The 72089-nt window shown below is 42.8% G+C and overlaps 1 protein-coding gene across 3 annotated transcripts; it reads right to left on the bottom strand.

Moving 5' to 3' along the window:
* Positions 1 to 20682: 20682 nt before the first annotated feature.
* Positions 20683 to 71519, bottom strand: OCRL (OCRL inositol polyphosphate-5-phosphatase). Of its 3 annotated transcripts, none has more exons than XM_070784160.1 (24): positions 71278 to 71519; positions 70933 to 71012; positions 66495 to 66574; positions 63416 to 63454; positions 55144 to 55254; positions 54594 to 54683; positions 53764 to 53884; positions 53514 to 53675; positions 52107 to 52208; positions 51477 to 51591; positions 50278 to 50394; positions 49984 to 50171; positions 47913 to 48024; positions 46280 to 46389; positions 43769 to 43904; positions 38274 to 38384; positions 37499 to 37664; positions 36994 to 37229; positions 27795 to 27818; positions 24915 to 25031; positions 23931 to 24015; positions 23216 to 23343; positions 22335 to 22446; positions 20683 to 22129 (listed from the first exon to the last, which is right to left on the bottom strand). In XM_070784160.1, exons 1-24 carry the CDS (start codon positions 71314 to 71316, stop codon positions 22005 to 22007), a joined length of 2706 nt encoding a protein of 901 aa, XP_070640261.1. In that variant the 5' UTR covers positions 71317 to 71519; the 3' UTR covers positions 20683 to 22004. The 3 variants fall into 3 exon arrangements, with proteins under 3 accessions (XP_070640261.1, XP_070640262.1, XP_070640263.1); XM_070784161.1 differs by having other exon boundaries at positions 70933 to 71003; XM_070784162.1 differs by lacking the exon at positions 27795 to 27818 and having other exon boundaries at positions 71278 to 71518.
* Positions 71520 to 72089: the final 570 nt, after the last annotated feature.

The raw sequence follows: 72089 nt of genomic DNA, 5'->3' as shown, positions 1-72089 counted from the left end.
GTGTCTGAGGCCCAGCTCTCCCACTGACTGACTCGGCTAAAGAACGACCTCTCTGTGAGTGTCCTCAGGTGGAAGGTGATGGTGGTGCCGCCCTCAGAGGGCTGCAGTAGAAGCCAATGAAATGCCATTGGCTGACCTGTGGGCCACAGGCCTCCTTGTTCCATTTCTTGCTGTATAATTTGGAGTAGGTGTCCTAAGCTCCCTGTGATTATCTGTAAGAAACCAAAGAATGCTTTAAACTATCTGAAGTGAAAGTCGCTCAGTCACGTCCAACTCTTTGCCACCCCATGGACTATACAGTCCGTGGAATTCTCCAGGGCAGAATACTGGAGGGGGTAGCTTCTCCCTTCTCCAGGGGATCTTCCCAACCCAGGGACTGAACCCAGGTCTCCCTCATTGTAGGCGGATCCTTTACCAGCTGAGCCACATGGGAAGACCAACTGTCTGAAAGCAGATATTAAATGGAAATATAATTTTTTTAAACTATCTGAAAGCAGAGGGCTGGTCTGTATAGTCTCACAAGGTCGCTTCCTGTTCTGTGTTTCCATGATTTAAAAACAAAACAAAACAAAACATAAACAAAAACTTGGAACTGGGAAAGGGAGCCGAATGCCAGGGAGGCAGCTTTCTGTACCACTCCCTCAACAAGCCAAACAAAACTGAGGTTATTCTGTCCCCTGGTGGACTGCGTTGCTACTGTAGCTGCTGCCAGGGCCTGCTAGGTTTCAGATCGAGGATCGCTTATGGCCATTCGCCCGTTCATTCAGGCCTCACACGAATCGAGGGCTCCGCTCTGGGTCAAGCTCTGCGCTGTACACTGTGGGAACATAGATGAATCACATTAGGACTCCTCTTTGAAGGGGCCTCGTTATGATGTGATTTCTTTTGTGTTGTGATTCCTACTCATTCTGTGAAACACAGGATTTTTTTTTTTTTTTTCGTTTTTAGAAAGTTCAGTTTTGTTTTTTTTTAAATTTTATTTTATTTTTAAACTTTACATAATTGTATTAGTTTTGCCAAATATCAAAATGAATCCACCACAGGTATACATGTGTTCCCCATCCTGAACCCTCCTCCGTCCTCCCTCCCAATACCATCCCTCTGGGTCGTCACAGTGCACTAGCCCCAAGCATCCAGCATCGCGCATCGAACCTGGACTGGCAACTCGTTTCTTACATGATATTTTACATGTTTCAATGTCATTCTCCCAAATCTTCCCACCCTCTCCCTCTCCCACAGAGTCCATAAGACTGTTCTATACATCAGTGTCTCTTTTGCTGTCTCGTACACCGGGTTATTGTTACCATCTTCCTAAATTCCATATATATGCGTTAGTATACTGTATTTATGTTTTTCCTTCTGGCTTACTTCACTCTGTATAATAGGCTCCAGTTTCATCCACCTCATTAGAACTGATTCAAATGTATTCTTTTTAATGGCTGAGTAATACTCCATTGTGTATATGTACCACAGCACACAGGATTTAAGATACGTTTGTTCAGCCATCTTAAGCAGTTTAAATCGAGTCACAGTGGCCAATGTGAACTTCCATATTACTGGTTTTAAAGCATGTGGTATAGGACTGCGAGTGTCTTAGAGTGTCTTAAATCAAAGAGTGTTACGTAAGAAATTTGTTTGGCAACGTCCACAAAAAGACTTCACTGGAACAAGAGCAACTGACAGAGAAAAGACACCCTGGGGCATAACTGTTACACCCTACTGATGGACTTCTTCAAAAGGGACCACTGAGCTGAGCAACTTGAAGTTTCCTCATTGGAAGACTGGGCTCTGTGTTGCTGAGAGCTATTCACAGGGTCGCTGCTGGAGGTACGACTCGAGCAGAGGGTGATCCCTGCTCACGCATGTGAGACCCGTGGCCAGACCTGTTGCTGAACCTGAGATGGTGGCTCCTGATGCCTCGTCCCTGGGCTCCTCCTTGGAGTGGTTCCTTACTCTCCTTTCTATTTTCCCCACTCTGACCAACCTGTGCAATAAACTGGGTGAGTCGTGAACTGAATATTGGCTACATCTCTTTTTTATCTACAATCCCGTACTTCTTCCCTGACTTCATTGCTGGGCCTTGATTAGGGGGCTGCAGTCTCGAGGGACAGACAGACACACACAGAGATCATTTTGATACAATGAAATAAAGGCTGTTAAAGGGCATTTTGTTTGGCTTGAGGGAGGGACAGGGGACATGTCAGGAAGAGCTTGGCAAGAAGAGGTGGTGGTTGAGTTTGATGACTGGCTTTATGTTCTTTAAGGGCCTTCTGGACAGAGATGGGTGTGGGTGTGAAGGCACGGGACATATACAAGTGATGACAGAATGTTTCATATGCTGGTGCCATAGTGAGGGTTGGGGGGGACAGTGGGAGATGACGTTGAGATCTCGCTGGTGTTCAAGGGGTGGAGGGTTTTGTGTGCCATTCGGATGGCTTAGACCCTATCCCAGGGCAACTGGGAAGTCCTTGAAGGGCTCCGAGCAGGGTACTGACAGGTGAATTTCCATGAGTTCGTTCTGGCTGCTTTGTAGAGAACGGGCTGTAGGAGTGTAAGGCTGGCGAAGTGCTTGCGAGGGTGGCCAGATTGAAAAAAAAAAACAAAACAGAAGGAAAAAAACCACAGTATGTCCACTAAAATTGACATTTCAGACAGAGAACAGTTTTTAGTGTAAGTCTATCTCAAATGTTGTATGTGATATACAAAGAATCATTGTGTATCTGAAATTCAAATTTAACTGAGCATCTCATATTTTATCTGGAAATCCTATCCTAGAGTCATCAAGGAGAGATGATGGAGGCTTGGACTAGTGTGGAGGCAGTAGAATTGGAATTGAAGTGGAAAAATTCAAGAAGTATTCTGGAGACAGAAATGGACGAACTTGGAGATGCTGTGGATGAGGGAAAATGAGAAGGAAGCATCAGACATCATATCCACTCTCAGTTTGAGCTGCTTGCTCTGTGTCTGGTCCTCTAACTGCACCCCATCCCAAACACCACACACACCGAGGTAAAGGGTTCTTCCTAAAACCTCCTAGAGATCCTTGAACCCAGGAGCCAAGATATCCTGCAGTTCCCCATATGCCTCTGCTCAGCTCCTTGGCTTCCATATCTGCTTGGTTCTGAATTTTGGTCTCACCCTTTGTTTGGTCCAGTTTATCAGCAATGGACTGCAGCCTGGAGTTTCATCCGGGCCACCTTCAGGCTTCTGTTCTTTGCCTCTCTGTTCCATGCTCTACAACGACTGGCATGGGGTGCCCAGCCCAGGCCTCTGAGGTTGATTAGGACACATCTTTCCTGCCAGGGAGGAAAATCCCAAACAATTCCCAAAAGCCACAGGCTTCCTTAGGGCCTTCCTCACCACCAGAAGGCTAGGACTGGAATGGTGGCGGGGCTTCTCAGAGCTTCTTGTGAGCCAACAGCACCTCCCAGTGGTCACACAGCAGACTGCAGGCTGAGGGGAGAGGACGTGAGCCGCTCAGTTAGGTTCAATTCAGTGGCTCAGTCGTGTCTGACTCTTTGCGACCCCATGAATCGCAGCACGCCAGGCCTCCCTGTCCATCACCAACTCCCGGAGTTCACTCAGACTCACGTCCATCGAGTCAGTGATACCATCCAGCCATCTCATCCTCTGTCGTCCCCTTCTCCTCTTGCCCCCAATCCCTCCCAGCATCAGAGTCTTTTCCAATGAGTCAACTCTTTGCATGAGGTGGCCAAAGTACTGGAGTTTCAGTTTTAGCATCATTCCTTCCAAAGAAATCCCACGGCTGATCTCCTTCAGAATGGACTGGTTGGATCTCCTTGCAGTCCAAGGGACTCTCAAGAGTCTTCTCCAACACCACAGTTCAAAAGCATCAATTCTTTGGTGCTCAGCCTTCTTCACAGTCCAACTCTCACATCCATACATGACCACAGGAAAAACCATAGCCTTGACTAGATGGACCTTTGTTGGCAAAGTAATGTCTCTGCTTTTGAATATGCTATCTAGGTTGGACATAACTTTCCTTCCAAGGAGTAAGCGTCTTTTAATTTCATGGCTGCAGTCACCATCTGCAGTGATTTTGGAGCCCCCCCAAATAAAGTCTGACACTGTTTCCACTGTTTCCCCATCTATTTGCCATAAAGTGATGGGACCGGATGCCATGATCTTCGTTTTCTGAATGTTGAGCTTTAAGCCAACTTTTTCACTCTCCTCTTTCACTTTCATCAAGAGGCTTTTTAGTTCCTCTTCACTTTCTGCCATAAGGGTGGTGTTATCTGCATATCTGAGGTTATTGATATTTCTCCCAGCAACCTTAATTCCAGCTTGTGTTTCTTCCAGTCCAGCGTTTCTCATGATGTACTCTGCATAGAAGTTAAATAAGCAGGGTGACAATATACAGCCTTGATGTACTCCTTTTCCTATTTGGAAACAGTCTGTTGTTCCATGTCCAGTTCTAACTGTTGCCCACTGACCTGCATACAGATTTCTCAAGAGGCAGGTCAGGTGGTCTGGTATTCCCATCTCTTTCAGAATTTTCCATAGTTGATTGTGATCCACACAGTCAAAAGCTTTGGCATAGTCAATAAAGCAGAAATTGATGCTTTTCTGGAACTCTCTTGCTTTTTCCATGATCCAGCGGATGTTGGCAATTTGATCTCTGGTTCCTCTGCCTTTTCTAAAACCAGCTTGAACATCAGGAAGTTCATGGTTCACATATTGCTGAACCCTGGCTTGGAGAATTGTGAGCATTACTTTACTAGCATGTGAGATGAGTGCAATTGTGTGGTAGTTTGAGCATTCTTTGGCATTGCCTTTCTTTGGGACTGGAATGAAAACTGACCTTCTCCAGTCCTGTGGCCACTGCTGAGTTTTCCAAATTTGCTGGCATATTGAGTGCAGCACTTTCACAGCATCATCTTTCAGGATTTGAAATAGCTCAACTGGAATTCCATCACTTCCACTACCTTTGTTCATAGTGATGCTTTCTAAGGCCCACTTGACTTCACATTCCAGGATGTCTGGCTCTAGGTGAGTGATCACACCATCGTGATTATCTGGGTCGTGAAGATCTTTTTTGTACAGTTCCTCTGTGTATTCTTGCCACCTCTTCTTGATATCTTCTGCTTCTGTTAGGTCCATACCATTTCTGTCCTTTATCGAGCCCATCTTTGCATGAAATGTTCCCTTGGTATCTCTAATTTTCTTGAAGAGATCTCTAGTCTTTCCCATTCTGTTGTTTTCCTCTATGTCTTTGCATTGATCGCTGAGGAAGGCTTTCTTATCTCTCCTTGCTATTCTTTGGAACTCTGCATTCAGATGCTTATATCTTTCCCTTTCTCCTTTGCTTTTCGCTTCTCTTCTTTTCATAGCTATTTGTAAGGCCTCCCCAGACAGCCATTTTGCTTTTTTGCATTTCTTTTCCATGGGGATGGTCTTTTTTTTTTTTTTTTTAAACTTTACAAATTGTATTAGTTTTGCCAAATATCAAAATGAATCCACCACAGGTATACATATGTTCCCCATCCTGAACCCTCCTCCCTCCTCCCTCCCCATACCATCCCTCTGGGTCGTCACAGTGCACTAGCCCCAAGCATCCAGTATCGTGCATCGAACCTGGACTGGCAACTCGTTTCATACATGATGTTATACATGTTTCAATGCCATTCTCCCAAATCTTCCCACCCTCTCCCTGTGCAACAGAGTCCATAAGACTGTTCTATACATCAGTGTCTCTTTTGCTGTCTCGTACACTGGGTTATTGTTAGCATTTTTCTAAATTCCATATATATGCGTTAGTATACTGTATTGGTGTTTTTCTTTCTGGCTTACTTCACTCTGTATAATAGGCTCCAGTTTCATCCACCTCATTAGAACTGATTCAAATGTATTCTTTTTAATGGCTGAGTAATACTCCATTGCATATATGTACCACAGCTTTCTTATCCATTCATTTGCTGATGGACATGTAGGTTGCTTCCATGTCCTGGCTATTATAAACAGTGCTGTGATGAACATTGGGGTACACGTGTCTCTTTCCCTTCTGGTTTCCTCAGTGTGTATGCCCAGCAGTGGGATTGCTGGATCATGAGGCAGTTCTATTTCCAGTTTTTTAAGGAATCTCCACACTGTTCTCCATAGTGGCTGTACTAGTTTGCATTCCCACCAACAGTGTAAGAGGGTTCCCTTTTCTCCACACCCTCTCCAGCACTTATTGCTTGTAGACTTTTGGATCGCGGCCATTCTGACTGGTGTGAAATGGTACCTCTTAGTGGTTTTGATTTACATTTCCCTGATAATGAGTGATGTTGAGCATCTTTTCATGTCTTTGTTAGCCATCTGTATGTCTTCTTTGGAGAAATGTCTATTTCATGGGGATGGTCTTGATCCCTGTTTCCTGTACAGTGTCACGAACCTCATTCCATAGTTCATCAGGCACTCTATCTATCAGATCTAGGCCCTTAAATCTATTTCTCACTTTCACTGTATAACCATAAGGGATCCGATTTAGGTCATACCTGAATGGTCTAGTGGTTTTCCCTACTTTCTTCAATTTAAGTCTGAATTTGGTAATAAGGAGTTCATGATCTGAGCCACAGTCAGCTCCCAGTCTTGTTTTTGTTGACTGTATAGAGCTTCTCCATCTTTGGCTGCAAAGAATATAATAATCTGACTTCAGTGTTGACCATCTGGTGATGTCCATGTGTAGAGTCTTCTCTTGTGTTGTTGGAAGAGGGTGTTTGCTATGACCAGTGTGTTCTCTTGGCAGAACTCTATTAGCCTTTTTGCCCTGCTTCACTCCATACTCCAAGGCCAAATTTGCCTGTTACTCCAGGTGTTTCTTGACTTCCTACTTTTGCATTCCAGTCCCCTATAATGAAAAGGACATCTTTTTTGGGTGTTAGTTCTAAAAGGTCCTATAGGTCTTCATAGAACCGTTCAACTTCAGCTTCTTCAGAGTTACTGGTTGGGGCATAGACTTGGATTACTGTGATATTGAATGGTTTGCCTTGGAAACGAACAGAGATCATTCTGTCGTTTTTGAGATTGCATCCAAGTACTGCATTTCAGACTCTTTTGTTGACCATGATGGCTACTCCATTTCTTCTAAGGGATTCCTGCCCGCAGTAGTAGATATAATGGTCATCTGAGTTAAGTTCACCCATTCCAGTCCATTTTAGTTCACTGATTCCTAGAATGTCGACATTCACTCTTGCCATCTCTTGTTTGGCCACTTCCAATTTGCCTTTGGATTGAGTCGCTCAATCCCATCCAACTTTTTGCAACCTCATGGATTGTAGCCCGCCAGGCACCTCTGTCCATGGGGATTCTCCAGGCAAGAATATTGGAGTGGGTTACCATATCCTCCTCCAGGGGGATCTTCCCAACCCAGGGATCAAACCCAGGTTTCCCGCACTGCAGGAGAATTCTTTACCGTCTGAGCCACCAAGGAAGCCTGAAGTGAGATGGGAGACTGGTCTTTGGACTGGTTTACAGGGAGAGGTTAACCATCCTGATCTCTTCCCCGGCAGGGCACAGTGGTCCTGCCCCTTCTGGTGGCCATCCATCAGGAGTTCTGTTGGCACTCCTTGGCTCTTATGGATCTGAACAGCACATCTGTTCAGTGAACCTGCTGGTAGAGAGGTGGCCCAAGATTACACCTGAAGAATTGAACAGCCAGGCCCTGAGGTCTCTGTCCTTATTAGGACTCAGGGTTGAACTGGTCAGAGTCCCTTAAATTCTCGGTCTTCCATATTTGATAAAAACCAATAAAGGTAGCTGTGTTTAAGGATCCCCTCCCCATACGTGCCTGTGGAGGGGTGGCAGCTCTGACAGATGGGTTCCCCACAGTGGACATGTTGCCAACTGCACAGTGGGCCTTGCCATCATCAAGGGCGACCGTCCAGCTCTCCAGCATTCCACCACCCTCTCTGGGGTCTCGGCCAGAGAAGGAAAGAAACGAGCAAATGTCCCACCCACTCTCTCTCCCACACCAGAGGCTTTAAGTGTGCAGCCAGAGCCAAGGTTCTGGGCCCCAAGCTGGGGAGCTGAGACACCTGGGGCCTCAGATGACCTTGCGGGCAGGAGCAGAAGACTAGTCTGGAGGAATTTAAAAAGGAACTCGGCTCCAGAAATTCAGCTTCTAACCTTTGCTGTATGACTCAAGGCACTTGCTGTGGGGGCCTGGGAATACCCCAGGCTGTGGGGGGTGGAGGAGGCTGAGGTGATCACTGACCAAGTGCTATCTGGCTGGAGGTGGTGTGCTCCAGGAATAGCACACCCTTTGCTTTCTAGCAGGATTTTGGCCATCAGTGTTTGCCATGGCCCCTGGGGGCCCTGGACTCTATTTTCTAGGGCCCAGGACTTTGGACAAATATGCAACTTGCCATGTGCCTCATCTGTAAAATGGGAATAACAATAACATTCACCTCATCAGTACATGAGTTAATACCTGTTTTGTTATTGTTGTTAAGGTGAGCACTTCTCAGAGTCCGAGATTGAGTCTCTGCAAGGATTTAGACACCAGCTAGGGTCTAAAGCCGGAGAAGGCAATGGCACCCCACTCCAGTACTCTTGCCTGGCAAACCCCATGGACGGAGGAGCCTGGTAGCCTGCAGTCCATGGGGTCGAGAAGAGTCGGGCACGACTGAGTGACTTCACTTTCACTTTTCACTTTCATGCATTGGAGAAGGAAATGGCAACCCACTCCAGTGTTCTTGCCTGGAGAATCCCAGGGACGGGGGAGCCTGGTGGGCTGCCGTCTATGGGGTCGCACAGAGTCGGACACGACTGAAGTGACTTAGCAGCAGCAGCAGGGTCTAAAGTGCCTTAAGTTCTCTTCCTTTCACTTCATCGCTGGGTCTCCAGTTGTCTACTTGAAAAATGAAACAGGGCATCTTTTCCATGGGCTGTGAATCTCTCAGAATGAGGAGTTCTTGAGGTTCTGTGCATCTGGGTGGGCTGTGGGTGGAGACCATGGTCATGGTCATTGAGCAGTGCAGCATCCCAATTATCTTCCAGTAACTAATGAACAACAGTTTGCCTGACCTCCTGGGCTGAGGGGCTGCGATCTGCTTGTGATGTCAACACACACTCCGGAGTCTTTCACCTTGCATGAGCCCCTGGCCTGCTCCATCCTAGATGGTGTTTTAGCCCCACTTCCCGGCCAGTGCTGAGAGATACGCAGGTGAAAGGCCCCAGGGGCCACGTTCTATTCAGCAAGGGGGCCACCTGCTGTAGACCAACTCCATCAATGCAATTTCTTGCCATCACTGGGTTCCACAAGGCATCAGTCATCATTCATGTCTCCAACCTGACCTCCTCAGGTGGGGAAAGAATTTCTCAGTCTCTGATGAAGGGCATTTGTCTTGGTTTATGTGCGAGGTCTGGATCCAGCTCTATGGTGCCCCAATAAGAAAGTCACTCAATCATGTCTGACTCTTTGCGACTTCATGGACTGTAGCCTACCAGGCTCCTCTTTCCATGAGGTTCTCCAGGAAAGAATACTGGAGTGGGTTGCCATGCCCTTCTCCAGGGGACCTTCCCGATCCAGGGATTGAACTCAGATTTCCTGCATTGCAGGTGGATTCTTTACTGTTTGAGCCACCAGGAGGTAGCTTAGCAGAGTCAACACTTAGAATTGTGCACAGCAGTGGGAGAGATGCTCATGCAAGCGACCCACATGGGCACTAAGATGGAGGGAACAGCAGAGTCATGATTCCCATGAATCTCATGCTCAGCCAAGCTATCTGCTCATTGAGTGGTAGAGGGTGAAATTGCTGCACAAAATAGTGATTTTTATCTCTCTGTTCTGAGCACTTACATGTGAATTCCTGCAGTTTAAATGCCATGCAATATGTAACTACCACCAGGGCCAACCTCTGGGTTTGTGGGTGCTTTGTTAGGGGGCCACAGCCTCTAGTGGTGGGCGGTTCAGACCACCCCAGTCTAGAGGAGGGGTCAGCAAATTTTTTTCTGTGAAGGGCCCGAGATACTACATATCTTAGACTTTGTGGGCCATATGGTCTCTCTCGGGACCACTCAGCACTGATTTTGCCACACAACAGAAGCCATAGACAACATGCAAATAAATGAGCATGGCTGTGTTCCAATAAAACTTTATTTACAAAACAGATGATGGGGCTTCTCTGGCAGTCCAGTGGTTAAGAGTCCACCTTGCAATGCAGGGGACACTGGTTCCATTCCTGTTCGGGGAAGATTGCACAAGTGTTGGAGCAACTAAGATACTTGGGGTTAGGACTTTAACTCACAAATTTATTGGAAGTGGGGAGACATAATTCAACCAGTAGCCAGCGGTTTGGTCTCCTTTGCTTTCACTTCCTCTCCAATTGGCTGGCCAGAGATCATTCTGTCTCTCCCCATTCACAATTGCGTCTCCCCTGCCTCCAACTGCATCATCACCTCAAGCCCTCTTTCCCAAGTTACCCATCTCCAGAGAAGATCTAACTCCTCAGCTTGCAGTGACAAATTCACCTCCCCACTGACTATCTGTGAAAATTTCTAAATAACTTGGAAGAGGGGAGGGGGAGGAGTCAAGGGAGGAAAATGCTATTTAATTCCACCTGATTTTCAGCAAAAGAGAAGGCTGACACCTCCATGGACTTTAGATGATTACAATGCAGTCTTGAAAAGATGTTTTTGTGGATTTTTCAGGCCATTAGTAAGAGATTATAAGAATAGTCACACTCCTCCAAATAGAAAGAAATTATCAGAAAATGAGAAGTCTCTATAGCTTTAAATACCAGTTTTACAACTGGGGACAGTCATTCTCTGCCATCTACTGGCCACAGCTGCGATCGGTAAATAATCTTTGGTGTTTGGAGCCAGGGCCACCATAATTAAAGGTAGAGCAGTGGCCCAAGATCACTGAACGGCCCTTGTAAGTGTCTTTGTGCATGGACATGACTTACAGTGACATGTCCCATGGAGCCCCATGGCCCACAGTCAGGATGGGACCCTGGCCAGCCAGGGAGCCCCGAGGCTGCCTGGTGGTGTTCTGGTCTGAAGTGCCAGAAGCCAGAGGAGAGAAGGCTGCAGATAAGAAGAACAGAGCAGGCCTGGGATGCGAGGAAGCCGTGAGCAGTGGGCCCGGCTTTGTGCCCAGGAGGCCCTCTCCAGGCGCCTACATGCCTGAGCAGGACACTGTGTCCGTTCATTCAACACACAGACATCTCTTTCTTTTAAGGAGTAATGTTTTCTTTAATCTTTTCCTGATATAAAAAGTAAAGCATGCTCATTGTAAAACATTTAGAAAACCAAACAAATAAAAAAGTGGAAAAACATCATTCAAGTTGGCACCAGAGGGTGGCTTGGGGGGCTTTACTGCAAACTCCATTAGCACCCCCAAAGTCACTCCAAATACGCATGAAACTTAAGGGAAACCTCTGCTTGCCTAGCAGAGCAGCTTGCAGTTTGAGGAGAAAGTCCCTAGCCCCTCTTCGAATGGCTTCTAAAGCATCCATTACAGACTTCCTGCAGAGCGCACTGCCCACAGTGCCACCAAACCTGGAGGTGACTACTGTCTGCCATTTTTGTGCATGTGTGTTATCTTTTCTTAAATTTACTTTTTATTGAGATCCAATTAATAGATAACTATATTGGTTTCAGGTGTACAACATAACGATTCAAGGTTTATATATATTATGAAATGATCACAATAAGCCTACTTGGCATCCAGTACTGCACACGGGACTTCCCTGGTGGTCCAGGGTTAAGACTCCATATGAAGGTCGTACCTGCCGAGTGGCCCCCCCACCAGAAAAAGATTCTACTGCATCACAGAGTTCCATTTTTTTTCCTGTGATGACTGACAACTTTTAAGACCTAGTCTCTTAGCTACTTTCAAATATACAATACAGTATTGTTCACTATGGTCATCATGCTGTACATTATATATCTTATCTTTATGTACTATCTTTATATCTGATTTTTTTTAATTTAGGACATTTGGTACATACCCGCTTATATTTTATTTTCCACTCAATGGCATATCTTAGCATGTTTCCACGTCACCATTCCTCTGAAACATTATTTATAAATGCTGCATAGTATTTTATCCATAAAAATCTGCGATGTGTAGATCCACCTTCCAGTTTGGAAGTTTATGTAGCTTGCTTTCAGGTTTTGCCCTGATGGATAACGCTGGAATGAACTTCCATGAATCTATGTCTGTGTGCCCCTCTAGGATCATTTCTTTTTAAAAATATTTAATTAATCTGTGAATTAATTTTTAAAAATGTATTTGGCTTCACTGGGTCTTAGCTGAGGCAGAGGGGGTCTTCATTGCAGTGCAGACTCTCTAGCTGTGTCTTGCAGGCTTCAGAGCATGTGGGCTTTGTAGTTCTGGCACACAGGCTTAGTTGCACCTTGGCATGTGGCATCTTCCTGGACCAGGGATCAAACCCATGTCCCCTGCATTGGAAAGTGAATTCCTAACCACTGAACCACCAGGATCATTTCTTAAAAGAGGAATTACCATCAATAGTACAGATGGTTCCAGGCTCTTTGATATACATGGCCATATTTCTTCTAGCAAGGTGAGGCTCCTTTACCCTTTGACAAACAATAGATGTGTGGATTTCCCCTCACCTGTGCCTACGCTGGACATAGGCTACTGGGTGCCAAACAGTAGGCTGCATGCTGGAGACACCTTAGCAAGAAAATTAAAAAAAAAGAATGTGGTGTCTGCCTCCCCAGATTTCCTGACTTAGTGGGAGAGAGCGACCCTGATCAAATAATGAACGTAGAATTACAAACTGGGAGGAGTTCTCTGGGAGAGAGGAAAGGGTGTGAGGAGAGTGCAGTGCGTGGCGGGGGAGCTGGTTTTGTGGTGAGGGAGGCAGACAGCAGTCAAAGACAGAAGTTCCGTGTGGCTGAAGCCAAGAGGATCCGGGTGGCCGAATGAGGGTGGAGGCTGCAGGCGAGCCGCTCAGACCTTCTGGGCCTTGTATTGACAGATCCCAGGAAAAATTCCAGAGACTAAATAGTTTTAAACACCAGGGTGGTGTGGTCAACATTGCCTTTTGAGAATCCCTATTTTTAAAATAAAAAATTTAAATAGTGGTTAAAAGCAAAACAACTAACATAAGATTTACCACTATTGGTTAATTTTATTTTTTTCCCTTTTGAGTGGTTATGGTTCAGTAGTGTGCAACAGATTCCCAAAATTTTTCATCTTGCAAGACTGAAATTCTGTCTCCATTAAATATCAACTTCCCATTTCTCCCTCCCCTCAGCCCCTGGCCACCACCTTTCTACTTTCCATGTCTATAAAGCTGACTAGGCATCTCGGGTAAGTGTGATTATGTAGTGTTTGTCTTTTTGTGGCTGGCTTACTTCACTTGGCACAGTGCCCTCAAGGGTCATTTATATTGTACCATTTGTCAGAATTTCCTTCCTTTTAAAGGCTGAATAATATTCCATTGCATGCAGTATCACATTTTGTTTCTCTATTCATCTGTCAGTGCACACTTGGGTTGCTTCTGTGTTCTGGCTATTGTGAATAATGGGTGTGCAAATATGTGTTTAAGTTCTGTTTTCAATTCTTTTGGATCTATTCCCAGAAGTGGGATTGCTGGATCATATGACTGCCAGGGAAATCCCTCCTATGGTAGCTCTATTTTTAAATTTTTGAGGAACTTTGAGAACTCTTAGGAAGCAAATTCAGCAAGGCTAATTCTCTTGTCTACAAAACAATAGAAAATAGTACTGGATATTGCTGAAAGCTATCACCTTCTTGTATTACATTACTATACTTTACTAACTGCACACACACGAGTGTCTCCAAAGTTAAAAGATCTCAATATGAATAATTAAATGTTTACACATTTCAGGAACACCTATTGTATACAGACTTGTGTCTTTAAGTGCTTTGAGGGACAATATTTGTTAACCAAATGTTGTTGAGCTCTCGGTCTCTGTGAGGCATCATGGGGAAACCCGAAATATGTCTAGCTTGGGTTTCTGGGAAATCCCACTCTCACGAAGGTGGCAACACCACCCTTTGTTGTGTGGTGTGTTAGAAATAGAGGTACAAAAGGAAGGTTCTAAGAGTTCAAGGGAGGCAGGAGTCATGGGGAAAGGCTTCCAGGAGGAGGGGACAGTGGCTGTGGTGGGGTTTGGGCAGGTGGAGGGGTAGGGGCTGGAGGGTTCTAGGTGGCTGACACAGGCATGAGAAGATCAATAGAGGGAGATTCTGTGGGTGAGATGGGCGGAAGAGACCCAGAGCTTTACTGCCAGGCTGAAGAACTGGCACTTCTGTGGTAAGCGGGGGTGAGGGGCCCAGAGGGGTTTATGGGAATGACATCAAGCTGTGCAGGGATGTGTGTAGAGTAGACTGAAAGGGAAAGCTATGGGCAGCTGAGAAATTAGTTAGAAAGGGATTAGGTCATGAGGGTTTGAGTTCGGTGGTGTGGCACAGAAGTGCGGAGTGACAAGGAGGGGCCCGATGGAGGCTGTGAATCACTTGACCTTAGCTTCTTTTCTGTGGATGTCCCATCCCACCTTTTCTCCCTTCCTCTCTGCTCTCCTCTCCTCCTTCCTTCTTTCCTTTCTCCCTCTCTCCTTCTTTAAAAAAAGTATTACATATATCTTACAATAATCAGTCTTACTCATTTAGGTTTCCTTCTGAACCTTGCACAGTGGCCTACAGTTACCAGAAACTTAATACTTGTTGGATTGCCATTGTTTGCTGATTAGAAGTGGGGCAGGTGCCAAGGCATGGAGTCAAGTCTGAGTGGTGGGAGAGAGCAGGATGCCAGGGGAAGCTGGTCAGGGTCAATGTCAGGTTGAATCTGAGCTACTGGCGGGTTATGCAGCTGACTTGAAATCTTGGGCTGTGCTGGGAAAGATTGAAGGCAAAAGGAGAAAAGGGGTGGCAGAGGATGAGATGGTTGGATGGCATCACCGACTCAATGGACATGAGTTTGAGCAAACCCCAGGAGATCGTGACAGGGAAGCCTGGTGTGCTGAGTCAGACTGAACAACAACAAGCTAGAAAAGAGAGAGATTTTAAGGAACATCCCTGCCTTCACCCCCACTCCAGCTGGGGTGATAGTGTCTGTGTTTTAGAGCACAAATTTTGGTCTGGGGTCATATTTTGGTCTGCCACTATCCAAGTACCAAATTAGGTAGTCTTTCTGAGCCTCTGGTGGCTCAGATGGTAAAGCATCTGCCTACAGTGCGGGAGACCCGGGTTCAATCCCTGGGTCAGGAAGATCTCCTGGAGAAGGAAATGGCAACCCACTCCAGTATTCTTGCCTGGAAAATCCCATGGACAGAAGAACCTGGTAGGCTACAGTCCATGGGGTTGCAAAGAGTCGGACATGGCTGAGCAACTTCACTTTCTGAGCCTAAGGGTTTTTTTTCACCTGTGAAAGTGGGATAAAGTGGTACCCTATAAGATGGTTGTCAAGGCTAAGGTGAGGTTAAATGTATTCATACAGCACTTGGGGCAAAGAATAGCTATAGTTATGAGTTATTACTAAGATTTGGAGAGGGAGCATAAATCACATGACTCCTGAGTAATGCCATCATGGCTTCCCACTGCACGGCGAATAAGACAGCCTCCTTCCTGGGCTCCGCACTTGGTCAGGTCCCTGCCTGCCTCTTGCCCAACCCCTCAGCTGTGTTCTGCCTGCCTGCCCCCTGAACTCAGCAAGCTCTCTGCTGCCTTAGGACCTTTGCATTTGCTCCTTCCTTGCTTGGAAGGTTCTTTGCCAGATCTTGTGCAGCTAGCTTTTTTCTGGGACAAGGGAGTATGTATGCTCTGTAATCCTCATTCAAATCGAGATACGGGATCTTTTGGCTTCCTGAGATTTAGATCTCAGCTCAGACATCATGACTTCAAAGCAAGTGTCCCTGAGCAAGTCCCCTTGCCATGCCCTCTGGCACAGCACCCTGCTCTATTCTCTCTAGAGCTCTCATCGTGATCTCCAGTTACCCTGTGCACAGTTTATTTCTATGTGCATCTTCCCTGCTCTGCCTCACCCTCCTGGAGAAGGTACCACAAGAGCAGCCACTGTACTGTGTTTACTCCTATATCCTCAGCACCTTGAACAGCACCTGGTGCAAGGGAGAGCCTCAGTAAATACTTGAATGAATAGCTGGTGTAGAAGATGAGAAAGGAGGGGTGATGGTGGCAGGAACAAGGCTAGTGAGGGTGGAGCAGGTGGGGAGGAGGAGTGGCCTGGGCAGGGGAGATCACTTACTTCCAAGACAGGACGGAAGGGGGAGGGATGAGGGGACCCTGGAGACATTTTGATATGCAGTGCAGGGCTTCAAGTGCACTGCTTCGGCTGACCGCTTTGACATTTTCACAAAGGGTGCAGTCACCTGCTGAGAGCTGAAGGGCAGCAAAAGAGGGGTCTGGGCTCTGAGGCTAGTGGAGGGTTTTGGAATAATTGTACTAGTTGCATTTATTTAGCACTTAAGCACCAGGCACTGTTCCAAGCCCCTCAGACTAGTTGATTTCATCTCATGACAATCCTATGAGGAAAGGCACTATCATTACTTCTATTTTAAGATGTGGGAAGTGAGGTCCAGGGAGGTCAATTCACTTTTTCCCAAGGTCAGACATTTAGGACATGGCAGTCTGGCTCTTGGAGCCTATGTGAAGAACCTCTGCAGTTCCCTGCCTCCCTGGTCCCCAAGGCACAGGTATATGAAGGATCCGGAGGAGATAAAGAGGCCTGTGGAATGAGTGGCACATGGCAGGCCCAGGGGCAGCCAGCCAGCCAGTATGCTGTGCCAGGAACCTAGGAATGGGAGCACAAAGTGAAGGGGACCACGGGGTGGGGCAGGTGGTGACTCAGGGTTAAGCATGGCAAAGATGGAGGCCGAGGCTTTCTGAAGTGCATGAGGAAGGGGGTTTCTGGGCAGAGAAAACAGCATCTGCAAAGGGCCTGGGGTGGGAAAGAGCTTAGCTCATTGGGAGGAGTGAAAGGACAGTGTCACAGTATAGTGGCAGGGATGGGGGATGGTGCAAACCATCCAAAGTGGAGCCCAGGCATTGGTATTTTTCAAAGTACCCCAGGTTATGCAGTAGGTGTTGAGAACCACTGATTTAGACCAGTTTCCAGGTGTTGGTGGTTGGGGGCCTGACTGTAGATGGCAGGGATTATATTTATTGAATTCATTTCAGTGCTCAGTATGGTGGTTTGGGGCCCACACTTTGAGAAACATGGTCTAGATGATTCTAGTAGCCAAGATGGGGTCATTGACCAGCACAGAGCCATGGCTTCAAAGTGTGACCTCATCTCCTCCCAGGGAACCAGGACCGAGGTGAGGAAGAAGGCAGCATCAGTTGGGAAAGGATCAACTTAGGTGAGCAGCAAAGGTGGTAACTGGGCGGGGCTGGGGGGGGGACACTTTATCCCAGGCACAGGCAGAGGAAGTAGGGCTAGGAGCCAGGCACTGAGGGTGGGCAGCACAGGAAGGAGCAAAAGGAAGCCGGCGGTGGGCATGGGCAGAGCCATGAGTGGGGTTCCAAAGTTCAAGGCTCACTGCAATCAGGTGTGACATGCTGGTGATGGCACCTCATTATTCATCCTTTAATTGACACTTCAGTCCCACTCCCAAAAAGATGTGTGGTGAAACTGAAATATGGAAGTATGGAAGGGGACTGGATGGTGTGTCTGTGGTGGGGGGAGGAGGGCAGCAGAGCAGGCTGAGCAGGTGTCAGATTTTACCGAGCCAAGGTTGTTAACATCACATGAGAGTGAGAAAACCCTGGGTAGGGCAGCAGAGCCAGCATCATGCTGTCTGGCGCAGAGCTGGGGGGAGCGGGGATGGGTAGCATCCACACAGCACCCACTATGTGCCAGGCACCATGTTTGCCACTTTGTTTCTTTCTCATTTAATAACGCAAGGCCTGGTGGGGCATAGGAAAGTTTGCCCTTTTTTCTTAAATGCACTGGGAAGTAACTGAAGGGTTTTCAAGAAGGAAGTGATGAAAGTGATGTAGTTAAGTCATACAAGACTGGTACTCCGCCCATTCTATTCGATAGGCCAGGAAACTAGAGGTTAGCTAGTCCAGGCCCACGCACAAGAAGGTGGTGGCCAAACCCAGACTGAAACCAGGCCCCTCTGAGATACAGCAGTTAGGGCAGAACGTTAACAGTTGGTGAGCACAGGTTAGGGGTCTAGGGTGTTCATGTTCTCTTCTTTCAGCTTTTGTATATGTTTGAAAAGTTTTGTAAAAAAAAAAAAAATTAGAAAAAAGAACTAGGTCTAACTAGTTCTAAAAAGAGCTGGAGCTCTTTTTTCCCCCAGTATGCCATGCTCTATCACTAACCTAAGTGACATTAAGTCACTCATTGTCCCCTCTGAGCCTGACTTTGACCATGAGAAAAAACAGGATTGGATTAGACCACCATCAGGGTTCTCTAACACTTAGCAGCAATCTTGCCGGGGCAACATGTAGCTTTAGGTTGCTGCTGCTGCTGCTAAGTCGCTTCAGTCGTGTCCGACTCTGTGCAACCCCACAGACGGCAGCCCACCAGGCTCCCCCACCCCTGGGATTCTCCAGGCAAGAACACTGGAGCGGGTTGCCATTTCCTTCTCCAATGCAGGAAAGTGAAAAGTGAAAGTGAAGTCACTCAGTCGTGTCCGACTCTTAGCGACCCCATGGACTGCAGCCTACCAGGCTCCTTTGTCCATGGGATTTTCCAGGCAAGAGTACTGGAGTGGGTTGCCATTGCCTTCTCCTTTAGGTTGCTAGGCTACACTAAGAGACAGGGCTTCCACCTGCCCTGCACTCAGGAAAGCTACTATGGGTCTCCTGTAACAGCAGCTGGTGGGCAGTTTCTAACCTCCGGGAGGGTAGTCACTGAGGCTACCCTGTCGCACTGCCTGCTGCTCCATCCACGGTGGGGAACCACTTGCAAAAGGAAACACCTTCTTCTGCCAAGGCTTTGGGTGGGGCTACAAAAACCGTTCATGACAACACTGAATCAGCACATGCATTTGGGTCAAGTTCACAGAGCAGACTGGAAGACGACCCTGATTGAAAAGAAGCCTCCAGCTGAGGCCTCTTCAGTCCTGAAGGGAAAGGAATCAGAATGCCCAAATCCATACCAGAGATTGGAGGCAGGGGAATAAAGGCACTATGTTCGAATGAGGGGCTTTCTCTTCCAAGTGATGGAGCTCAGATTCAAGTTCAAAAAAGCACAACTAACTTTATGGGCTTTGTCACCCCAAGAGGTACTACAAGTTCAAAACGGATTTTTTTTAAAGTTGCAAATGAAGGATGTGAAAACGGGCTCTTTGGGAGGCAAGTCTAAACTACTGAGGCTATGGTGCCAAGGCCAAAGCAGTTCTCCAAAAATGCGTATGACAGAGCGTGCCGGATTCCTGGGGCTGGCGCAATCATGGATCTGACTCAGTGTGACATTTGTGGCCATCAAGAATCAACATCTTTTCTTCTAACAGTGTTATTTTGTTGCCTGAATCCCCAGGGTCAAAATAAGGCTCCTTGGCTGACTTCTGAAAGCACTGTGACTGCTTTGTTTGTTTTTGATAATACGTGGTTTCTTCTCCTGTCCAAGGGCAAGTACACTGAGAATTCTGATACTACTTCCTTTCAAGATAGGAAATGCCACTCCAGGCATAGCTGGGGGGGATGGCAGCAGTCATGTGGGACCTGGTGACATAAGCCTCCCTCTCAGTTCTTCCTAAGATCACACTTTGGTTTTTCACACAACATATATTTATTCAGAAAAAATTTGCAATAAATTATAATAAAAAAGATGACACGAAATACAGAATCCCACTAGCAGCTTTGCTTAGTGACCAAGACATTTTTGGGAAATATAACAAACCAGTCATTACAGGATAAAAATTAGGAAACAGTGAAAGGGAGACTAATGCAACATCATCATGAGGGGTTAAACCATTTCTTCCCTAAAACGACAACTGCAGAGTCCTTCCTTACCAGCTGGATCTAAACTCCTTACTTCAGAGGCGCTAGAAAATAGTACATTAGAGGTACCTAGGAGTTAGAGAGTGGGGTGCTGGAGTAGGCAGGGAAACAGATTTCTTATGTCTGCTCTGTTTCTGATCTCCCATCCTGAGAGATTGTCTAATCCCCTTGACCCTGTGTACATCCCAGGACCGGAGCTGGACAGAAGGTGGAGGCAGTGAAGCAACCGAGCGCACCTGCCTTTCAGAGAGTGAGCTGGATGCTGCCCACGGCCCCCACCAACCGCAGCCCTGACCACATGAAGGCCCCAGGGGGTAGCCGACTGGGGAATGTGTCTCGGACAGGCACTTCCCTGTCTTTGTGTGACCACCTTGCCCCAGCGTCTATCTATCACCTGCCTCTCCTCAGATCCCTTTCTGACCTAGTGGACATGACAAAACAGTTGTGTTCAGTCGGCCAGTAACTAAGTTCAGCACCCAGCCCCTGACTTATCAGGTCTGCAGCTATTTGGTACCAATAACTTGACTCCTACTTCCATAATTCCCAATCAGGAAAGGTTTTAGGCAGAATATCACAGGATACATACCTTTCTTCCCCCAAAGAACTCAATGCATGAGACAGGGGAGTTGAAGAACCACTCAGTGGCAGTGCTTTCCTGGCTCTCTGCTTCGATGCTCTAGAAGAGTCAGGAGTCAATGCCTAAGACCTTGCACACAGCCTATACACACGGCTCTGGGGTTTCCATGTGAACATGTGACAATGAGTCAACTCAGGGTGGTTTTAATGAAAGAAAACCAGGAGGAAGTCAATTACATCAGGCAGTTTTGCAGTCAGTGGCCGGTTTGCCAACCAACATAGATTAATTTTTTTAAAGGGGCTGCCCCACAGGAGCTTGAGTAAATGACAAGCTCAGAGGGTTGTCTTGGGAGGGAGAGAAGGTGCTTGCTTTGTCCCACTGCACAGTCTCTTTTACGCAGCACTGGACAGGTGACTGGGAGCCGAGGGCAGCTGGCTGCAGAGCCCCAGTCAGTCCTGATGCGGGAGGGGGCGACGGTACGTCAGGAGAGCAGAGAGGGGATTCTCGGGGTTATCCTCAATCCCCCTGCTGGGGGAAGGAACAGTTTCTGTAGAGGCCCACTTGGGGTGCAGCCTCCCTTTTTGACTGTGGTACAAGCGTTGCTCTGGAGGTGGATTTCTAAGTGAGGTGTGGGCCCCACAGACACCCAGGGTTGGTTCTTGTGTACAATTTGCATAAGAACCAAAAGGGATAGTAGGAAGCAGGACCTGTCGAACATGAATATTCTCACTCCTGAAACACTCAAGTGCTTCCACTGTGTGACTCTCTCACATCAATGAGATGTCATCTCTAATAGTCCCTAATGTTCTGCTACTAAGTGTGGTCTGAGACAAGAGAATATGCTTCCACTCATCATAGATCCATAAAAGGCCAATGTCAGGGAGGGGCACAGATACCATTGTGGCAGGAATGCACAAATGCATGTAAAAACCACATGGAGATGGTTAGCTCACTGCTGGAGACACCCAAGGAGGCACTAGCCTCACTGACTTTCTTCGTCATGGTAGTACTAGTGGAGTAGAGGACAAAGGGAGCTACGGGGGGGCGGTAGTGCCAAAGTGCTTTAGACCAAGGACTACGGACAAGTCCGAGCTACGGCAAGTAGTGCTTGTGGGCCTAGAAGGGGAACACCTCAGAATCTAGGTCTCAGGTGCTAAGGACAGTCATGATGGCTGGGATGGAGGGCAACACACACATCCCCAGGTAAAGGAGTGTAAATACAGGTCTCTTTGCCTTATGAAGAGAGAACACAAAAACACCAAAATATGGTTAACTTTGGCTTGGCAATATAAGTCTAAAAGTATCTTGCTGCGTAGAATATGGCAAGGGAGGGGTTAGGAGACTCTTTTCCTTTCACACTAGAAACAGAACTTTTTCATGCCAACAGCCTCGAAATTCTGCAACGGACCCTTCCTGTGGCATGACTTTTGAAATCATTCTGAAATACTCGAGGCCCAACATGTTCTGCCTCTAGAACCTCGGGGAGTAGTAAGAGGAAAAGGCTTATCATTAGTCTTCATCACTCCCAAGTAGAAAAGTCAGAAGGAACTGGGTAGCACGCTGGCGGTCACTTGGAGTCTGTCTTGCCATAAGGTTGGGTGGAGGCCTTAGGAGGAGACTAGTGAAGAGAGTAGCTAGAGGGAGAGAGAAAGAAAAGGGGAAAACCCTCAGTTAGACACAACCTAAGCAAAACCTCAGGGATGGGGGTCAGGGGATGCAGGGAGTGGGAGGAAGTGACTGTTACACGCCTGGACACGAAGAAGGGAATACATGTGTCCCCCATCCACGGACAGTCCTGACCAATGCTCCCGTGTGGCCATTCCTAGGAAGTGTTCTTACCGATCATGTTGGCGTTGACATTGTTGTACTCGGAGAATTTTAAGAGTTCTCGAAGGAATGCCATCAAATAACGAAAAACATTTCTATGGCATCCTGGAAGCTGGGAAATCACCTGTTTTTTTTTAAGAAAAAAGGGGGGTGGGCAGTGAGGATAACATGGAGGAAGGGAGTAAGAAGAGCTCACAGCTGCCATGAAAGTGGTTTATAATTCAACCCTTACATGACCTGTCCCTTGTTGACTCATGACCAATACTACCTGTTGAATGATAACTCACACGGCAGAATGGTCATCCTGTTTGGCCCCTGTCCACTCAATGAGTAGGCCACGTTAACACATAGTCATATGCATGCCCTGCCTCAGGAGCAGATGGGTGTCAGCCTGCTCTCTCCCAACCTCCCCAGGCAGGTGGTGGTGGCATCTGCCAAGCTGAACGGTTTTCTGTGCAATGCCATTTGGCATGGGTGCGAGTGCCTCCCGATACTCACTAGTTTGATTGAGAGGTATTCTCAGTTATTGTGCCTCAAAAGCATTTCAAGATTAAAAACAAACACCGAGAAGACAAAAAGAAAGGCTCACGAGTGGCACCCACCCTTCCTGGTCATGTTGGCCAGAATGCTGCATGTGATCACTTTACCAATCTTACCCTGGAGAAGAGGTGTGCACCCTGCTCAATGGGCTAACTGGAAAAGGGTGGCAAATATAATAGGAAATAACACAGCCTACAGTTGAAGGGTCCCAACTCTCAATGCTGGTGTCCTGCTCTGAACAGATCGAGACCCATCCTAGCACACAGCTGGTTGTCCAGCTGGCTTTGTAAAAATGACTGATTTCTCTGTGGGGGAACTTGCCTCAAACACATTCTCAGAGCAACAAGACTCACCTGTCGGCAGATCCGGGGATCCTGAGCAGAGTCGAGGCATCGCTGATAGAGCTCATAACAGATGACAGGTTCCGGCAGGGCTTCTAGGAAAATGAGCAGTGCCTCAGCCACTGAGTGGTTACTGCCAGCTGGATGGCCTTCTGTCAAGGGAAAGTGGCTCCAGGAAAAAGGCCACACTTAGATGCAATGTGCTCCCTCCCTCAAGCTCCCTCAGGGGTGGTTTTCTTCCTCTTATTCAGGGCACCCTGATCCTAATTGGGGTTTGATATTTTAGTGGTCCAGGTGTGCTATAGCTGAGTTATTAGAGAATTGATCAAACACTCTTGGGAGGTTTGGCCTGACTCGAGAGTCAAGGGAACTTGACGTGGCCTGCAGAATGACAGTTCACACTGGAAACTCATCACCAAGATTTCCCATCCTCCTCCTGGTCGTGTGGTGGCAGGAGTGATCACTGGCCTAAAGCAGAGCAGCACCATGGCTGTTGGTCATATGTCCCATGCAAATTACAATTCATGGTTATCTACCCTTTGATTCCTTTTAGTAAGCATCTCATACAGAGAAAGCGTGAAAGTTCCTAAAGGGAATTGAGAACTGTATAGTCAAAAGACAGTTACGAATAAAATAAATATGGAAAACACAAAAATCACACGCAGGTGGGAAGAAGAGTTTGGGCAAGTACACATCCAGCTTCCTAAGCTTTTGTCGAAAAGGATACGGATTGTCTTGGGAATGCTGGTGTCCAGACAATCAATGATCTGCTGTAACTCCTCCTGCATTCCAGGGGTTTGGAACAGATCCTCCTACCAAAGAGGTTACAATGAATGAAACAGCAAAATGACCATCCCTAAGGTTCTGATGATTACCCAGCGATGAGGAGAGCAGCAGGAAGCGAGGGGAAGGAAGAAGCATCATTCATGATGAGGAACAGAGGTGTGACAATGGCACCTTTTCCCTTTATCATCTCTGTAATCCGTGTGAAATTTTCTTTCAAACTAGGAGATTATCGTCCAAGGTTTCAGCCTGCACCTGACAGGGCAGGGGACTGGATGACTCAACGGGGACATCAGGCATTCCCACTTCCAGGCTCCTGACAGGTACAGAAGGTGGAGTCCAAACAGGGGATCATATCCAAATATTGACACACAGACTGCTAGGGCAGGAGTCAAGGGTATGTCCACACCAAACCTTGTTTTCAAGTTCTGTTACTTTTCCGTAGGTAAGATAACATTATCTTTCAATGTAGGCCAAAGAAAATTTTCTTTTTTGGAAGAATGGGTTGGGGATGGTAGGTATTTTAGATGGGACTGAAAAGTAAGGACAAATTTTTAAAAAATGGTTTGCTTTGGACTTTGAAATCTGCGATGCCAAGGTGACAGCTGAAGCAGGTGCTCCGGACTCAGGTGCTGAGTGGTCCAGGGGAAAGCGTGTGTGGCCAGGGGACAGGGGAGCTCAGTTGGGCTCTACTCTGCCACTACACTTATGCCATAGTCTTAGGTAAATCCCCCAGCCTGCCTGCTTCAGCTCTCACAGCTATACATGGGAATACTTCCACTTGTCCAGGTGCTCTCAGGTGACAGTGCTGTTCTGCAGAAGTGACTTGGGAAAGTTAAAAGCACTATCTATACTGACGCGAGGTACTATCATTTCCCAGTAGACTCAGGTGCCTTCCAAAGGTGCCCGGAGGCCTGCCCTCACTCACCTGGTGACAGGCATATCTGAATAAATGGTCTACCAGGAGCCAGATCTCCTTGGGGACCTTAAGAGGTCTCTCACTGGCACCTTCATCCAAGGGAACCATCTGCAGAAGGGATTTCTCCTAATAGATGAAAAACAGTGAGAGTCAAAAGGGTCTCAATAAAAATTCCTGTGTCAAACCATCTTCCCCCCACTCCAGTTCTGCTTATATGGGTATTACCTGATCTTCAGCTCTTAACACTGTTATTTTTTTTTTTTTTCCTTCCTGGGATGCTCCTGGTCAGAAGGCACTAAATATGGATTTCCACAGTTAAATGATATCCTTTTCTAACAAGACGCTTCACTTAACCGTTAAGCATTCCATCTGGGTTTATTATGTTTCTCACATCGATGCACTGTGCTCTGTAAATCCTTTCAAGGGTGACACTGAGAACCGGCAATACAGTCACGGTCCACACACTACCAGAGACTCACGGACCATTAAGTTACAATTGTCAACAGAGCACTTGGAGAGAGCAGCAGCTACTGAGGTTTTTTGTTGACTTTTAATTTATTCTTCTTTTAGGTCTTACCACAAATATCAGAGCTTGCATTGTTGATTTAAATGGCGTTCTCTGGTCCTCAAGAATGAAAGACAATTCACATTAGACCTACATGCATGAATATTTCAGGCTTGACAGAAGATCTAATCTTAAGGCACTAAAACTCAAAGTCCTAAGATCCAAAAATAGTAAACTGAACACAGCATCCCAAGAGCCGGAAATACCACGAAAAGTCTAGGCTCTGAGTCCAGAAGTTATTCTTTATAGTAACAGCTCAGCAAAGAGTTCTCAGGCCTTTGACTCCATTCACCTAACTTTCTACTCTCTCTTAGATTCTCCTGAAGGAATCTCAGAGGAAAACCCAGAAGCGACATAAGTTAGATCAGTAACTAAACCTGAACTGGAAAATGGGGAATAAACTCAATTATTTCATGTTTATATAAGTCAAATATAAAATATATCACAAAGATTTCTGAAATAGGTTAAAAGGCATCTGAAGGCAGCCTTCATACAAAATCTAGTGCAGAAAATGGTGACCAGTTTTTGGCATCTTCCACCTCCTACACCTCTGGCTTAAGGTCACATATTATGTATACGCAAACTTAGAAAGTGCTGTAAATTTGATCCACAACCCTTAGCTGTGTCACTTGAAGGGAAAGAAGAGAAGTATTTCACTACTTTCAGTGAGTGCATACAGTAGAACAGACAGAGGGCTAAGAAGAGTGTTCTGTTCTTCAACATGCACGGGTGACCTTTTAAAGCCGCTGTGCCTTTCTACGGGCATCAGGAAGAGAAGGAAGCGTGACAGTTGGTTAGCATTTAAAATCTATCTTCTTCACATTCATTTTGTTTCTTTTCTTTCCCTGGGAATCCATCACTTTATATTCACGTCTCCTAGAGCTGCCAGACCTTCAATCATGGCTCATCCATTAACTTCTTTCCACTTGCAAGTATTAAATCCAGGCATCCACATGACACCTGAGCCAAAACACTGTCCATAATGCACTCTGCTCACTTTCTGGACCAAATGCAACACATGTACAGATTCTTCAGCAGAATAAATTATTCAGCACTAGTTCATGTACTTTTTAAAAAATCCGACATCCAATTAGCACTTTTCCTGTACTAAGGCATTAAGGCAACACAAGGCACTGTTCAAGATGAAAAGACACATGGCCTGCTATTAACAGGAAAGGGTTGGGAAGCAGAGCCGTCTCAATCCTTAGTGGTTTAAAAAGGTTAATAAAATGCCACCAGGTTACATACACCATCCACTATCCATTTTCAAATTCACGTGTGCTAATATGAAATGTCATGCTTGTTGTCTCTGAAGTCTAGAGAAAGATTACACCCAAGAAATAAACTTTAAAAAAAGTCCACAAATGATCCTGAACTCTAATTTTTCAAAGAGAAACCAGGCACGCTGTGTCTTCTTTCAATGGGACACATTCAGTGCTTGATAAGTCCATACTCTGTAACCTCCGTGCTATTAACTGAAGCACAAAAACAGTATGCCGTGCCTACCATGAAAACACATTAAACTCCACCAAATGGGGAGGTCACATTAGATACTGTGTGAAAGTGCTTTAAGAATGGTTTTCAAGCCCGTATTTCTCTATTAGATGACCCTGTGTAGAGCTGGGCACCCTCCAGCTTGAGGATGGAGAGGTGGCAAAGCACCACAGAAGGAGTGCTCACTTGGTCCCTGCACTGGGTATGCAGGAGACCCGGGTTCTAGTCCCCTGTGCTCCACACCCTTGATGTCAGGAGCAGGATGACTTCAGTGAGATTCTCAACCTTCCTGGGGTGTCTATTAGAATGGAGACGACATCTTACCCTGTCTGAAGGCAGGGAACTCTACCACATGATCCCTATGATCTCATTCAGGTCTAGGATTCTATTCTATGCTCTATTCTTGACCATATCTGTGCATTCTTTCAGTAATTACTCTTATCACTTCCCCCAAATCACTCTTAAAGAACAGAAATTCACTTCTGCTTTTACTATCATTGAAAATGGAGAATGGCTAAGCGGTACCCTCCTCTATCTTATGAGCTTTCATATACATCAAGACAGCTCTTCAGTTACTTCTCATTTCAAAAAATGGTAATCTGGAACTTTGGGTCCTTTGCTTTTATGTTCTGGGTCTCAATGACTTGGCAGGTGTAGTAAGTATCTTTCCTGTACTTTAGACACATTTAAACACAGCTGGCAGAATTTGGGGGGATTCTCATGGAGTCAGAGGTCTCTGATATGGGAAAGCTGAGGGATAAATTCCAAGGACCATGGTTAAATGTTAACCAAGCACAGGGAAATGCATAATCACCAATGGATTGCATTACCTTTTCTAGGAAGCTGTCTTCTTCCTGAGAGCAGAGCAGGAAAAGAAAGTCATTGACAGATAGAAAATGATTAGAATTAATTTACAGAATTAGAAACAGATCAGTATTATCAGAATGCACTAGCTTACTAGATACATATATTTTAAACAGCTTTAAATTCTGCAAATAAATTCTGTTGAAAATGGAACATATTCTCACATACAAATTTCTCGATTATGCATACTCAATTTTGGGCAGTTTGTTGAGACTATCGCTCAAGAAACATATGTGTGCAGTCCTAGACTTTGGTGTCCATTTGCAGATGTCAGCTGATCAGCCAAACGCCCACTGGGGTTTCCTCTTCCTGCGCTGCTGGGCGGCATCTCGCTCACCCTAGTGCCACTTCAATGGAAGAATGTGGTTGTGAGCCCGAGAGCAGCCATGCAGAAGGAGATGGTGAGCATCTCTCCTCTCCACTGCGATGCCTCTCAGCCTAGCTAGCAGTCTCTCTCACTCCTTTCCCCTGCCTGGTACCCTCTCCCCTCCTCAAGGGCCGTTAGAGTCCCCAAATATGAAGTCTCTCTGAAATACAAATTCATTTCATTCCAGACCTTTGTGGACCATAAGATCCATCATTATCCCCTAGTGTGTTTTCCTACAAGGCATAACAGAAAAAAAGAGAAGCAAAGAAGAGGGAAGAAGGTGTCTTTTTAATCATCTTTGTGTTTCACCATTATTACCATCTAACAAAGACAACAGCAACAATAACTACTGCCACCACTTAAGGGGTATCTGCCATGTAGGGGTATCTGCCAGCAGTAATTGCAACGGGCTCATATACAATGTCATTTAGTCTCCACACAAACGCAAAGTAGATTGTTGGGGGCCAGAGTGAGGTACTCCGCCCGTGGCAAAGGTCATGAGGAAGGAGGCTCGACATACGCAAAGGCGGGATCGAGCCTCAGGAGTCCCCCTGGAAATCCTTGAGCATCTACCCCCATAACCAGAGCCTGCCTACTTTACTACTTTGTGCTCTCACCTACACCTCTGACTTTACGGGGGGCTGTCCCCCACCACCTCTTTCGGAGAAGGAGTTAACCTAGAGCTCCAGTCAATAAAAACTCTTGGGCGTGACAAGAGTGTTTTAACCTACAAACTCCTCTGAAGGTTCTCTAGCCTGCCTGACGGGCTCGTCTGGCCACATGTGATTGCTCACAGCCTCCCAACCGTGAGAGGCACGAGATGCTTTAAACCCTCTAAAAACAGGTTCTTTAGAGAAGTTAGAAAACTATAAGTATAGTGGGCTGATTAGAAATTGTGTTGGTGAAGGGTTTTTCATTTGTTGAGCCAATGTTTGTTGCTAAGTCTCCATATCCCCTGCCCTTACACACATTGATGAATATATAGAAGAAATAAGTATTAACCTTTGATATTAATCACGTTACACCTTAGGCTAACTAAATTCTTTCCTTAACTAAAACCCACTATACCCTCACCCTGTAGGAATGTAACTTTATTTGGGTGGGCGTCTGTTTTGAGAATAATCACCCTTGGAGAAATAAGTGTCCTGGTTGACTGACCACTGTCACAAGGAGAGGGTCATAAATTGTCAGCAGGCCCCCCTGGCCAGAAGATGATGTAACACCCCTAAGACCTCTGTATACATTTGTATGAAGCACCTGACTTTGATGAAAGTCAGGACTGCTGACCCCATGTGACTTTTGCATAACATCTCAGTGTATAAAAGTAGACCATGGAAAATAAAGAATTGGGATCAGTTTCTCGAAATACTGGTCTCCCCATGTCTCTCTCTCTTACTCTGGCTGAGTCTCCATCTGGAGCGCGGAACCCACCAAGCTTACTAATTTTGCCTGGGCTTCTAAGATCCGAACGGGGAGGCCTCAGTGTCTCCTCTCCTTCGGGAGAACGGAAGGACGCCTGCGGCCTACGTAAGTGGTGCAAGCTTCTTGTCTTGAAGTTTTATTGGTCCCCCGCGTAAACCAAGCTACTCAGCCTCTTTTCTCCACTGAATTTTCCTACTGAGCTATCCTCATTCTATTACTCCTTACATCTCTAATTAATATCTAATTGAAGCTATTGTATCCTGATCCTCGCCGACGCCGTCCCCGCTTCGAACTCCCTGGATCAGCCGAGGCTGGACCCCGGCAGGTGGCGCCCGAACAGGGGTAGATACTACTCCCACTTTACAAATGAGGCAACTGAGGCTCTGGGAGATCAAATTATTTGCCCACAGCCACACTCTCAGCTATTAATTGGCAGAATCTGGATTACAACCCAAGTCTGACTGACTCCACAGTCATGACCACTATGCTCCCTTAGGTAACTCAGAAAAGTATAAACTGACTGCTTCCTAGACAGAGAGGTGGAGGAAATTTTCGAGAATGTATTCTATTTTCCGGCAGGCTAAAGACAGTTAAAAGGCAGCAGGGTTAGTGGAAAGAGTACAGGCATGGGTGTCAGGCAGTCCTGCGTATGAATCTTCATTCTACCTCTTAATTCATTTTGTACGGACTGCAGGCAAGCTACTGAACTTCACAGAGCCTCGGTTTCTCCATCTCTAACCAGAGACAACAACATTTACCTCACAGGCACACGGAAGTGGCCTAAAACTCGGAGTAGGGGAGGGGGGCGGAGGGTGTGCAGTGGTTTTGCAAAAGGCCAGCAGCAGGCCAGGTCTCTCAAAGCTCCCTGCACCTCCCCAACAATTCCCAACCCTGTCAGGGGCCACCAAGAACCTGAATAGAAATCCCATGTCTCGGTCTGAGAGTGAAAGGAGAAATCCTGATCTCACCATCAGAACTGTGCAGGAGCTTGGAGGTGGGGAAGTGAGTGTTTCCTGACACTCCAACCAGTGCTGAGTACATTGGTCCCACGTGCCTGTTCCATATGATGGGTAGAGTTTGTAGTATTAGTAGCTACATTATGAGCTAACCATGCTTTTGTAGCATATATACAATGAAATACCATATATAGAATGAAATAAAAGTAATCAGAATAATAGTGATTTATAAAGGATACAAAATTTATAGTATTGTAATTATAATACTTTGGAAGTCAATTCTGAGGGCCAAACATCTAAGTTAACTCAATTTTGGAGTACAATCTTTTTTAAAATTTAGAACTACTTGTTAACAGAGAATCTTCCTGTCTGACAGACTTCTCTATTTTCCCTCCCGTGAATATGTGCCATATGATGTGATGAGTAAAACCAGGCAGAGTTTTTATATATTAACCTGCCAAACCATCAAAAAGGTCTTCTTTGAGCACTATCTACCAGTGCAGACACTGCGTTAAGTGTCTTTGAGGGGTGGTGGTGGGGGCAGGTGTGAAAAGTGAGGCTACAGAGAGGGGAAAGACATGGTCTTTGACTCAAGTTTGCAACTGAGTTGGGGTGAAGAGGCCCAGAATTTATGGCCTGGCATTATTGTGATTCACCAATCTGAGTTCTCAATAAATGGTAAAAATAAATAAATAAAAAATCAGGGGTACAAAGGAAGAAGTCAAACTAGCCCTTAAAAGAATCACAGGATTTTAAAGGGTAGAGATGAGGTGGGGACATTACAAGTGGCAGGGAGGCAGAAAGAAACAAAGGTGGCGAGATTAGGGAAAAGTTGATCATATGGTTCCTGGGGGAGGATAAAGGGGGAATGAAAAAACTATCAGGAAATAAATCTAAAAAGGTATATTGAAGTCAGACTCTGCAGGGCCTTAAATGACAGGTAAAGCAATTTGGATTGTATTCAGCAGGTGTGGGGGAGCCAAAGGTCTGCCTTTAAGCAAGGAAACCATAGGCCCCACAGCTATATTACAAACCGATCAGTCCAACAGCCCTGAAGAGGGCAAATGCAAGGTTAGGGAAATAGAGGCAGAGGGAATCTTTAAAAGGCTAAGGAGGTAGATCAAGTGGGAGAGAGTATGCACCTCACCTAATAATGGGAACATAACTTTTTTTTTAAAAAAATGAATGGATACAAGAGAAAACTCTGAAATCAAAAGGTCTCTGGTACTGGTGGAGGTGCAGCAGACTTACATTGATAGTTTATTCCTCTGGCTGCAGGCAGAAAGTGGGTGTAACTTATACTTATTTCAACTCTAGGTTCAACTCTGAAAATAGAAACATCACTTGCTGCTGCTGCTGCTAAGTTGCTTCAGTCGTGTCCGACTCTGTGTGACCCCATAGGCAGCAGCCCACCAGCCTCCCCTGTCCCTGGGATTTTCCAGGCAAGAACACTGGAGTGGGTTGCCATTTCCTCCTCCAATGCATGAAAAGGAAAAGTGAAAGGGAAGTCGCTCAGTCGTGCCCAACTCTTAGCGACCCCATGGACTACAGCCTACCAGGCTCCTCCATCCATGGGATTTTCCAGGCAAGAGTACTAGAGTGGGGTGCCATTGCCTTCTCCGAGAAACATCACTTGCTGCTGCTAAGTCACTTCAGTCGTGTCCGACTCTGTGCGACCCCATAGACGGCAGCCCACCAGGCACCCCCGTCCCTGGGATTCTCCAGGCAAGAACACTGGAGTGGGTTGCCATTTCTCCTCCAATGCATGAAAGTGAAAAGTGAAAGTGAAGTCGCTCAGTCGTGTCTGACCCTCAGCGACCCCATGGACTGCAGCCTACCAGGCTCCTCCATCCATGGGATTTTCTAGGCAAGAGTACTGGAGTGGGGTGCCATTGCTAGCCCCCACTAAAAAAGAGCATTCTCCTAAGGCAGGCCTACCATTGCTGCTAATAAGTTAGTTCAACTGACTTGATTACTGGCTGCAAAAGGTTACATATTGATCATATTATGATCAACGTTATGTGGCAGCCAAGCCTGGATGGGAAGGGAGTTTGAGGGAGAATGGATACATGTATATGTACAGTTGAGTCCCTTCTCTGTTCAGCTGAAACTATCACAACATTGTCAATGGGCTATACCCCATACAAAATAAAAAGTTCAAAAAAAAAAAAAGGGAAAAGAGCCCAGGAGTCACCAGCGGGAACATTGGCTTATAACAAATACACTGCAAATCATTCTTCACCCCAGCTTTCAGCCTTAGAGGTAATTTCCCAGTAATAAATGCAATGAAAATCATGTAAAAAAGTCATTTAGAGGCAGATTCAAATTTAAAAATAAAAAGCAGAAAACTGAACAGATACTGAAGTTCTAGAAAGGATTCATTCATGTGAAATCTAAAAAGAAACACAAACCTTAAACTTCATAGGGTAAGAAATGGGTCATTAGGTCAGAAAGACAAAATAAACATCTACTAAAGAGATCACTGGGAACAAATTAATCACCAAGTTGTTATTCATGCTATTTCAGATTTTTGATATTGTTCTGTTAATAGACATGTGATGTGCTTAGTCGTTCAGTCGTGTCTGACTCTCTGCGACCTCATGGACTGTAGCCTGTCAGGTTCCTCTGTCCATTGGGATTCCCCAGGCAAGAATACTAGAGTGGGTTGCCATGCCCTCCTCCAGGGGATCTTCCCAACCCAGGGATCAAACCCAGGTCTCCTGCATTGCAGGTGGATTTTTTACCATCTAAGTGGCCAGAAAAGCCCTTAATAGACAGGTCCCCAAGCAAATACAGCTGGTTCCCTCATCCCTCAACTTTTTCCATCTCTGTATTTACAAGCCAAACCTTTAGCTAAATCTGATAGGTTCAAGCTTAGTCTCCTTTCCCACTAGTCCAATCTACATACAAACTAGAAAGTCCCTCCAAATGTGTCTATTTATAACCACCTACTAATGTGACCATTTACAACCACATACTACTCATCAAAGACTTCCAATGGGTCTAGATGCCCTCTGGCTCCAGTATAAACTCATCTGTTGACTTCAAGGCTCTCCATCCCCCATTCCCACCCTACTTAGCCAGCTTCACACACCAAAATAGGCTGATTCTGAGACTGATTTTCACAGAAATTAGCTCATCAATCAGTAAGCTTTTACAGCATATAAGGGCTTGAGTAAGCAGCACAGGAAAGGAAATCTATTTGTTAATATAAATTACAAGTTCCACATTCTAAATGACTCATTTTAAATAACTTTCCAAAATATTGACTTACCCAACACACTGGACATGGGCCAGTAAAGGAAGTTAATGTTTAGATGATCTCTAACCAAACTTCCTATTAACCTCAGTTTAGAATTTAGCCATATTGTAAATACAAGTAAACTTTCATCACCACTGAATTATAGGAACCCAATAAACTCTGTAATACTTTGTATTCAATATACAACAAATACATATTGACGAGTATATGCTACTTAATAAACCAGAAAAATCCACCTTAATTCTGGAAAAGAATAATTACAAAGAGATTATCCTGTTTGTCACCTGTGCTAATCCTAACAGTTCTAGTAGCGGCAAAGTCACTATCAGGGAGAATGAAAAGGATTTATACCAGTTACTTTATTCTGCACTTGCGGGGAAGAGCACGTAGCAGAAGAATCTTGGTGAAAACAGCACAAGAGAGTCAACACAGGCACTGAACTCACTTCTAGTTTCACTCAAATTTTAGAGTAAATAATACAAAAAAGGACAATAGGTACCGTCTCATGGGATTTGAAATGTCATCTTGGGTCTTAGAACAAGCAAGAACAAACAATCTGAAGCATTTCAGACGGTCAAAATCAAGCCAAAACAGCATGGGAAGGTATTACAAGTGGGGTACAGATAATCTTAGATTCTTGTTTGTTGCCCCACACTAATATGGATAATTTCCTCATCAATGAGATCCAGGAATTTAATAATAATTAAATGCAACAGGCTGTGAAAGAATCGGGACCCTAAATCCTACAAAATTAAAGCTTTAAACAGAATAAATTGTGACCACACACATACAATTTAAGAAGAACTCAACAGTTTTGTAAGAAAAAAATGATCAGGGTTCTATTTAAAAAACAAACAAACTCTGAATCATGCATGCACAAAAAGAAGGAAAAAGGCTTCCTACAGAGCCATTAACTCCACTAAAGATTTTGGCTACTTCCTATTCATGGTCAAATGTGGCTGAATTATCTGATAATATCTTAAAGAAACTTTCCTTAATGGTGGTTAAGTCTCCTTCCCATCCCTTTAATTAAGATGGGACAATTACAGTAAAAAGTAGTATATAGTGCCTGAGCCAACTTTGAGCAAAAGGTTCCAGTTAGAGGGAGTACAAAAGGATAAATTTAAAAAATCATTAAGAGGAAACAATCAGACAAATTTTTACAATGGCAGGCCCCTGACTGGACAATTGTCCTGGATTTTTAAAAAGCCAACGTCATCAAAAGAAAAAAAGGGAAGAACTGTTCTCTAGAAGAGACTGCAGAAACCTCACCAAATGTACTGCATGAATCTGAATTGGATCTTGGCTTTATAAAGCTATGAGAGGAATTATTGGGACAAGTGGAAAAATCTGAATATTGACTGGCTAGTTTTCCTAGGTGTCATAATGGTATTGTGCTGATATAGAAAGTGTCCTTTTTCTTGAGAAGCAGGTCAAAGTGTATACTGGGAAGTGACACATCACCACTTAGTTTTGAACAACATAGCAAAAAAAAGGTATATGTCAGTGTAAGTGTGCAAAGCATGTGGGTGTTGTTTACTGTACCGTTCTTTCAATTCTTCTGCACATGTGCCAGTTTCATAATAAAAGTTGGGAACAAGAAAGCTGGGAAATGGCGTTTGGGATGGAGGCAAGGTGTAGGAAAAAGAAAGGGGAACAACTTCATTTAGAATATATTTCAAAGGTGAAATAATAAATCTAAAACACAGAAATATGATGGTAGAAGAAAAAAATAAGTATCATGAAAAATAATACACTCAGTCATGAGGGCTCTAGGGAAACAAGCATAATTCCAAGAAAGAACACTGTGAATGAGCTCAAGGGTTTTAATCTGCCATCTGAGTCATCGCTACAACAATTCCATGGCAACAGAACGGATCACACTCTGACAAGCCAGCAGCCTGCCCGCCAGTCTAGTCCTCCCTGCCAGATGATACAATCACTGCTCCAGCTAAGCCAAAAGGATCAGTGTGAACACTGGTGGTAATGATGACATATGGCTGTCACATCATTTAATTTTCTTTGGTAAAAGACTGAGTGTAAAAAAAAAAAAAAAAAAAGACCGAGTGTACTTCCCAGACAGGTCTGCACACAAATACAATATTTTCATTTAGAAGAAAGGTTCTTTTTTTTTTTTTAAGTTCTACCAGTTTATTGCTACCAACCAATCTCCCTCCACCTTCCTCTTGCATGCACATTCAGTCATGTAACCTCATGGACTACAGCCTGCCAGGCTCCTCTGTCCATAGACTTTTCCAGGCAAGAATACTGGAGTGGGTTACCATTTCCTTCTCCATAGGAGAATGGTTCTAACAGTTGTTACTAAATAATATATGTTCCTGAAGATAATAAGCATTTCCTCCTTAAGGATATAGCTTGGTGTTGGGAAACGGAAATCCTCTTCTTCTCGTTTCTCCAGTTGAGTCACACTAAACTTGTATCAAACTTCAGTGTACATTATAACCATCTGGGATGCTGACAAAAACACAAATCCCCAGACCCTGCACCCTGAGATTCTGATTCCACTGCTGCAGGTGAGCAGGGGGATGGGCCTGCAGCTAAGTAAGGACCCCCAGGGGCTCTGAGGCAGATACCCTGAGCTTCATTATGGTCTCGGCTCCAACAAACAGCCAAGTTTGACTTGGATCAGATATGATGATACAGTGAGAAGCTCTGGACTGGGAGTGAGAAAATCTGGGTGACAGATTCATCACTAACTTATTCCACTTTGGGCAGGTTATTGTTTCTGTGCCTCAGTTTTCTCATAAGTTTGACGAGGATAATATTGCCCTGCCCCTCACTGGACCTCACATACATGTTAATTTATTTAAAAAATGACTTGAAAATATGAAGAGCGTAACAATTAAGCATTGTATCTCTGAAAAGGGAGGCTTTAATCTCACTCAGTGAACTTTGTATTATCAATTATAGCCACGACAAGAGTCAATTACAGATTACTCTCTTCTCTTTCCTTTTAGGCTTAATCCTATGAAAGGCGCGCTAGGGTAAAGTGACATTTTTATTCACCACTTGTGGTCCACCCCCCACCTCCTCCCATCAGCCCTGACCAAAGAGAAAGCACAGAGACAAGGAGGACATCACTGAAGCCTTGTTACATTTCCACCTTAGGGAGATTCACGCCTTACGATGCCTCTTACCAAGTCTATGAGTTTGGTAACAGGAACTTCTCGGATTGGTCTTTTCATTCGGCACAAAGCCTCTAAGGATGTACCAAAACAACTTGGGAGGTAATTTCCACTGATGGTCAAGAAGTAATCTTTGCCTCGATCCAGGTGCAGGACGAGAATATCTTCAATTTTATCTTCCCCTGAGTTCAGGATGGTCACAGAGTCCTTGCTGACATATACATCAAGGGAGATATCCACGGTCTCATCTGAAATGTAAGAGATGATACACAGTAACAGAAACTTCCAGTGGAAAAGCAGAAAGGGGATGAGAACCAACAGAAGAACTGTCCTCTAAAAAAATCATCAAGTGATGAAGGAGAGATGGGACACACAAAAAATGGAGAAATCCCAATATAATGACAGTGAAGGTGAGAGACGTGTGGTTAGAAAACAAGAAGTTAAACAAAGGGAGGGGATGGGAGTCATGAGGGGACAGTACATCGCGAGCAGAGACAATGGTAAAGGGGAAACTCACTTGGCTCCAAGTAGCCCTCACAAGGTTCAGCCCGAAGCCATGGCTTGCAGTACTGGCTGTCATTAAGCTTAGGGATGAAAGAAAAATGGCAGGGAACCTGTCCATTGTTGCTGATCTGGAACTTCTCCTTTTGTAGTTGCCGAAACTTCACATTCTCAAACACAAACTGGGGAATAACAGACAGACACAAACATGCATCACTAGTAGGGGAAGAAAGTCAGTTGGATTATTCCATAGAGAATATGAATAAAGAATAAGGTCATTATTAACCATTATTAACTGCTGATGTACTCGCCAAGCGAGCCAGCTGTCCACTGTCCCCTCTCACAATGGCAGCGGAATGAAGCAGGTCTCACTGCTTCTCTAGGTTACTGATTCTTCCTGGGATCCTGAGAGGAGAACCTGACCTCAGATCAGCACATGTATCCTGTGATCAACTTCTGGTTCCTAAGATATGAATTAACCAGCAAATCTGAAATATTAAATAAGAGCAGCTAACATCTGAGGGCTTACTTTGTGCCCAGTGCTGTTTTAAGGGCTTCGCATGTATTAACTCAAGTAATCCTCACAACTGTCCCTTTGTCCAGAAAAGGAAATTGTAGCTCAGAGAGGGTAGGACAGGTGCCTGTGGTCATATGTCTACTAGGTTGCAACGCAGGGACAGGAACAGAGGCAGTCTGCCTTCAGCTCACACAGTCTTCACAACTCTGCTAGTTACACGATTTCCCGTGTGCTGACCACTATGGGCAGGAGACAGGTGGCTGGGTATGCTCACCTCCCTCCGGCTGAGTTCTAAGGAAGGAAGGAAATCATTTTCCATTCTGTCCATGATGCGTACAATGTCTTCAAACACTTTCCGGTACCTCCGTTCATCCACAACCTTCACCTGAAAGAAAACAAACCTTCTTTTCAGTCTTGCATGCTCGCAGCTCATCTTCCTTCGAGATTACCTAACAGTTTAAAACCAGTCATTACAGCAATCATGTCAAATAAACTGTGGTGCAAACAACTTCCTCAAACACTTTCTGAAATCTCGTTTCATTCACACCTTTTATCTGGGAAAAAAAAAAAAAAAAAACCAGATAGATCCTTATTTAGTTTTCTGTGCTCTCAACTGATATATCTCGAAGAATCTAACTATCTTTCAAAGGTCAGTAAAACAAACAGAAATTAAATAAGCGTTACAGAAGCATACACTGCAAGGTAGAGGTAAGGTTAATTGGTTAACTTCTTGGAAAAGTTACACCTCTGTGCTAAGAAACTTGGCAATAAATATTTAGGAAGAATATTCTTTGCTCCACTGTTAAGTAATTTAGTGGTGGAGAAAATGTGATGACTGTGCTTAAATATTATTTCCAGCACTATACAAATTGACAGTGTCAAAACATACCTGTTTCCAACAATGATTATGAAGCACTGAAATAGCACAAAATAATTACTAAAGCATTTAACTCTATTAGCTGTTATGCACAATGCCAAGAATCATAATATTGATGCTCAGATTATATGATGATAAAGGTATGTTAGTAAATAGACCCTATGGTCATTTTAGAAAACAGCCGATACAAAATGTCCCAGAGTAAAAGCATGACAACAGACAAACAAATCATTCTGACTAACAGATCAAAAAACTCCCATCTGACACAGCACTTTCAGCTTCCTGACACAGCTGTGCCTTTTTTTTTTTACTGTTAAAACTTTATACAAGTCGATGCTCCAAATGAACAAAATTAACATAGCCTTTTCACTTATTAAGATCCTGATTTCTTTTTCAAAATAGAAAACTTTACAAATTCAATTTAAAAAAACAGACTGATGCATACAGTAGAGGCTGTAAGGAAAGCATGAAAAATAATCAAAGCTGAGGCAAGTATCTCAAATATCTCAAAGGTTTTTACATATCTGAACCATATTTAGAGAATCGAGGGGTAACCCATCATTAGGGTAAGAGGAATTTAATACTTCTTAAATTCTTCAACATTTTGCAAGTTTCATTTCAAAAAGTATTCTACATATGTCATCTTATTTTCACAACAACCTGTGAGGTGACCAAAGCAAGGATTACTGTTCTCACCGTTGAGAATCTCGAGGTACAAAAAAATCAACTAAGTTGCTCACTGCTAGTTAACAGCAGAGGTGTTATCTGAACCTCTAGCATAAGACCCTTTCCAACATTCCAGGTATGTGACTTGGGTAGGTCTTAAAAACACAGATGCCTCAGCCCACAGATCAAAATCTCCAGAGAACAGGGTCCATGCATTTTGAAGCTTTTAGGCAATTCTGAAATCCACCAAAGTCTGAGAACTAATGCAACAGATCCCATTACCAATTGCAGGGGTTGGAACCCCATCTCAGCTTAATCTCAGCCAGCCCACAGCAAGTCTTAAGTTAATTGGCCCCTGAGCACTTGGTCCCTTTGTTAACAGTCACTGATGCCAATGGTGGTAAGAAACGTAATGTGGTTCTTAAAGCCTCTAATCATAGCATGCCTAAGAGTCCAAAATATGGGGTGGTTACCCAATAAAATCAAAGCTCTTCTCAGAGCATTATCATAATCAAAACCCTTAATGCACATGAAGGGTAATGAAGGGAAAAATGTCACCACAGAATGTCACCACTTAACACACCCATTTTAGAAAAAGAAATTACCAACAAAATTAGAATTAAGAAATAAGTACAATGAGCTAGATCTTTATAGAAAGACATGAATAGCATTCTAGAATATACCACTGAATTAAAAAATAGTATGTTGTATACCAACACATATAGTATAAGACCATTTATGATATATACACAGCAACACACAAATAATACCATATTGGGTATAGGTAAACAGAAAAGCAAATGCAAACATTGAGAACTGTGCCGACCAATGTAACAGCCAGTAGCCACATAAGGAAATTTACATTTAAATAATTCCAAATTAAATAAAATCGAAAATTCAGTTCTTTAAATCACACTTCAAGTGGTCAGTAGCCACTAGTAGCTACTGGACTGGACAGGATAGATTTAGAACATTTCCATCATCACAGAAAATCTATTGGAGAGCACTGGTCTAGAAAGAAAAGAAATTCATAAGGGTAGTTGGCCTTGTTAGGGAGTGGGGGTTTGGGCAAAAGTGGGAGTGGAGGCTAGAACGGGTGCTGAAGATCTCAGCTTTACTTGTGAATTTTGCTTATTTTTATTTAAAGAGAAAACATATTTGCATCTCTGTGTAATTTAAAAAGTATTAAAAACTAGAAAGGTAGACCTTTATTACAGATATAATATATTTACACAAATATACACAGAAAGCATGGAAAAACTGTAAATATCTTGCTGGGAGCTCTGCATTAACATTATGTGTTAGTCGCTTAGTTGTGTCTGACTCTTTGTGACCACAATGACCATAGCCCGTCAGGCTCTTCTATCCATGGGATTCTTCAGGCAAGAATACTGGAGTGAGTAGCCATTCCCTTATCCAGGGGATCTTCCCAACCCAGGGATCGAACCCAGGTCTCCTACCTTGCAGGTGGATTCTTTACCATCTGAGCCACATTTATTAAAGATACACAAAAATACACAGAAAGCATGGAAAAACTGTAAATATCCTTCTGGGAGCTTTGAATTAATATGTATGGAGTATTAGAAATATTCTGAGGTTCTGAAAAAAATATACACAGAAAAGCTAAGCATAGCTGATGAAACTAAAAAGGTTAGTGTTTGGGAGGAAGATATCCTTTTAAAAATGTATTGAGAGAACTCAAATGAAGAAAACATGGCAGTCTACAAGTCTAAGCTAGAAATTAAGTGGGCAAAAAGTAGTATCTGAATGTATATGTACTCAGTAAGTTCTTTGGACCTCTGGAGGCCTTGCAGGGGTAGTGGAAAGATCATCTGTAAGTTTGGGAATTAGACAGGCTTAAGATTTGAATCTCAGCTCTTCTTCTAGCTAAATGCTTTTTAAGGAAGTTTATTTAAACTCACTGGTTTTTCACTTGCTCATCTGTTTTTTTTAATTTTTTTTTTTTACTTTACAATATTGTATTGGTTTTGCCATACATCAACATGCATCTGTTAAACGAGAAATATTTAACTCAAAGCATTGTTGTGAGGAGCAAATGAGATGTGTATAGATTGCCTAGCATGGTGTCTGCTACATACTAGCTATTACTTGAGGAACATACATATACTATTATTACTTATTATTATTTTAAAATATCAAAATGGAAGAAAGTCAAGTCATGATTGACTCAATAAAATTTAGAATCTAAGACCAAGAATTAAATTTTTACATAAAGGAAATGCTCCAAAGTCATTACCCTCTAAGACAGGAGCTGGATAAGACATATTGCTGAGAACCAATCTCAGAAGTCAAAAAAATTTACATATGCACAGAGGAAAGAAATCCACCCCACTGTGCTCTTGGCATGTCTGAACTCATTAATCCTCTTGAGGAGATACCATTATCCCCATTTTATAGAGGAAGAAGCTGAAGTACAGGGATGTTGCATAGATTTTCCATGGTTACATTTAGAAAGAGTTTGAGCTGGGATGAGAGTTTAAGCCGCCTAGCTATAAGGTCCATTCTATCAAGCACTGCCCTATACAGATTCTGTCAGATTATATGACTTCAGGTCTGGAAAATCTACATGGAATAATCTAAATGTACTAGCTGTACTAAATTAAGTCAACAAGATCCCAGAATATAACCTGTGTACTAATAATACACACCTAGAAAATACAACAGGAAAACAAAAACTTTACTCACAGTGGAGACAAAACAATTCAAATATTGGCCATTATTCCAGCCCAGGGTGCAACTGCTGCTGCTAAGTCGCTTCAGTCGTGTCCGACTCCGTGCGACCCCATAGACGGCGGCCCACCAGGCTCCCCTGTCCCTGGGATTCTCCAGGCAAGAACACTAGAGTGGGTTGCCATTTCCTTCTCCAATGCATGAAAGGGAAAAGTGAAAGTGAAGTCACTCAGTCGTGTCCGACTCTTCGCAATCCCATGGTCTGCAGCCTACCAGGCTCCTCCATCCATGGGATTTTCCAGGCAAGAGTACTGGAGTGGGGTGCCATTGCCTTCTCCAAGGATGCAACAGAGTTAAAGAGAAATTTAAAACCTGTGTTCCTGAGAGGGGAGGAGAGGGTGACATGTATGGAGAGAGTAACAAGGAAACTTACGTTACCATATGTAAAATAGATAGCCAATGGGAATTTGCTGTATGGCTCAGGAAACTCAAACAGGGGCTCTGTATCAACCTAGAGGGGTGGGATGGGGAGGGAGATGGGAGGGAGGTTCAAAAGGGAGGGGATATGTGGTGTTGGAGAAGACTCTTGAGAGTCCCTTGGACTGCAAGGAGGTCCAACCAGTCCATTCTGAAGGAGATCAGCCCTGGGATTTCTTTGGAAGGAATGATGCTAAAGCTGAAACTCCAGTACTTTGGCCACCTCATGCCAAGAGTTGACTCATTGGAAAAGACTCTGATGCTGGGAGGGATTGGGGGCAGGAGGAGAAGGGGACGACAGAGGATGAGATGGCTGTATGGCATCACTGACTCGATGGACGTGAGTCTGAGTGAACTCCGGGAGTTGGTGATGGACAGGCAGGCCTGGCGTGCTGCGATTCATGGGGTCACAAAGAGTCGGACATGACTGAGCGACTGATCTGATCTGATATGTATACCTATGGCTGATTCATGTTGAGGTTTGACAGAAAACAACAAAATTCTGTAAAGCAATTATCCTTCAATAAAAAAATAAATTTTAAAAACAACAACAATAAAAAAAAACAAACAAAACCCATGCTCCTGGATGGGAAGACTTCAGTATCTTAGTTAGCAGGACGACAGTGTGCCTCTTGGAGTTACATACAGATGATGTATTCTGACCAGTCTGTGCCTCTTTGCTTCTGCTGTCCCCAGCCCTCCACCAGGAACCTCTCTCCCAGTGCTTCCTCTTTTCTCTATCTTTCTGATGCAAAGCTATTCATCATCCTTTAAAACCTGGCTTCAAGCTCTTCTTTATGTATAATAACTTTAGGAGGTGAAGGGTGCTACCCAGACATTATGCAGCATGAGAAACATCTGTGTCATTAAAAGGCCATATGGACAGCATTTAGGAGGGTCAAGGGCTCTAACTTCTCAATGTTGCAAACAATTATTTGGCTATGAATTGAAAACGTTTATGGTTCACGGAATTACTGATCCATTCTGAGTCTAAATAATGCCCTAAGAATAGATACTTAACACACAAACAAACAACTTGTAAACAAACAAGTGTTTACCCCAATACGGAAGAGGGCGCTAACAGGCTTGTGGTCACTGGTTTTCAGTTCCATGTGACTCCGGTAATGAAGCTGATTAACATTAATGCCTCTCCAGAGAATTCGGTCACACCAGGCTGGCACCCGACATTTCCCACTGCAAAAAAAAAAAAAAAAAAAAAATAGCAAGGGATTAGAAGGAGAACATACCACACAAGAGTGGAATATCTACCACACTGGTTCAGACCTGAGTTCGGCCCTCTTGTTATCTGCTTCTCCTTTCCTAACGACTTCAACTATTCCTTACTCTATTGCAAGCTCTGTGAAGGGACTTGTCTTGTTTGCCACTGAATTCTCAGCCCCTAGCACAAGATCTGATGAAAGTAGGTGCTCAGTGAAGTGAAGTGAAGTGAAGTGAAAGTCACTCAGTCATGTCCGACTCTTTGCAACCCCATGGACTATACAGTCCATGGAATTCTCCAGGCCAGAATACTGGAGTGCGTAGCCTTTCCCTTCTCCAGGGGATCTTCCCAACCCAGGGATCAAACCCAGGTCTCCTGCATTGAAGGCAGATTCTTTACTAGCTGAGCCACAAGGGAAGCCCAAGAATACTGGAGTGGTTAGCCTATCCCTTCTCCAGGGGATCTTCCCGACCCAGGCATCGAACCAGGGTCTCTTGCATTGCAGGTAGATTCTTTACCAACTGAGCTATCAGGGAATGAATAAACAGTGCTCCTAGGATCAGGATTTACATTTTCAATAATGTTGCCCCAGGGAAAGTAGAATAGCACCTTCTGGACTGAGCGACTTCACTTTCACTTTTCACTTTCATGCACTGGAGAAGGAAATGGCAACCCACTCCAGTGTTCTTGCCTGGAGAATCCCAGGGACAGGGGAGCCTGGTGGGCTGCCGTCTATGGGGTCGCAGAGTCGGACACGACTGAAGTGACTTAGCAGCAGCAGCAGCAAAATAACCTCAGAAGGGTAGGATTATATTCAGAATACTTCCTCTTTGTTTGTTTTATCAACTGCTATGACACTTCACAACAGATAGACAACAAATGAACTCTAAAAATCCAATCCTATACTTCTAGAGTGGGTTGAATCAATGGAGATGGGTTAATAGCAGAGATTTCTTTAAACCTAGACTTTTATGGACAAGTCGAGCTTCTAATAAAGATGAACTAAAAAAATCTAAGCATGCAAGTTTGAACACATAACAGCCTATAAGAATACCAAAGGAAGGGAAAAAGCCTATTCATCATTCTATTAAAATAAGCAACACTACACCTGATCCAGATGGGGACACAAATAAAGTTCATATCAGTAGCTCTTCAGTTGACTCTCAAGTCAGACGAGTGGAAGAAACAAAGCAATGTGCACAGGATCTGTCAGAGTCAGAGTCACTTTTCACTTGCTGAGCAGCTCCCTCCCTCAGAGGACAGAGAGACAGGCTCCTCCCTCCCCACGCTGGCACTCCAAGTCTAAAGAAGCTGATGATACCCGGGAATTCTCTTTCTTTCAAACTTCTGGGTTCAAACAACTAGGAAACCATAGTGAATGAAGAAACAGTAAGAAGACACACAGCCACCAGGCACATACTGACAGAGGCACTTTACTAGGGGTGATCAGGAAATCAATAGCCCCCCACTAGACAGGATTCTCAGCTTCCCCTGGCAGTCATGCAGGCCAGGATCAGGCACTGGTATTTTTAAAAGTCCTCCAAGAGATTCTAGGGTTTCCCTGGTGGCTCAGTGGTAAACAATCTGCCTGTAATGCAGGGGATGCAGAAGATGCAGGTTTGATCCCTGGGTCGGGAAGATCCCCTGGAGAAGGGAATGGCAAACCACTCCAGTATTCTTACCTGGAGAATCCCATGGATAGAGGAGCCTGGCGGGCTACAATCCATGGGGTTGCAAAGAGTCAGACACAGCCGTACATGTACACACACACACACACACACACACAGGAGAATCTAATGTACACTCAGGATCAAGAATCACTGTGCTGGAAGAACCTTTCATGCTGCTTTGTTTTCACCTCTGGTATCCTGAGTTAAAGAGCTGAAAAAAGAGTTTGGGCAAAGAAGCAGAATAGGGCACTAGGTAAGGAAACAGGGGCAAGATCAGGAAGGCAAAAATCAAATAAGCAGTCTGCTGAGGTGAGAGAATAAGGCGCTACAGGCAGCTCATAAAACTTCAGAGCAGTTCACACCCTCTTAAGGTGAGCTCCCTAGAGGAGGAAATGGCAACCTACTCAGTATTCTTTCCTGGGAAACCCCATGGACAGAGGAGCCTGGTGGAGTTGCAAGGAATCCACAACTGGGCAACTGAGTGGAAGCACAAGCAAGCAAGGTGAGCTCACCTGTGAGTACACAGGAATTAAAAACTCTTCTTTAAGAGCACTGAGCCATTACGTTTTTATCTCTGCTTCTGGCAAAACCCCAAAACTTCCCAGTCCCTCAGCAATTCAGAGGGACAGAAGTAAGATCAGGTTTTAACCTATTCCATAATGAGGTTCTTGTTATTTTACCTGGAATCCCATCGGTCTGTTTTAGAATCATACTTATATGTGGGGATAAACTTGATTTCCCCTTCCATGAAGTCAGCAAAAGCTTTTTTCTGTGTGCGTTGAATATTTAGCTAGAGATAGAAAAATGTATCATATAAGCAAGGTAACACCATCTTAATAGAAGTGATAATCAGGTTGATCAGCTATTTTTCTGTGCATCTAGTTTCTGTATCTTTTGCAATTGTCAGAGTACATAGATATTTCTGTGCCTTATGAATTAAATTTTGACATTCCCACAGCATCTAAACTCACCCACAGACAGGATGCTCATATAAGCATGTCACTAATTTTTTATTGCTAATGGTGGTCAGGGTACAATGGAAAAATGAAACCTGAATAATCATAAGTTCCCTGAAGTTAGCATGTTTTTTTTTTTTTAATTTATTGAAGCATAGCTGATTTACAATGTTTTCTTAATTTCTGCTGTATAGCAAAATGACTCAATTATACATATATTCTTTTTCATATTCTTTTCCATTATGGTTAATAACAGGATATTGAACATAGTTTCCTGTGTTATATTCTAGGATCTTGTTTATCCTATATATAATAGTTTGAGTACAGCTTTTTTAAAAAAAGCACACAAATGTTGACTGGATAATTCCAAAAGCCAAATTCAGTAAGAGTTAGAGATCATTTTGAAAATTATCCTCACTCAAGTATTTTACCAGAATTACATAAGATTCCAATTGTACCCCCTTTGGAGGCAGGACAGAGGAAAAAATGCAAAGAAGTTAGCTAGCCAACTTCAATGTGAAGGTAGACAGGGTGAAGATAGGCTCACTATAAAAACCATTCTACTGCAAAACACCAGAATTCTGACCATATCTGAAGGTTAAAAGCCTCATACTAGGATTTAAAGACATTAAAAAAATAGACATTCAAGTCAATTTGAAACATTTTCTCCCCTCAATAAGAAGCATTCACTTTTAGCAGTAGTATCCATATGCTGAACTAAAAAATTCAAGTCCTGTGCCAGGTTCTGAGGCAAATTGCCAGAAAACTAGGTTCCTCAATATCGTTTTATATAAATGCTACCATATCAATGCTTCCCTGACAAGTTTTAACATCTATAAAACAGCTAGTCTCAACTCCTCCATCAGTTCCCATTAGACCACAGTTTGTGCTATCTGTCCCAGACAAACTTCTCTTCTATGCTCCCCAATCCCCTCATAGGGCCTCCCTCTTTTACCTCCAAGCTGTTGCTGAGCCTGCCAAGTAATCATAGAGCAGCTTACCCTGTTCCATCTGCCAAACCACATCAACATAGCTGAAGGCCTGTTTCCTCCAGGAAGTGTTTTCCAATTAACCCCACCCATTCTCCAACTCATTTATACAAATCTCTGAAATCTCTTCTTGATAAAGACTTAATGAATAAATGTTACATTGACTATTTATCACTAATATTATCTCCCCTCCTCCCATCCAAGTACTTCATAAAAACCTTGTGTGTATTCACTGCTTCACTATCACAATGTTTTCCCAAGACAATGAGACCTTTCCATCTACTTCTAGATTAAGACACACTTCCCATGGGGCTTAACAATTTTATCTGCTATGTAAGAAAGTACCTATAAGATAAAATTTTACTTACCTGGTCAAATTTCAAGAGTCTCTGAAGGTCATTCTTGTTAATAAGACTCTTCACTTCACTGGCATCAGGCATGCAAAGCCTGTAGTTCAAATCTCCCAACCAGATGACGACACTGAGGATCAAAAAATATATGAGTAAGAGTAGCAGTAATTAGCATAAAAGTCAATGAGAGGAGAATGCAGAGAAGGAAAATGGGTAGATTACTGATAAGCATTCATTTATCACTATGTGACAAGGGGTTTGAGCGCTAACTATCCTTTGGGGATGAGTACTATCAACGCCTGAGAGGGACAAGGGGATGAGAAAAGAGGTGGGAGGACGGACACTGCACGCATGAGGAACAAAGATGGAGAAATATGGGGTGTGTGTGGGACTCGGGAGCCAAGGAGTTAACTGCCTCAGAGAAGCATGTAGTTTATTTGCTGGACTAGCTTCAAAATTTCACCTGGCTGCTTGCCAGGTCTCTAGGGGAAGAGAATCTGAACATTTTCTACCTCTCCAAGCTCTGATGTTCTACTGGCTCTCCACGAGGGTCTGCACAGTCTGAATGACACCTCTCTCAGGCAGGGCCCACTAGCGAACAGAGGTTCAGGGCTTTCTGCTGTCACCAGTCTATCTACCCCTGCCCGGGAACCACAGTCCAAGTCCCAGGAAGAAAGGAGACTGGCAGCCCACAGGCTCCCAATCACAGCAACAGACCCCCAGGTGTGCTTAGAGCCCCATAGGGGAGACCCTGAAATGACTGCACCAAAACGGGCTATTTCAAATTCTGAATGGGTCTCCTTGCCAATCTTTGATGCAACATGAAATTTAAGGAATCCCAGGTAAATAAATTTATGGAATTTCAGGTCAATTTTATGACCACTGATGTCAAGGCCTTGCTTTACCACTGTGAAGCAGAATTCCATATGATCCAAAATGTTGAGACAATATGGAACAGGCCAACATCACTATCTTGCCCTACTCTTTCCTCAATTACCCCACTCTCTATTGATTCTAATAGCCCTCAAATTATCTTTTGTTTTCCTGCTAATTCCTATCTCAAACCACTTATTCCAAGTCTCATCACCCTCTCAGAATTCCAATTACTAGTGTTAATTTCCTTACAGCTATTTTCTACTAACAATCCATTCCTCAACTGATTTTTGTTTCTGTTCTTATTAAGTTCCATTATTCACTAACCTTTCATATTAACCACTGGTGTCTTTAAATCACCATGGCCCCTTTTCTGAATGATTCACAGTCAGTGAAAAGAATCATGTAGATCTATGTTTACTGGCTTGGAAAATAATTCACAAAAAATAGGATAATACAGTCCTATATAATGAGTATGTGTGTGCATGTGCATAGATAAAAGTCTAGAATAGCACTATTCAGAAGAAATAGGACGCACATTACAAATGTAATTTAAAATTTTTTAGTAGCTGAATATAAGAAATAAAAGAAACAAGTGAAAATAACTTTAACAACAAATTCCATTCAACTCAATATATCCAAACTTTTGTCATTTCAACATGTAATCAATATTTAAAAAACTGAGATAGTTTACATTTTCCCCCATAATTTCAGTGCATAGTCTATGCTCACCACACACCTCAGTTTGGACTAGTTACTTTCAAGTGCCCAATAGCCACCTATGGCTACTGGACTGCCATACTGGACAGCAGAGATCTAGAAGGATACACACTGAATTGTCCACAATGGTTTTCTCTGGAGGGAGGGACTGGCTGGGGAAAGCAGAGATAAGAAATGATGGATTTTTTCATTTCACCTTTTATTATATTTATAATAAATATTTCTATTTTATAATAAAAAATAATGAAAACTGATTACAACTGACAGATCCCCTCCACCACTACTCAGGTGTCCACTGACAGAACTAACCTTTCCTCTGATAGCAAATCTAATTTCTCTGACTCATTGCATCTGCTAGTTCTCAAAACCTTCCTCTTCTTTGTGAATCCAATCCCAAAACAGAATCTCTCACTCTGCACATTTCTATAGTTTCTCATCATGGTTAGTCTCTTCTCAGCTCTGCTACTCAAAGGCTAAAGAAGACTTAACCACTCACTCATGTTTCATGATGTTCAGCTGTGGGAGGGTCTGATTTGGGACCACAAAACTCATTCGTGCGCAGATGTCCTTATAATCTTGATTCCTTCTCTCAAACTCTTCCACGTGGGCAGCCAGGTGGGAATTGACAATGCAAAAGGTAGTGTTGTGAAATACAAACCTCACAGCTACCCCACCTTTGTTTCCCTGTTAGCAAGAGTAATTATTCACAGTTAGTACAAAAGACACAATGAGCACCTGAACTTCATATGGACATGAAATCATAATCAAGCTCAACTCCAAAGTAACTCACCATCTTTCCCATGATTCCAGTTCCAACAGTTTCTGTAGCAACATCACGGATATATCGCAACTGATCCTTTCTGGCAAATATCAGGAGCATCATCCCAACAAGGCGGACTAGTTGAACCTTTAAGTTCCAGGGAATTAGAAGAGGTTTGTGTTAATACCACTCTTTGCACATCTCTAACTTCCCACAAGTAATTTTCCACCAAGAAGATATAATCATGCCTCAATTTGAATCTAAATCCTCTAATTCCCCAATGGACCTCATAAAGAGGAAACAAAATTTTTCCAGGAAAGTGCTAATCTGGCTCTGACCAGTAAAAGTCTTCAGGGACAACGAGTACCCTCAGCTCTACATTCATTATTTTAATCACATTTTAGCCTACCATGAGTAAGCAGTATTAAAAAGTTGAATAATAAAGACAAAGCCTCTATCCCAGCTTGTTCTTTTTGCCTCTCCTTCCTAGTTTCTGATTTACAATTTCCTAATAAAATGTGTAACAATCCTATTGACTTCTTTGTGAACTAGAAATATGTCTGAAATATGTATTAGTCTATATGAGAGGAATAACATCTTCAGCAGTCTTATCACCTGCATCAGGTGTAAGAAGGTGCAGATGAAAATTACTCAGACAGATGACTCCTTTTGAAGGGCTTGGTATGGTAGCTGCATAATTAAAATAACTCTTTTGGTAGCCTCTACTATTTGCCTTCTAAAGACCAACAAATTGGGTCACCTTGCTAAAGTCAACTCTACTCTTGACTTACAACCAAGTTTTAAACTCATTTAAATTCCACAACACTCCTGTTTTTACTCCAATTCCAAAGCTTACCCCATGCACCCACATGCTTCAAACTGCTTTTCTGTAAAGCATCCAGTTCTGACCATGCAAGCAAACAATTTCAATCTTAAAATCTTATTGCAAAAAGTCACTTATATGTCATTTGAGTTAATTATTGCTAACAGTACAGTAAAATTCTTCCTTTCTCTTAAAACTTAGCCAAGCAATGAAACTATAGAATCGAGAAGCTTAGGGAATTTTTTTTCTAGGAAATAGGAATGAAAAGCATTAGTCTGCCCTATCCGGTATTACACATGGGGAAGAATTCAATTAATCCATTCTTTTGGAACAAGCTATAAACAGAGTAACTTCCAGTGAGTGCTATTTAGTCATATACTAAAAAAGATAATTAAATGCGGCTTACTTTCTTATACTTGGCTTTGGAATGCAAACTCCTCTCTACCGCCAAGGACCACTCTTGTTCTTTCACAGATTCAAAGTAGAAAAAGGCTTCTGTGCTCAAGTCCAGCTCTTGGAATCTGAGAAAACAAGAGGATGTGAGATCCACATCCCATAATTATCTCTGACTACCTCCTGTCCCATTTTCTGAGACATTAGGTGAAAAAAGGAATGTGGGAGAGAGGAATTTTAGAGAACTGCTCTATTGATTCAAGTGATCAGTAAGGACAAGTAGTTTTCTTTTCAAAAGACTCCCCCACAAGTATATGCATAGGCCAAGCAAAACACAAAAAAACTTCCATAAGGGATAACAGAGCTTTGCTTATATATCCTAGGAGTAGTCACTATTAGAATTAACCTCAGATCTCAGTTTCTATGAAGAATATAGTTTTCTAGGGGTTTTAAGAGGACTAGATGCTTCCTCACAGCATTTTAGATATCTCTTCCTTTATGATCTCACAAATTTGACCCACAAGTTAGCTCTCATACATAGTCTACAGCAGGTTTTTACAAACAGTGGGGAAAAAAGGGCAAAATGTCACATAAAGTAACACCAAACATATAGCCAAAATGAAATTCCAGACATGTATTTTACCCAATGCAGTAGATATCAGGAGGATTCAGATCACAGTTCAGCCAAGGTTCTAACCCACTATCTGGAGACTGGCCATTCACGTTCCACGTTCCAACAAAAAATCTAATACATAATACCAAAAAATAATTTAGAAACAAAGGTAAAGTGTGAACTAAAGAAAGTTCTCTCATTATTTCTATACAAGTGTATATTCACAATAAGCCAGTGCAATTTCTCAAGCTGCTTTGCCACACATACCAAAAAACCCTTCTTGCCTGTAGAATGCAAAGGCAGTGGGCTTATTCTCTCTAAATTTCACATCAGGTAAACCTACAGAAAGGAATCAAGTTTCTATTTAAAAAACACAAATTTAATGGCTCTACCACATATCCTTCCTCTTACATTCCATCCAAACATATCTGAAGGGAGAGCTTCTGGATGGGAAAGAGGTATCTTCACTCTGTAAGGATGTCTAATATGGATAACTGTTCCATAAGGAACCATAGTTAAATCCAAAAACTCACTTCTTGAAGGATTACAAGGACATCTGTGGAGGAAATTCTGTTGAGACAGATATAGTATTAAGGGGGAAAGCAGAAGGGAAAACTCATGACTGTCTTAACTGTTTACATACAAATATAAGCATCCTGGGGAATCTGAAGAACTGGAGGCTTCAGCACAGGGATATAGTCATGACTGAATTAGAATAAATGAGGCATAATGGGATAGCAGATGGGTCTGGAATCTTGGACTAAAAGGGTACATGCTGTTCGCAAATAACAAAGAAAAGTGTTGCTGCTCTGCACATCGAGATACACGGCATACTACACCATTCCACACGCCACACACAATGAATCCAAAAAAGAGGATATCAACAAGTAAAAATGAAATGAAAAATCTAATAGAGGAAAGAATTCAAGATAGGCCTCCCAATCAAGAGGATTGGGTGAAACTTCCTTTAGTTAACTTAGCAAAGTAGGAAAATGAAAATTAAGGGCTAGCAGCAACAGTGGACTTAAACTGCCGATACTGGCAAGAAGAAATTGGGCAGGTCAGACAGATAAACACACCTGCTTATGGGGTGTGCTAGGAGACAATTCTCTAGTACATGTGAGCTTGACTTCGTTCTCTAAGAGTGGATAGTATTAGTAGATGTGGTATCATTTAGTAATATACCACATGATTTATAATCTAAATCATTTGGATTTAGAAAATCCAAGGGAAATTGTAGCATTTGCATTATTGTGGATATGTAGGTTACTGACCACATAAAGACAGGCGCTTGAATCAGCTCACCATTCTTTTTTATTATGCTTTTATTCTGAAATAAGCTAATTACACTAATATCTTAAATACCAAAAGAACATTTTTTGCTATACCAACTAATGTAACTAATGTTTCACCTCCGTAAGTAGGAGAGAGACTAACCTGAAAGTCTGAATGTTGACATATTCTTTTTCTCGCTTTGCCAGGATGTGTTTGATGAGACCCTCCCGCTGTCCAGACTGGGTGTTTGGTACAAAGAGCTTCCGCATGGTGTTGGTCACTTTGGGGGGTTCCTTATTAGAAGCTTCTTTTTCACGTGAAAGCCTAGTGAATAAATGAGCAGTTCAGAAGTGAAACTGCCTTCACCAGGGAAGTCTCACACATGGGAAATCTGTTTCAACACAGGACTTACATTCTATTCACTGAAGAGGGTGGGGGTGGAGGTTCCCGGTGAACCCCTATAGGCTGATTCTGCAAACTGATTTTCTTGTCCAAATTCATAGATGAAAAATTATCCTCAAATCCAAGAAGCCCTGAAGGATGCAAAACCCAGAGTCAAAGCGGGGGAAGATAACATCCAACTTGTTCGGGATAGATAGGACTTTGCTTTGGTCAGCGGTTTTGATCTGACCCCTATTTGCTCAGCGGCATTACCAAACAGAAAGGTATACGAACAGTGATAACATAGATAGGGGAAGAAGCACATCTGTCCCTGAACCACTGACACATTAACTAGAATGATAAACATAACTAGTAAGTTACATTAACTTGGAACATGACTAAAAGAGCGAGTATTTATAGAAGACTTTTAACACAATGCCTGGTTGATAATTAGGGATTATATCACTATCTCACTTAATCGTCACAAAGACCTCATGAGATAGGTGCTATTAAAAAATCTTCCTAAGTTACAGAAAAAGAAACAGAAGCTCAGAGATGTCAAAGTAACTTGACCAAGGTCATATAACTATGAAGTCAGAGAGCTGTGATTCAAACCCAGGCAGTCTGCCCCTGGAGTCTGCATTTTTTATACCTCTGCTAAGCTGGCTCCAAAAGAGCTAACATGCCATAGAAAGTAACAGGACTGAACATGAGGTGGTGAGTACAGACTCCAAAACCACTCCATAGGAGAAGGTATCTGACATTGACATTACTCCACACTATCTTATCTGCCCAGATAAAATCTACTGACTCTGCAATCATCATAGTGACCAGGGGAAAAAAAAAGAATCTTTTCAGTACCTGAAAAAACAGAAGAGTTGTCCTTAGTGTCTAATTTCTGGTACCAGCTGGATGACTCCTTTTGGTCTGGAACAAGAAGCTGTGACTGAGCTGGAGAGATAGGGGTCATAGAGTGGAACAACCATTCCATTGAATGGGACTTACCATAACCAAAAGAGGAGCCTGGTAGGCTACAGTCCATGGGGTTGCAAAAGTCGGGCACGACTTAGCAACTAAACCACCACCACCACCAAAGGCCATTCACTTAGCACCATTCCTGAACACAAAGGAAGAGACTAAGAAAGTGAGAGCAGCTCTGGGACCATCTGGGGCTGGAGGAGGATTACTGTCTGCAGTAAGCTGGCCATGGCAAGAAACAGAAGATTCTGGAAATTGACTCAGGGTCCTTAAAGCTGAGTAGACTTACCCTAATCTATCCCTGGGGTCATTCCTGAACAACAAAAAAAATCACCTATCAAGGCTCCATGAGCAAGGTACTCTGCTAACGGCCACGTGTCTCTGTATGCATGTCCTAGACAAATAGAAAGAAAACTGCTGAGGTTTGAGTTACCTTCCTGAGCAGCAAGGACCTCTGAGACGAACTTCACACAGTGATCCTCATCAGGGATTTCAAAGCGTCTCTCTCCGGTCCAGTCCCCTTGAATCCTAATTTTGCAGCCACCTAAAAAGAACAGAAATCCATATACATATAATGTTTTCTTGGGATCATATTTTCAACTTACCAATTTAATAGAAGAAGATCCAGATAGCAAACATTCCAGACCTCTAATGTATGAAGCATACCTATAAGATCAAGGGATTCATTGTGGTGGTGGTATTGGGGGTGATGCAGAGAAAAATTTAATGTAGGCTAATGAACTGTGTAAATGAGCAGCCTAATATAGTGACATGATGTATAATAAAATCATAGTTTCCTACATTCTAATATGTTGCTCATATGTCACTGTAGGAACCTTCAAATTCTAGCAAAAGATCAATTCCCCAACCACCCCCCTCATACCTCCTAGCTGGAAATTCCTACCACTTCAAATCCAAATCACATAATACGAATCTCTGAAGTGTGAAGGGAAAAACGGAAATAGGATGGTTTGTTCCTTAGGTACAGACTGTACTCAGGCAACTGAATTTATAAGCTAAGTAAAAAAGAAAAGCATAATGGGATCGGCTTGAATTATTCTGCAAAGAAGCATCCATACCTCATTTACCTCCAGTAAAAAATCTATGTCTTGAAAAAACTCACAAAAATAATATAATGACCCATGTCCACGAGTGTTCTGGTTCAAGTATAGCCAATTGGAAAACAGTGTAATTAGAAGCAAAGTTACCGAGGACTTCAGTTTCTTATGTATATAACATACTGTCTCCCCTTTTCTAAAGCCTTACATTTACCATCTGTATCAACTCTCTGGCTATGGTGATCCAGGAAACCCATGTCCTTGTTTATATTCTTATTTTAACTGACTTATTACACATACTGCTTTCTCATGGCCCTGGAAACTATAAGCTCTTTGAGGGCAAGAGACAGGTTGCACATAAGGGTTACCCAACATAACACTCTCAATGGTTTCCTGGGGTTGTCTGGGACAGAGGGGCTTCTCAGGACTCAAGACTTCTAAAGGTAAGACCAGGAAAGCCCCAGGAAAACTGGGCTCATGAGTTACTTTACTGATAATAATGACATCAGACTTCACAGACAGAAGGCATTTAATGACTATAGAACTGGACTCTTTCACACTTGTAAATAACAGAGATGAGAAAATGAAATGAAAATCATAGTATCTTATGGTAGAAATCCACTTCTGAACCTTTGACTCTCTCTTTCTTTGCATTTCTTTACGTTTCTATCTACACAGATTTAGTGACCAGAAGAAAGAGAAAAACATAGAGGATAAAAATGGGGGAAAAAAGCACGCAAGAGGACCAGCAATAAGAAAATTAATGAGGCTGCCACTGTAAGGGGAAAAAAAAGGGCATGAATAAGGACTTTCAATTAGAACTGCCTTCAAGATACAGGGAAAACCTCCTTCAGGACACAAATAGTCCTCTCTTTCTCTGATAATTTATATTAAAAGTAGAAAAAAAAACTTAAAAAGAGCAGCTTGTATCGGATAGAAACTTAGAACAGGAACATGTGTTCTCTCTGTTCCAGGATCTTGAAAGATACATTTTAGCAAGTATAAAAAAATAAACTGACCCATTTAACAGAAGATTCCAGAAACTGCTTACAAAACAAAAAACACTAGATGCTCTCTCACCATGTTGCATGGGAAAGAGAACAAATGACCCCCTCCACCCAACCGTCTACTCTCTTCCCTGCCAGCCCTTCTGGCCTCTGAGATCAGCTAACACTCCTCTTTCCTCAACTTCTCTGAATACTCTCTGAATCTCTCAGTAGTTCTCAACTCAGGGAGCATCAGAATTACCAGAGGCACTTTCAGGAAATACTGACAGTTGGGCCCCACCCCAGGCCAAGAAAACAGAATTTCTGGGGGTGAAGCCCACTGGCAGTTTCTAAAAACACTCCCCCAGGTGATCTAGTGCATCCAGAAAACCAGAGTCACCTGCAAACTGGCCGGCCCCTGAGAGTAGCTCCCCCACAGCCCTCCAGAGTAGAGGCTATTTATAGTCTCTCACATACTATGTAATTTAAGACTGGTGTCCTTATTTGTCCTAATGCCATCTCCAGACCATTCCCTCTCCTCCCTCAGGAAAAATCCCTTCTCCTTTGAGACTCACCCACTGGACTATGCCAGTGCTTTCCCTTCCCTCCTCCATGAGATCATGCACCAACCTCCCAGAAACTTCTGAATCCAGGCCTGATTCATAAGACTTCCTCTCCACTCACACTTTTGCTTTAATTTTGCATCCCTTCAAAATTAGCACTGAAAACTCAGTCAACACCTTCAACTTCCTCATCCAATGACCTTGCCCCTCCACCTCAGCCACCTATTCCCTCAGTCTTACTGGGACTACTCAGTTATACCCTGGATCTTTTGTCACAGAAACACCATCACCTCATAAATCTTTAATTCAAATACCCACTCTGAACTCCTTGCCACTTACCTGCTCTTAGGGGAACCTCTGACACACTGATCCCTTCACTTTCTCAGTATTCATTCACTCTCTCTTGCTTTCACTACCCTCCCCCACCTTTCTTTGTGAGGGCATTAACCCTGCAACTGTGCTTAAGGAATTTTCCCAGCAAGAATACTGGAATAGGTTGCCATTTCCTCTTCCAGGGGATTTTCCCAACCCCAGGATTGAACTCATGTCTCTTGAAGCTCCTGTTTTGGCAGGCAGATTCTTGACTACTGAGCCACCAGGAAGCCCTTCGCTTTCCTTTTTGTCAAACAGAAGCCATCATTTCACTCTGTTGCAAAAACCCAGAACTGCCTTACCACTCACTCTGTTCTGGCTAATGCCTACCTGGCTAACTCTCAACACTCAGAAATCCAACTAACTGCGTTCTCTGTGCTTATATCTGAGGGAATAAAACCAGATACACAAGCACACACACACCCCATTATAAATTGACTACTAACCTCAACAGGGCCCTGTATGATAGGAATCAGTCTAAGTTTCCATAGTCAACTTGTCTCCAACTACTATCTGGAAAAACAATTCACAACTTCACATTTATCATCAGTCTTTGAATCCCACTCTTCCCAAGCAGACTGCTTTACCTTATACTTCAAAGGAAATGGAAGCCATCATATCCTACCTGTATCTCTATTCATCTTCTCCTTTCCCTTCTGGTACAAGGAAGAAGATCAGAGGAATTACAACCCCTTGGGTTCTCTCAGGAATCTTACCCTTGCAATCATTCTCTAGACACCTCCCCTCAGTATCTTCAACCTCTCCCTCACATAGTCTCCTTCTTATCAGCATTTAAATAAATCGTGTTCTAAATTCTCCTTATTTAAAACAAAAAACCTTCCTGGACCCCATATCCCACTCCAACTCCAGTTCATCTCTACATTCCCCTCTGCAGTCAAGCTTTGAAAGACACGTAGTTAAGTTACTACTTGCTCACCTTTCGTTTCTCTCTTTAATCCATTCCAGTGTGACTTTGGCTCCCATTACCCCTCTGAAATTGCTTTGTTAAGGTCACCAATAATCTCCATATTGCTAAATTCAATGGATATTCTTCAGTCATATTATCAGATCTATCAGCAGAAATCAACAGTTGATCCCTCCTTGAAATAGTCTCTTTAAAAGGCTTCTATGACACCATACTCATCTAGTTTCTCTCTCTCTTTGGTCACTAATTTTTAGTGCCCTTTGAAGTATCTTCTCCTCTACCCAAACTTGAAAAAGTAGAGTGAGTTCAATCCTAAATCTTTGTCCTCACTCTGTATCAGCACTGTCCAATAGGACTTTCTGTGATGATGGACATGCTGTATAACTACACTGTGCAATATGGTAAACAATGACCCATGTGGCTAATGAGTACTTGAAATGTGACTAGTGCAACTGAGGAATTGATTTTCTAATTTTGTTCTAATTAATTTAAATAGGCACATATGACTAGTGCCTACTATAACTGATAACACAGCTATACAATGCAATCACATAATCTCTTATGGTTTCAAATACCCTCTTTGTGCTAGTGACCCAGACCTTACTTCTGAGCTTCAGATGCATACATTCAACTGCCAATTTATCATCTACACTTAAACGTCTCAAAGAAATTTCAAAGTAAACATGGCTAAAGCCCCAGGAAAACTCATTCCTCTTGCAATGTTCTTATTTCTGCAAATGGTACCACCAACCACATTCATGCCAGAAACCTAGGATTCATCCCTGACAACTTCTCTTCAGCTTATCCCCTATCCCCACACCAGCCTCTGTTGATTTACTCTTCAAAATAATTTATCATATCTGTCTAGTTCTCTCCATTCTTACTGCCACTATACTCTCTAGCACTCTAGCTTAAACTGAAAGAGCCTCCTGGCAACCCAACACGGGCATAAAATCCTTCATATTCTTTCAATTTTTAAACTCTAAAAATCCAGATTCCTCATCATGGCTTACAAGATTCTACTGGATCTGGTCCTAGCCTGGCCTACCTTAGTGCCTGAGACTTACTTCAGGCATGCTGGCCTTCTTTCATTTCAAAGAAATTATCAAGCTACTTCCCAATTTGGGGCCTATACCCATGACGTTCCTTTTACCTGGAATCTTCTCTTGCCCATTTTCACCTCTTACTTATCCCCTCTGGTCTCAACTTAAAAGTCACTTCTTCAAAGAGGCCTTCCCTAAGGACCTTGACTAATTTAGTCTTATCAATTCTCTCTATTTCTCCCTGATAATATTTATCAAAACTGCAACTATGAGGACTTCCCTGGCGGTCCAGTGGTTAGGACTCCAGGGTTCTGCTGCAGAGGGCCTGGGTTCAATCCTGAGTTGGGGAACTAAGATCCCACAAGCTGTGGGTGATGAAGCCAAAGAAAACACAACAACAACAACAACCCTGCAACTATGTAACCATACATTATCAGTTTAAAAGCTGTTTCTTAAAAAAAAATAATAAATAAAAAAATAAAAGCTGTTTCTTGCACTAAGTTTCATGAAGTACCATGCCTATGCTGCTTTTCCCTGTATCCCTAGAGCATAGTGCGTGGCACATAAGAGGTATTCATCAACTTATGGAAAAGATTATCGGATTATAGCCATCAATGTGACACTAGTACCAAATAGCACAGAAGCAAGAACCAAAGCAGAAGCAGCAACCTTATCTATGTTATTTTCTACCAACTGTGCAGCACTTAGAATATTGCCTGGCAAATAGAAGGCACTCTACAAATATTTGTTGAAGAATGAATAAAAGAGGGCTCAGTATTAAGGAATTAGTATCATACTGTCCATCAATAGGTCAAATAAGGAAGAACAATAGAATCATCTCTATACATACTAAAAAGACATTTGATAAAATTTAATATGTATTCATCATTTTAAAAACACAAAGGACTTCCCTGGTGGTCCAGTTGTTGAGACTCCGTGCTTCCACTGCAGGGGGCGTGGGTTCAATCCCCAGTTGGGGATCTAGAATCCCACATGCCCATATGCCATGGCCAAAAAACTTAAATAAACTCATACAAATGTGAAATATATGCAGTTTCTTAACATTTTTTAAGATAAAACTATAAAATCAATAAGCAATAATGTCCTCAACAGTGAAGCACCACTTGAGGCATTCTCACTGGAATCAGGAGCTAAACATAAAATGTCATCATCATCATCATCATCATTTAATGTTGACCTCCAAATTCTTGTTGGTGTAATGAGATAGGAATCAAAACTAATAGCTACTGCTGCTGCTGCTAAGTCGCTTCAGTTGTGTCCGACTCTGTGCGAGCCCATAGACGGCAGCCCACCAGGCTCCCCCGTCCCTGGGATTCTCCAGGCAAGAACACTGGAGTGGGTTGCCATTTCCTTCTCCATTGCATGAAAGTGAAAAGTGAAAGTGAATTCTCTTGGTCAGGTCCGACTCTTCGTGACCCCATGAACTAGCCTACCAGGCTCCTCTGTCCATGGGATTTCCCAGGCAAGAGTACTGGAGTGGGTTGCCATTACCTTCTCCAGGTATAGCTACTAGAAAGACACAAAACTATTATTTGCAGATGACTAGGGCTATCAAAACCAAAAAAGAAAATAAAAGGCTCCCCCAAAATAAAATTCCGTGAAGTGGCTGGATAAAAGATAAATATCTAAAAGTCAACAGCTGCTCTGTATACTAGTAGTAAGCAACAGAAGAGAAAAAGCTTCCCCCCAAAAAAGTTCCACTGACAATAGCAGCAAAAAAATCCATCAAAAAATATTTAACCTACAAATATTTGCTATCTATGAAGAAACCACAATATGTTACTGAGAGATATAAAGAGAACCTCGGTAAGTAAAAAGAGATATACCATGTTCCTTGACAGTGACTTAATTTTACAAAGGAGTTAAATTAACAAAATTTGGTGCATATCTATGGTGAAATGTTAGCCATTAAAAATCATATTTTTAAACTATTTTAAATGATATGAGAAAGGTCACAATATCTGTTAAATGCAAATGCAGGATAAAAACTATATATTAGGATTCCAATTATGTAAAAATATAAGTAAAGGACTGGAAGGAGATACATAAAAATGTTAATTACAGTGGTGATCTCTAGGTCACAGGAGTGTAATTTTAATTTATACTTTAAACTTTCCTGAACTTTACAAATTGTACATAATGAAGGATGTATTATCTCTATAATCAGAAAAAATATTTTAAAATGTTTAATACCAACATCCAGACAGTGTGAAAACACAAAGTTTCAGTAAAATCAGCCTTGCTTAACAAACCCAAGGTCTTCTCCAGCAACATATTTTATGCTCTAAAGGTTTATATGTGAAGCCTAAGGATCAAGACAAAATCTAGTTTCAGTACAAATGTTAATAAATAGGCAGAAATGAAGCATTTTATTCAAGTGGTTACTTAACTCCTTCCCATATAATCTAGTAACTTAAATTCTGGACACAGCAACACATGGTTAATTTCCATGTAGGAGAGGCTAACTAAACCAACGCCATAAATTAGGTGTTTGTAAGAGAAAAGGCACAGCTCAGTTTAACATTTCAGCTATGGAAATACCTATTTCCATACTAAGAACAGGACATTTAGGTATCTAATTTCAGAAGATTTCAGCACCAATGTGAGTCACTGCTGAACAAACTTTGCTCACATTCTGCTTTATTAGTATTGCTCTTGCCTTCTCCTTTTTAAGTACAGTAAGACGTAGATATTAGGTTACTTGCTCTCCTGGATATCTGCAGTAGAAGCTAGAAGTTGGATGTGCTTAGCTTTTAGGATCAGCCCTTAAGACTTCCAAAATTTATGACCAAAGGAAAGAATAATAAAACCCAAATCAGAAGAAGTACCTAAACTGTGTAATACAAACCAATAGTGCCAAGGACGGGGACTATGTCTAAGCAAAATTATGTATGAACTGATAGCCCCAAGCTAAGGGCCAAGTCCCAGGCATCCAAGGACTCAACCAAGAGATAAAGCACCCCATTTGAGTTGGATTCGTGTCGTCACATACTTTTTCCCATGGCAACCACAGAGTAGATACAGTAGCATTCAAGTGCCCATTTTTCCCTCCCCATGTTAACAAAGCACAATTTTAGATGATAAATGGAGAACAGCTTGCACAGAAAGTCTAAGATGATTTGTTTCAGACAGATAAAAAATGTGAGAATGGAAACAGTGAGAAGGAAGACCGTGTTCTCTCTGATAAAGAAATGCCTTGAGAAGATGGTCTTAAATAAAAGACCAAAATTATTTTAAGGAAAAAAAAGATTTCCCTGGTACAAAAGGAACTCTGTAGCCTCCCAAATAATATAATAAACTAAGGAAAACATTATGATTTAACATGTAAAAATCAAAAGTAGGTAGGAGAAAAAAGCTTAAAACATATCAGTAGTTAAAAAAACCTCATAAACCTTTTGTGCCTTAAACACTCTATGACCCTTCCTACAATTTCCTACTCCACAGGAATGACTTAACTGATAGCAACAAAAAACTAGTATCTCAAAAAAGTTCAGCATCAGAAAAGCAGATCATGTTTTCAACTTTTTAAAGACTCTTGCCAGCCACCTGCTTTTTCTTAAGCTTAGGCTAAGTGTTTTGGGGAGGCAATACTAATTTGTATGGCTGCATTATGAAAATAGAGAATACAGGATAAAATGGTAAGATAAAACTTGTGCAAAAAAGGTGTCTTACATACAGTGGGTCTTCAAGTACATATTTGTTGAATGAAAATCAACTCCATTCAGAAAGATACTTACTGTTTGAAGCTATGTCAATTAAAAGAGTTTCTTCCGCTTCTAAAGGAAAAGAAGAATAGGATCAGGGAAGAGAAAACCATTCATTATAACCCACAGAAGTACACACCTAACTACTTCTTTCAATCACCACTCCTAGGTTTTAGAACACATTAAAAAAAATCCTTTGCTTTTTTGTTTAGCACTTTTAAAAGGGGATTTTAATAGCACTGTGTCCTAAAGATTATAAGCAATTCAACTAAAACAAAAATGCATTGAACAAGTAATCACACGGAATCCCTCAAAGCAAATCAAGCAATGACAATAGTAGGGAATATAACATGTTAATTCAAGTGAAAGTGAGTTTAATTCCCCTCAACTATAACACACTAACTTAATATAATCTAACTGTATCATTTAGATAATTCTTATAAAAAGCCAAGAAAGTGACCCCAAAAGCCTAGAGGTAAATTACTTTCTTAACTCAAATCTAGTCTCTGAAAAATTTCCAATGACCTCATTACCTCCACCCCTGCCCCACACAGGAACAGAGAATACTTGAAGTTATCTTCAGGCTACCATTAACAGTTGTGGGTCCAAGGCTTACCACACCCAACAAGTATAAAACAGGTCAAGTTCAAAGTTCTATTTTCTCTCCATGGCTCACCTAGACTTCCTCCCTTACCTCTAGTGTCTAGATCCAACTCATCACTTCCTCTTGGACTTCCCTGGATTTGGCCATTGGCACCTGTCAGACCCTCCTGGCTGGTTAAACTCCGGGTACTCCCTCTGGGTACTGACTCCTTCCTGGAGGAGGAAATGGCAACCCACACCAGTATTCTTGCCTGGAAAATTCCACGGACAGAGCCTGGCAGGTTGCAGTCTAGGGTCGTAAAGAGCAACTGAGCATGCAGGCACTGACTCCTTGGGATGAGTCTGGATCCACCTCAGCCAGGAGTAATCTCAACCTTTTCTAGCTCCCTCACTTGCCTGGATTGTAATTTGGCTCCATTACTCAGGCACAACAGAAGAACTGATAATGCCCCTGCTGCTGCTACTGCTGCTAAGTCGCTTCAGTCGTGTCCGACTCTGTGCGACCCCAGAGACGGCAGCCCACCAGGCTCCCCCGTCCCTGGGATTCTCCAGGCAAGAACATTGGAGTGGGTTGCCATTTCCTTCTCCAATGCATGAAAGTGAAAAGTGAAAGTGAAGTCTCTTAGTCGTGTCCGAAGTGAAGTCGCTCAGTCGTGTCTGACTCTTAGCGACCCCATGGACTGCAGCCTACCGGGCTCCTCTGTCCATGGGATTTTCCAGGCAAGTGTGCTGGAGTGGGGTGCCATTGCCTTCTCCGGATGCCCCAAGTTGTCTAATATTAGAGAATAGTCTCAATACTTTTACTAGCATGATGAATGAAGTAAGGGACAACAGTGCTTCAAGACAGAGATATTAGTTCACAACTGCTCTTTGGTAACTTTAATTCTTTAAAACCCAAGTACTCATAGATTTTTCAAAATAGATGTACAGGTTGGGAAACAGAAAGGATGTGAAAACTCAAGGAGGTATCTGTTCCTTTTGTCATGAGGATTACTATGTGCATGCACACAAATTTTCCTAGATTCCAACCTAGCAATCTGCCATCTATTTCTTATTAAAGACAATACCAAGAGAAACAGGGTAAAAGAGATTCTAGAAGTAGCACAAAGAAGGTATAGGGTCAACAAGATACTAACATCATTGTCTTTGGCTTTTCTCCTCCTTAAAGGGCTGAGTATGTAACAAAAAGCACTATGCTATCAGAAATGAGGTGACCACAGTAACTTATTTCAGCACGCAGGTGCCTCCTTCAATGTCTCTCTTACACAGGGCAGGCTAAATAAAAGATTTCATTCTACTACACAATATGGATTCTATTCACAGTGGGTATTTTTAATTCTTAATATATGCTCTCTTAAAAAGTCATGCCCACTTAGTATTTCTACTTATAGGAATAAATTCTAAGGAAGTAAGAGACATGCAGGAAGATTCATTATTTATACTAACAAAAAATAACTCAAATGTCAAACACAGGGAATAACTACAGTAGAGGTCACTCATAAAATTGAATAGTATACAACTATTAATAGCATGTAAAAGCACTCAAAACATGATAGCAAATAGAACGGACAAAAAACACATACATATGAGCTCCACCAACCCTAAAAGTTACATGTGTAGAAAAAAGGAAAATGTTAGGTATTTATCTCTGAAGGACGTGAGTTTACTTATTTCCTTTATAATTTTCTGTTCTTTCCCAACTTTTTACAGTACATATATTACTTTTGTGATCAAAAAAGTTGCATGTAGTTTAAGAAAGAATTTATGCAAGGCAGGATTCAAGTTTTCCAAGAAGCTGTAGCTGACACAGAATGCCTGTCGGATAAGCCAATGGAGCCACTGGAAACATAATGCATTTGTTCTCTAATAATCAATTTCCTTTCTAGGGCAATGTGAAATGACAGAAGCAACACCTCCTACACAAACCTCCCAATTTTTGAGTCTCATTGTAGCAGATGAAACAACAGATTTTCTGTTCCCTTTCCCCAAATTTGAAGGCAGGAAGCCAAGTATTTCCTCCCCAGAGTCGATTTTCTTATGATTCACCAATGTCAAGGTTTGAGAATCAGCACAATTGAATGTAAGGTACTACAATCTGGCAAGACATGTTGCCAAATGTTTTAATTTCAAATAGTGTGGGGAGAAAGTGCTGAACGCATGTGAATCGAAATGACCTTGATAGTTTACAATGAGCAGTTTATCAGTTAAGCCCAAGAATGTGATTAAAATCTACATATAGGTTCATCAGCATAAAAGACTACCTACATAGGTAACAGACCACATCTATCTCTAACCCCAGCCAGGGTGGCAGGTGAGAATATATATATTTCAATATAATCCTTCAGTACTCTTAGACAAAGAATTTATCATCTTCTCAATGGTAGATTATTTACAGAGGGTAATGCATTTCATTTTATGTGCAGTGACAAATTTAAGTATGTATATTATACAATGATAACGACCAAAGAAAAAAACATTATAAAACTAACTAAGCAATTAAAGCTAGTACCTTGAACACATCTAAAGTGGCTATTTATAGGAATGATATCTTGAACACGCTGTTCCTTCTTGTGCAACTGGATTATTAGCCTAGGAAACAGAAGAATGCATCAACGAATAGATACTAAAAAACTAAAAAAAAAAAAATTTAACAACAAAATACATTGCTGTATTGTTATACAAATCTAGTCTGTATTTATTAGACTTGTTGGATCTTGTTACCTGGATCTGAGAATCATGGTAGATATTGCTTTAGGTCTAAAAGGATGTTAGTGATGATCAGTACCTGAATACCCACAGTTCAATGCCATGGAGAACACAGTCTATGTCCTAAAAACAGTTTACAATTTTAAGAGCATGAGATATAGTACACACACCTTCAGCTTACGCATACCAGAGTGAAGAACTAACAGTTAGGTGTGAAGACCATGAGAGAAGGGACTATGGCTGTCTTTTCACCACAGTATTTCTAGCACCTAGTACAACACCTGGCATGTAGCAGTCCCTCACGTTTGTTGAATAAATGGATTATAAATTTCATCAATTAGCTTTCTGATTTTATTCCCATGGCTTTTATCAAAGAATGATTCTATCTTTTCAAATAAGTATACAGGTTCACGGAGAAGTAAGAGGAGATGCCCAGCCAGCTGCATTAGTCAAAATAATCCAGTGACCAATGAGGTAGCAGATATCACAACCAGATTGCTTTTATATCCCTGTGTTTTCATCATGGTTTACAATTTAATGCTAGTATTTCTGGTAAGCATAACTGAACTTTGCCCCTCAGTATGAAATACCAGACTTCCAAATTCCTATGTATTCCTGAAATATTAATTTTCACTTACTACTTAATCTTAGTGGTCCAGAATCAAGGTGTAACCTACTGGTAAAAGGTCATCCTGAACATCTCCTAACTTCCCCCAAATCACTCTTCAGGTGGTTCTTTGAGCCAGGAGCACTATTCTTTCCTTCCCTGAGACCTAGCTCAAACTATCAACTCCTCTGTGAAACTCCTCCCAAGTAACCTCAGGCAGAACTAGTGGCCTCATGCCTTTGCGTGTCCCTCAAACATAGCACTTAACAGACTCCATTATAGTTACATATATAACTATATACATACATACAAAAAACTACATATGAATCCCTCAGATTTGAACTCCATGAAAGCAAAGACCCTATCATATTCAGTTTTGTCTCTTACCTAATAGATGATCAATAACTTTAGTTGAATAAACATTTAATTAAGCTACAAAGAGAGGTGAATTTCTAAACATATGTGGTCAACTTTTGACCTTAGAAGTCATTCTTTAGAAGGGCTTGATTTCTATTTTGTTGTCTTTTGGGGGCTTGTCATTTTAGCTTTTTGAATTTTTTTTCAAATTGGTTAACTTTGAAGGGGTAACTTGGGGGAAAGAAATGCTTAGATAGAACTAAGGGAGATAAAAATATTAGTGCCATTTTTCTGCTCTGATTCTACTTGCCTAACTTTCAGGGATTTATAGTTTAACGTGATTAGAAAGAAGAGTATGGGGGAAGGTCCTTCTCAAACTGCAAAGTTCATGAGTTGAGTACAGTCCTATAAACCCAGATGTAGACCAGAAACTAGATAAGAAGGACAAAGCAATGGTCAACGAGAAAGAGCTTACTTTAAGGAAAATGAACACAAACCAATGTAATTCCCAAGTAAAGTAATACAGAAATGATGTTGAACATCAACAGTAAAGTTTCAACTGGATTGTCTTGTTAAAAACCAACACAAAACAGACAACACGGATGGACCTTGAGAGCATTATGCTAAGTGAAAGAAGTCAGACAAAGACAAATACCATACGATCTCATGTGTGAAACAGAAAAACAAAAACCAAAAATACTGAACTCAAAGACATGGAGAACAGATTGGTAGTTGTTAGAGGCAGAGGATGGGGGTGTGTGGGTGAAATGGGTGAAGGAGGTCAATAGGTACAAATGTCCAGTTAGAAAATAGTTAAGTCCTGGGGCTGTAATGTATAGCATGATGACTATAGTTAATAATAATGTACTGTATATTTGAAAGTTGTTAAGAAAATATGTCTTAAAAGTTCTCATCAAAAGAAAAAAAATGTTGAAGGAACTTCCCTGGCAATTCAGTGGTTAAGACTCTATGCCTCCAATACAGGGGGTGCAGGTTCAATCCCTAGCCCCGGAAACAAGATCCCACATACCACGTGGCACAAAGACAGAAACAAAGAAAAAAATTGTTAACAATGTGTGGTGATGAATGTTAATAAGACTTATGGTGGTGACCATTTCATAGTATATACAAATATCAAGTCATTATATTGTATACCTGAAACTAACATAATGTTATAAATATCAATTTAAAAAAGAAATGTGACCGCCCCCCAAAAAAAACCAAAAAACATAAACTGGGAAATCAAGTCAAGTCCACAAATATTTCCCTAGGAAATACTCTGATTTGTTTAAGGAAGGTTAAAGATGAAACAACAGGTTGCATCATAATCTATTTACCTTGAAAAAAAAGAACGTCAGTGTTTGAGTCCTTGTGTGCAATAAAATCGTTTTCAATTGTAATTTTAGTCTCTCAAGTAAATTTCTCCTATGGTTAACAGCAGGAACTACAAAACTAAAGAAGGCACCCAAGAGACAAGGATTATATAGACCAATAATGTAGTGTCTCTAATAAATGATTTCAAAAGAAACTTCTCAAATATGATCTAATTCTGAGATGTTACATGCCTTTAAATCTCAGCTATGCTACTTCCTGACTGTGAACAAATGACTTAACCTCTCTAAACCTCCATTTCTACACCAAGAAAAAGGGGATGACGATGATAATATTACAATTTCACAGCAATCCTTACATGAGAGTTAAATGAACTAATTCATGCAAGTGCTTAGAAGAGTACCTGACACACATCAAGCCATTGAGTGTGACTTGTGCTATACTCATAACTTATACAGAACTGTAACATAGAATTTGATTTCTCTAGGGGGGAAGACAAAAATAATCAAGAGAGCTACCATTGCAAGTTTAAATGTGTTTCCAGTACATGAGACCAGATAGAAAGAGGTGTTTCTCTCAAGGCCAGCTGCTTGTTCCCTTATCAGCTGAACAGTTCCAAACCTACAGAACCAAGGGAACAGATCCTGAGATGTGGTCATCTCAGCACTGTAGCTATTTTTATTTAATCCTCATAATTTAAAGAAGAGGAAACTGAGGCACAAAAAATTTAATGGTTTGCCCAAGGTTCACATCTTCCCATTCTATTCTTGCTTTTGGAAGTGGTACTGGTGTTCCACTTTTCAATTCACTTTTCTGTTGAATTTACTTTCATTAAACTGGTCTTCCAGTTTGATGAAATCTGGGAAAAATACGAACTTATCACATCAACAGAACTGACCAAGCAGAATCTAGGGAAGAGCTACTTCCATAAAACCAGCTGACATCCAGTTTGAATGGCACCAAGAGTTTCAGAATAGGGCAGGCTAGGCTAATGGAAATTTCTTCTCTGTAAACTAGACAGCATAGACAAAGATTGAATCTGGACAATCTAAACGCAGGGGCTGAGAAAAATTGTTTTTAAGCAGAATCCATTGTTGGGGGATGGCAGGATTTAAGTGACTGACAATTCTTCACTGATGTCAAGAAACCAGCCAACAACCAGGGGCGGTGGCTGGGGCATAAGGGGATAGGGACCTACCTATATAGGATAGTCATCAGAGATACTTTAGATGAAGCATTAGTGGCAAAGAAGTGAGATCAGCAGCCATAGTGATGGCTTATCAAAACCTTTTGATCAAACTGTCCAAGGCAGAGTGGAAGGTAACACACCCTGATGAAAGGCCAAAAGTCGTTTACATTTCTACACATGTCATTACTTTTTCTAATAGTCAAGTCAGTAAGTGAAGCAGTTACTGGCCTACACAAAATCATGACTGAATTAATGAATATGCCTTCAAGCAAATGGAATAAAGGGGTGGGGAGACTGGAGGAACCAGTTGAATGAGATTAAGAGAAGGTTAACAATGAAGCATTTCTACAGCACTTTTACTTCTTTGTAAACCACTTTCGTATTTATTATTCTCCCAGTTATAACTCCAAAGGCTATAAGGTAAGGCAGTTCATGTTTTTATTAAACTGATGAGGACACTAAGGCCCAGAAAGCTTTATTGACCAGCCCAGGATTACACAACCCATGTCAGTTGCAGGGCAGGAACTAAGAACCCAGGCTTCCTGCTTGCCTGCCCATTGAAGCCCTTTCCTGAGCCACAGGCCAGGAGCAAACTTGGGGAGAAAGCCGGGTGGTTAGAGCACTGGCACTTCACACCCGGGCCGAACCTGTTGCCCACGTGGCCTCAGTGGGAGGAGGGTGCGTGGCTTGTCGCGGTTTGGGGTTGGGAGGTAATGGCAGGCTCCCCTCCTTTGTGGGTATCAGGTGGTTACTTACTCATACTGCCCGTTCCTCTGGACTAGGGTCAGCGCGCAGGGCTCCCGGAGAGGACCCTTCATCTCCATACCCTCGATAGTATGCGGGCGCTAGTCAAGGGTCTTCTCTACAAGCGCGGCCCAGGAGGGGACCCGCGGTGCAGGGCGGCGAGAGGCTCCTGCCCCTCTGCCCACCCTTCCTCCCCAGCGTCCGAGGCAGCGCCTCCCGCGCCGGCCCCCCTCTCCCGCTCGGCTGGGTTTCGGAGCCCGATTGCCCCCTAGCCGCCCCTCCGCCGCGATCCGCAGTCCCGCGGACCCCCACCCCCGCCCTGCGCGGCCTCCCCTCCCCCTTCTCTCAGGCGGATACGGTAAGGGGCTGGGCTCCAATCGGGAGCGGCGGCTCCATCCCGGCGGCTTCCAGGCTCGGCGGGACTGCGGACTGCGGGCTGATCCGACGATACTGCCTCCCGCGTCCTCACACCCCTTAGCCTCGGCTGCGCGTCCTTAGAGAAACAGCTCCGTGTTGGGCGCGGGCAGCCCGCAGCCTGGAGCCCAGAGCCGGGAGCCGGGAGCCTGACCCGAGAGAGAGCGGCGCCTCCCACCCCCGCCAGTTTTCCAGGCCGCCGCAGATTCCGCCCCCTGCGGCCAACCTATGGAACTGCAGGCCAACTCGACGGACTGGGGGCGTCTCCCCCACGTCCAGCAAGGGATAAGCTTTCAAGGCTGTCTGTGACGCCAGACTTGTTTTGGGGATTTTGAAGGTTGCAATAGAAACAAAGTACAGTCATACCCATCAAATAACTCAAAGGTGTTGGGGCCACTAGGACCCATATCCTCCATTCAAAATATCCTTATTATGGTTAACAGAATGGACCATGCTGGTTATCCTACTACTCAGATGTCCTCCCACCTCACTCCATCCTTCCACACCCTAAATCGGAAAAATCCCCAGAGATCATACCTTTGCTTTCTCTGTCCCCCTTTAAGCTCACTTGTAAGCAGGCAAACACCAAATATATTATCCCTGGCCCACATCCCTTGCCTAATATAACTCATTGTTAGGAAAGCATTGGATGACAAAAACCCACGGTTATTTCACACCGCGATGCAGGTTTGACATTTCAAAGCCATGTGCTTGCTTGTGTCTCCTGCATTGCCAGGCGGCGCTAGTGGTAACGA

The sequence above is a fragment of the Bos indicus genome, chromosome X, assembly GCF_029378745.1.
Source record: "Bos indicus isolate NIAB-ARS_2022 breed Sahiwal x Tharparkar chromosome X, NIAB-ARS_B.indTharparkar_mat_pri_1.0, whole genome shotgun sequence".
NCBI classification, from domain to species: Eukaryota; Metazoa; Chordata; class Mammalia; order Artiodactyla; family Bovidae; genus Bos; species Bos indicus.
This window is presented reverse-complemented; position numbering and strand designations above follow the sequence as displayed.

Bases quoted from the DNA above. Each gene is read 5' to 3' on its own strand.
- OCRL (XM_070784160.1), bottom strand. From the start codon at position 71,316: ATGGAGCCGCCGCTCCCGATTGGAGCCCAGCCCCTTACC. The intron at 43,905-46,279 runs GTAAAATAACAA...TTTTTTTTGCAG, and splicing joins ACAGACCGATGGGATTCCAG to TGGGAAATGTCGGGTGCCAG. The intron at 37,665-38,273 runs GTGAGCATACCC...GTTATTCCCCAG, and splicing joins TAGAACTCAGCCGGAGGGAG to TTTGTGTTTGAGAATGTGAA.